The 71,938-nt window shown below is 45.4% G+C and overlaps 1 protein-coding gene across 1 annotated transcript; it reads left to right on the top strand.

Annotated features, from left to right (window-relative positions):
- The first annotated feature begins 36,854 nt into the window (after positions 1 to 36,854).
- On the top strand, positions 36,855 to 43,599 carry KLF10 (KLF transcription factor 10). The gene is made up of 4 exons (XM_055303527.1): positions 36,855 to 37,116; positions 40,243 to 40,476; positions 40,602 to 41,514; positions 42,001 to 43,599. Exons 1-4 carry the CDS (start codon positions 37,081 to 37,083, stop codon positions 42,258 to 42,260), a joined length of 1,443 nt encoding a protein of 480 aa, XP_055159502.1. The 5' UTR covers positions 36,855 to 37,080; the 3' UTR covers positions 42,261 to 43,599.
- The last annotated feature ends 28,339 nt before the right edge of the window (positions 43,600 to 71,938 follow it).

The following is a 71,938-nucleotide window of genomic DNA, read 5'->3' as shown; positions in this document are numbered from 1 at the left end:
TTCTATTAGAGCCCTCTTCCCTTCTCTCTCATACACTATTTATAGAGGCCAAATAAATTATTGCGTGTCAGTGATCTTTGCAGCTCACTTACATGTTCGGGGAGACTAGAAACAGCTCACACAGAAACAGTGACACATGCTGTGTCAAAATCATGGATGGAGACCCACACCGGTGCTTCTCCAAACTGCGGAGACCACATCAGCCTGGTGTCAAAGCACAGATTGTCCCAAAGAAAAGAGTGGCCCTTCCCAGGCAGGACTGCCAGGGAATACAAGGCACCCAGGACCTCATAGAAGCAGGAGGTGACTGGCCTCAGGACAGCGCTGAGGGTGAGTGAGAGATGGAGCAAGAGGAAGGACGAGCTGGCTGGGAAGGCTTGCAGGCGTGCTGCTGTGAGTCAGTGTCCCTGCGGGCACCCTAACCAGCCCTCCTTCGGCTTCCCCTGTGCTCTTTATTTTTCTCTTCCCCAGAACCAGTGCTCTTTCTTTGTCAGGAGCAGTTCTCATAGTGCAGATGCTTCTTCTTTTTCTCCTTCTGAGGCCAGAATCTCTGTGTGCTCTGTCTCTGCCCTCCTCATTGGGCCCTGCACTGGGCTGGCCCTTGGTAAGGGCAGGGAGGGTGGGAAGAGGTGTCCTATCTTCCTCTTTCCCCTTCCCTCCCTCTTCTCTCTGGCCTCCCTCCTCTCTCAGACCTCCCTTCACCCACTCTCCTCCCTCTGACCTCCTTCTTTTTCTCCTCCATCCCTCCATCCTTCCTCCCCTTCTCCTTCCACTCCTCCCTGTACTGGGACTCAGGACTATGCCCATGCCAGGTTGCTCAAGATGTGTTTCAAGATGCATTCGATGCTCCTCAGATGTTTTCAGACACACAAGAAGAAGCTGTAGATAATAGAGGGCTCACAGACCCTCAATGCACACTGGATTCCCCTATGGCGGCTTTCTGATAACCAGATGCTTAGCTCAGGATGGGGACATGAGATATTCTTACACCACCCTGGCAACTCAAATTACTTTGTCTAGATACCCAATAACCTTTATTTCAGCTTGGCCCACTTAAATTCTCAGTAGATCAAATAGCTGAACCACGAATGTCAGGAAGCAAGTATTTTCTAAATTAACAAGAACAACTACCACAGTCATTCCAAAGGAAAAAAGAAAAAAAAAAAAAACACTAGAGAAACTATATGAGAGATTTCAACCAGACAACTCTCACCAAAGACGTAGATCATGTATCTGCCATACATTGCTTGGGTCTCTAAAGCCCAGATCACAAAAATCAGTTCAAATCCATTTTTTCTAAAATAAGAATTTATGGAATGCAGTCACAGTTCAGAGTCTGGGAACGTGGAAAACATCACAGAGCCAAGCTCTAGCATGGTAGTCACCGCCACAGTGACCACCATTTATCACACACAGACCATAAGCGAGGCATTGTGCTAAGTGCTGCAGACATAGCACTTAATTTCACCGCTTTAGAGCACTATGAGGCAAATATTATCATCCCATGGTGCAAGCCCTAGAGAGCTTATTTCATGACCCACGAGTTAAACTTGATTCCTTCAAACTGTAAGTCTCTGCATCCCCCCTGCCTCATGCTAAATTTCAAGTACCTGGCAATCCCATTATCATTCATTCCCATCACCTTTAGCAAAAATCCCAGAATCCTTCCCAAATCCAACAAGGGCAGAAAACACAGAACTTGTGGAGTGCCCGTCCGTTAACACTTTGAAGGAAATCCCAGTGCAATCTAGATCAGAGCTTCTCAACCTCGGCATTACCCATGTCTTGCCTGGGATAATTCTCAGTTGCAAGGGCTGTCCTGTGTGTGGTAGGATGCTTAGTAGCATCCTGCCCAGTAGAATAAATACAGCAACATCTCTCGCCCGGCCCCAGTCATGGCAACAAAATGTCTCCAGGCAGAACCGAGTATCTGCTGGTGGAAGGCACTGTCCTCAGTTGAAACCACTGATCTAGACCTCCAGACTATTAGCTTGGACTCAACACCTCATTCTTGCCACACCGACTTTGCTTTCTAGGTTTGGTGAACTCCCATCTTGGAGCAACAGACCGGACAATCCCACTGGCAGGAAGAGCATGGCTATGAAGAATACAAGAATAAGTGATCCCTAGAAATCGGGTAGGTTGGTGGCTGGCCTCAGGTTTCAGGATTTTTTTATATAGGTCATTATTTTCTTGACAAAACTGTCAATTTTACTTCCCCTCATGTCAAGTCTTACACAAAGTATGTTCTTAATATGTCTCTATTAAAGGTCATGGTTGTGAAGACTATGAGTGGTAGAAAAATGGTCATAACAATGAAAAGAGCAGGCTAAAAAAACTGTATGAACACTGTCGTGGCATCTACAGTATCAAGAGAAGTGATGGAATGAGGGTAGTGAGGTTGTGGGTGAAGTTTTTCTCCTCTTTCTAAATTTCCTGTAATGCAACTTTCATCATACCTTAGTAATTTAGAAAGTAAAATTTCGGATAGCGTCCCCAGGCATGGGTACCTCTCTACCCCCTCTCCAGGTCGTGTTACCAGAACAATAACCTCATGCAATCGCCATGCAATCATTACCTGGACTCCCTGAATTACCACCTAGATCCACAGTTGGACCCTAGACAATGTCACCTGCATGGTCTGTGCTGTATCTAAATTGCACTTAATACGTTCATATAGTGAAGTTTATTAAAACTCAAAAATGATTACATTATTTTAAAGAAAAATTTAAGGTTTATTCTTCTGTGGCTGGATCCCCTTTGTGAATCCGAAACCAAGGGTGCCTGGGACCTCCCTAGGTGCCTGCAGCACTCCAGGGGATCCCGCCTCTCCCGAGTCAGCCGGGACCCAGGCGAGGACCCTCCCCTGCCATCACGTCAGTACATTAGGCCCCGCCCCTAACCCAAGCTGAGCCAATCAAGTTCTCTTTCTTAGAAATAAGGAATTTTGAAGCTAGGGACCTCAGGCCCTACGCTGTTATGTAAGCGGCAGTTCTCTAAAAATAATAAATTCTTGCTGCTTGGATCCCCAATTTCTGTTGCTTCTGAAATTTAGTTGGTCAATTTTGCCTGGAATCCTTCCCCACCAAAAATAATAATGATTTTGTTTGTTTGTTTGTTTAAGCCGGCTCTAATTCGAATTGCTTTTTGCTTCTGGCAACTAAAAGAATCTCAACTCCTAGATGTCCTATTTGAGATCTCTTCATTATTCACACAAATATCAGGCCGTAAGTATTCTGATCCGCTTCCCAGTGATGATGTCTTTTATGGTAGGAATATTGGCTTCAGCCAGAATGATTTCCTTCTCAGTTCCGTCTCTTTAAGCCTGAGTTTCCTTATAGGGTAAGTGGACACTTAGTGCTGTTGCAGGACATGGAGGGCTTTAAATGAGAGGCGGGCATGGGGCTGCTTCTGCACACCCAGCCTCTTTCTGCTTTACATTCTGTGTGAGCCAGAAAATATTGATTCTTCTTTATTAACTAGTGGTCCAAAAAATCTAAACCCAGTTTGCAAAATGATCTATATATATTTCTCTGTGCACTTCTCACACTGCTTTCTCTTCCCAAATCCCAACATTTGATTTGAAGCATGGCTTTAAGGCCTTCAGTTTCCTATCTAGGATTTTCTGGACCTCAGAGGTGCTTGTTAGGGTTCTTCTGACAGAAGTTGTGTCTTCCATGAGTCCCTAACAATAAGTAGTGGTTAATGGGCTTGGAACATCTTTGGAGGTGCTTGACCGACGACATCCCTTTTGATCCGGAAACAGTAATAATTGCTGAGGGCTTAGTATGTACTTTGCTTGAGTTCTCTCATTTAATCTTCATGTAACCATATAAGGTAGGTGATATCATTCTGCCCATTTTACAGAAGAAACTAAGGCTCAGAGTGGTTAAATAATCTGCTCAATGTTATATAACTAGTAACTAGTAGAGCTGAGCCAGACCTTGTGTGCTTAACTGCTAACTGTGCTAAATTTATTGCCTTTAACATTACTTCTGATCAGCTTCCTGGCCGGTCCCCAGTGAATGATGAGTCAAGCAGCATGACACACCTATTTATCTTGGGCCCAAAGCAAAGTTCTCTGTATCCAGGGGCCTGAGGGTCCTTATTTACAGTGCCTGGGAGCACATGATGCTGCTTCTCCCCAGAAAGTCCTGGTTTGTGCTGCCCAGCCTTTTCATTTAGTTACTGCTCCTTCTCCTTATCTCATTCATCTATACCTCAGCTTCTTTCACTTCTGTTTATTGAGCACTTGTACTGAGTACATGTGCAGAACATAATTCACGATACGTAGCAGCTCTTATTTCCATCATTAGGATTCACACACACACCCAATGGCCCACATGGTGCCAGTGATCCATCTGAGCCACCTCCTTGAACCACCTCCTACCCACCCCACCCTCACCCCTCAAGGCTCCAGCCATAATAGTTCCCTTGCTGCTGTGGGAATACTATCAAACATGCTCCTGCATTACAGACTTTGCACTTACCACTCCTTCTGCCTGACTTGCTTACCCTCTTCCCTCAATTTTCTTTTTTTTTAATTTAAAGATTTTATTTATTTATTCATAAGACAAACACACACACAGAGTGAGAGAGAGAGAGAGGCAGAGACACAGGCAGAGGGAGAAGCAGGCTCCACGCGGGGACCCCAACGTGGGACTCGATCCTAGGTCTCCAGGATCACACCCTGGGCCAAAGGCAGGCGCTAAACCGCTGAGCCACCTGGGCTGCCCTTCCCTCAATTTTCTACTCAAATAGTCCTCAAAAACCCTCCTCATAAATCATCTCTTTTCATCCTCAGCAAACTATGAGGGAGGTACCATATTGGGTTAAGCCCCTATGAAATCATCAATATTTGACCATTTGACTTACAAGAAAGCAATTTCATATTGTTCAACCTAGTATTTCATTTTCCCTATTTTATAGAGGGAGGAATTGGAGCTTAAATGATTTGGCAAAGGTCGCATTGTTATCAAGTGGCAGAGCCAGAATTCAGTCTTCGAACTCTCCGTATCCTAAAGTCCACACTCTTAATGTCTAATCATTTGTCTCCCAGACCTTCCCTGTTTCCTTCTTGGAATTTTGTCCTTCCATGTTGTCCAGGAGCACACCACACCCCCTATGAAGCTGGGGTACCAAGAAACTGAAACACTAACATTCCTACTTTAAAAGCCCTGAGCCTTTCACACAACACAGAGGTTGTCTCCCTGAGTGTCTCATATCTCTGCTACCATCCTGCTCCATGCTCCTGGTAAGTGAGCTCAGGAAGCCATGATCTGCCCTACAGACCAGATCTGTGCTTCCTGAAAAGTGGAGAGGGATCACAAGCTATGAGGCATTGGGCACCTTGCCTGAAAACAGAAAAATGGCTCAGAAAATATGGAAGAGCAGAGAAACCTGAGAACTCAAAAACACTTAGAAGGCAAATAACTGTAACTCTCTTCTGCTATAACTCTCTCCCCCGCTGAGCAGAAGCCTCATGAGGTAGGAAGCACAAAGCCAGGGGCCTGGGGAAATGTCTGAGTGTCAACAGCAGAAGAGAGTGCACTGTTAATAAGCACAAATATAGGGCCTTTGGGGAACACCAACCACCATCACCTCTTGCCCCCAACATATATACAGTCAGATCTGGCCCAGGCTTGATTTGGATGATGCCATTTTGAATATCATTTCCAGATAATAGTGTGTTACAAACTTTATCACTTACGGCAAATCTCCTCAGAAGAAAAGTGACTCCCATCCTCTGGAGTTTTCTGGCTTTCCAGTTTTACTAGGATTTGGGCTTCTCTGACAGCTCTTTATCCTGCCACGTCTTGGATACTTTGAGGATTTTTAGAGAATGTATATCATGGAGGACCATTCCAGAGCCTAGCTCACTGTATTGCTGAACATGGAAGTCCTTTCAATGCTCTTAGTGGAGGAGTCACACAGTATCAGACCTTTTGCTTTGTTTTTTAAAAGACTGACAGCCGTGTGAAGGATGGTTGAATTGGGGGAAGAATCTGAACAAGCGAGACCATTTTGGAGGCCTAGTGAGAAATAGTGTTCATTTGGCCTGGCCTGGATGGGCGGCAGTGGACAGAAACAGAAAAGACCCAATTCAATAGCTTCTGTTAGGGTATTTACACCTGCTGGCAAGCTGGTGGGTGAGCTGAGCAGATGCTGGAGAGGTCTATCCTGTAATCTCCACCACATAGCTAGTGGACCAAATGACCCTAAAAGCCTTCCCAACTTGATGATTCTCTGGTTTGATATGGAATAACAATGACTTGACTCTGAAAATGGATAGCAATATGCAGTGTTCAGTAGTTCTGACCTATTCCCATGTGATCTTACTCAATCCTCTTAGCAACACTGGGGGGTACGTGATATTTTTCCTATTTTAAAAATTAGAAAATACAGGCTCATAGAGTTTAAATGATTGATTCAAATACTAATCAAATCCAATGGCTTTAGGGTTCAAGTGCCAGTCTTCTAACTCCAGAACCTACCTGTTTCTTCTATCATGAGAGTAGATAAATCTTCTGGGCAAAAGCGCCAAGGAGACCATAAAGTTGAGACTAATAAAATCAATAAAATCAAAGCTGTTATTTTTAAATAAATAAATATCCATGTTATTAAATTAATACAAATATCATTATAATAACACCTCATATTTGAGTGCTTACTATGTGTTAAGAATGGATTGAAACACTGAGTATATAATCATAATTTGGTCCTCACAAGAACTCAGAGAGGCAGGTTCAACTATTATCTCTGTCTTATATGTGGAGAAACTGAAGCACGGTGGTTAAGTATATTGCCCAAGTTTACACAGCTAGTCAGCTGTACAACTGGGATTAAAATCCAGGTCACTTAGACACCTGAGTCCTTTGGGGTAGCTGGTCTCCCAAGAGAGAATATATACACAAGTCCTATTCTATGCATAGGAGGTTTCTGAAGCTCCCTGTCGGAAAGAAGACCAGAAGCTAGAATGAGAGGGGAGAATGCCAATTTTCACTGTCTGCCTTCTCCTATTACTTGACTTTTTTACATTGTAGTGACTGAGACTGCTAACTGGCCACCAATACCCATTCTCCCCTTCTTCCTTTAATTATAGAAATCCTGAGTGTTAGCTGGGCATGTGGGAGCCCACTTAGAGAGTGTACTTCCCAGCCTCCTGTATAGTAGATATGGCCACGTGACTAAGTTCTAGCCAGCAGAATGAGGGCAGGAAGGATATGTGCAAATTCTGGGCCATGTCCTTAAAAGGAATGAATAAAGTTTACCCTAACCTTTTTCCCTCTGGATTGCTGGGATGTAGACATGATGGCAGGAGCTCAAACAGCCACCTTGGATCTAGAGAAGCAATATATTAAGGATAAGAGAGCTAGCTTATCAAATCTGGGGAGTCTATTTTTCGACCTTTACCTGAGGAAAAATATCAAATTTCTATCATATTTAATATTTGTAGATCTATTCTTAACAAGTTTCTACTGTATCTAACACACATGCATATATTGCCTTTATCAATGAAAAAAACAACTAAAAGAATCATGACTTAGGGAACACAGCCACAATTATATATTTGAGACAATTATTCAGTGAAATAATAGTAAACATTTTTATTTTTAAAATTTATTTTAGAGAAAGAGCATGCAAGCTGGAGGAGAGGCAGACATAGAGGGAGAGGGAGAAAGAGAACCTCAGGTGAACCCAAACCAAGAGATACTTAACCGATTGAACCACCCAGCTGCCCCACTAGTTAAGTGTTTAAAAAACAGCTCTTCAGGGGGAAAAAAACCACCTTGATTTGTAGCATTTTCCAATTTCCCTGGTGTATATACTCCTCCAAAGCTGATTTCAAGCTACCAACATGAGCACAGAGTTGGTGGTTATACCAAAGAAGGGTATTTCTCTCTGTCCAAAAACACAAATTAAAATGAAGTCTTCCTTATTAGTATTTTAACTCAGTTTTACATAAATTAACTTCCCCTCATCATAAAGAAGCAGTGGCAAGTTCTACCAAGAGCATACTCCACAGAAAGAAGTAGAAAGAGGGTAACTTTGGGGCACCTGGGTGGCTCAATTGGTTGTGCGTCCGACTATTGATTTCTGCTCAGGTTTAAGATCTCAGGGTCATGAGATTGAGGCCTGTGTTGGGTTTTGTGCTGGGTGTGAAACCTGTTTAAGATTCTCTCTCTCAGGGCGCTTGGGTGACTCAATGGTTGAGCATCTGCTTTTGTCTCAGGTCATGATCCCGGGGTCCTGGGATCGAGTCCTGCATTGGGCTCCCCATGGGGAGCCTGCTTCTCCCTCTGCCCGTGTCTCTGCCTCTTTCTCTGTGTCTCTCGTGAGTAAATACATAAAATCTTAAAAAAAAAAAAAAAAGATTCTCTCTCCCTCTGCCCCTCCCCCTACTCATGCAAGTGTGCACACACTCTCTTTCTCTCTCAAATAAATCTTAAAAAAAAAAAAAAGTGTGTACCTTTGGGAAGGGCTGACCCCACAGAGCACTTGCCACTATTACAACGTTTTTATTTTTTTAAAATATTTTATTTATTTATTCATGAAAGACACACAGAGAGAGAGGCAGAGACACAGGCTCCATGCAAGGAGCCCAATGTAGGACTCAATCCTAGGACTCCAGGATCATGGCCTGGGCTGAAGGCAGGCGCTAAACCGCTGAGCCACCCAGGGAGCCCCTGTTAAACAGTTTTTAAATCTGAAGGACATTGAGATTACAACATCAAATGCTGGAAACTTATAGGCCTTCAAAAGTTTCCCTAAGGAAATGGTGGAAGCCCTATTGCCTCACCGAGTCTCACAGATAAATTTCAAAGAATCTGAGATAATAAACACTAGCTTATCAAATTTTCACAGATCCTTTTCCCATGAATCAGTGTTAAAACAAAAAATATATCTAGGTGAAAACAGCTAAATTCTTCTTTTACTTAAAACAATCCTCTACACCTAGAACTTGCTTTATTTAAGCCAGAATCTAGTGTCTTAATCCATGGCTCTGAAATAACGTCTGGTTGGGACAGGATTCAAACATCAACTGAGATCCACACGAAGAAATGTCCTCAGGGTCACTGCTGCATTTGAAAGGGCGAGAGCCATCTCTACTCTCTAGGAGTTGCATAGAAGGAAAGAAGAAGCATGTTGGATCCCAGGCTATCCTGCTACTGGTGTCTGGTGTCATTGCAGAGGTCACCATGGCCCAGAGTAAGTCCAGCTGGCGGATGGTTGGATAGCCTACAGGGCTACCCTGGGCTTATCTTCTTGGCTGCAAACCTCTGAGTGGTGGGGCTGTGTCTGAGCTGCCGGATTCCCTGCACGCAGACTGTACGCCATCGGCCACATCCAGCCAGCCGGCAATGAGCTTCTGGGCAATTCTTTCAAAAGCCTAGATGGACACCTAGAGCAGACTTTATCAGACTTACTGAAGTTTGACCCTTATAAACAGTTCAGTTTTCCAGAGTTTTCTGGCTTGCGTGTGGTTGAAAGTGGGACTGTGCCAAGTTCCGAGTCCAGCTCTGCAATGTTTATCCTCTGCCACCTGCTCCCAAGCACGAGGTGAGTAAGTGGCCAAGGCTCATGGGCTAGGTATGTGTGGGGCTGCCTGATGCCGGGTCACATGGCCATACAGATGGCCACCAGCCATGCTGCTGGGCTTTCAGTTCCTGACAGTTTCCATTTCAGCTCCTCTGACAGGCTGTGGTTTGGGATGATATTGGGGGACAATGTTTTCTCATGCCTATCGCCATCAGGAAAGCTGCCTACTCTGTGCCTATAGACACTGCTCTTCAGGGTTCCCTGGGGCTCAAGTGCAATGACAATGATAAAGCCTGAATCCTAGTCAGCAAAAAAATTAATAGTGTCTTCTACATACAAGGTACTCTCCTCAGAAGTATGATGTGGGTGGGGGGACACTAAAAGAAGTAAAACTGGGTACAAATACAAAGTAAAATATTTGGCCCTTGCTTTGATGCAGCAGAGAAGGCAAGATCTGAAATAAGTACTTTCTGGGTCTCTTCCTCAGTGAAGTCTGATCACCAACCCCAGCTCAGTCCAAAGTAATAAGGTTAAACCACATTTGTGGGTGCACTATACAAAATTGCTGTTTTTCCAGTCAAAAAGGTAGAATGTCAGCAATTTCATTTGGTTCAACCTAAAATCAGTTCTCCCAAAGCACTTTGCTTATTCCTCTGTGTCTCTGTGTGTGTGTGTGTCTGTTCCAAGCTGTGTGCTGATGCTGAGATGAAAGCATAAATTTACAAGGTCGATGTCCAGGATGAACTTGAGTCCAGGTGAGACACACACAGAAAATTTCATACCATCAGGCAGGGTTCAAGAGTGGTACTATTGGCATTTTCAGGTAATTCTTTGTTGTGGGGGTGGGTGAGCTGTGCCTCTACCCACTAGTATCTCCATCCCCCACCCAGCTGTGACAATAAAAAATGCCTCTAGGCATCATCAAGGGTCCCCTCAAGAACAAAATCACCCCTGATTGAGAACCACTGCTACAGATGTGCTAAGGTGGCAGTATGCCAGTTGCTGACTCTGAGAAACTTCCTGGAAGGGATGACACCTGGGTAGATATTGAATGACTTGCTTAAACTAGCAAGATTAAGCAAGGCAGCGGCCACTGCACAAGCAAAGACATGACACCTTACCTGCACTTTACCTTGACTAGGCACAGATGCGGCCCACAGAGTGAAAGCCAGCTTTCAAAAGTGAACTCAAACACGAATATTAGTCCACATACACACTCTTTAAAAAGTAGTTCCTGCCAAGTCTTGGTTTCTGATGTAAACTTCTTTCTGTGAATTCCTCTACCTTCAATAATACTTGACCCAAATATAGGACCTTGATAAATTAAGTGAGGTCACTCAGAACCATTTTAATGTTTATGCAGAAGCAGCACCGAAAGTTGTAATAATACTATCTTTTGACAAGGTACTTTACAGGGCTCTTTTTCTACCTACTATTTTCTTTTTGCATTAGTATTTTAAGTGCTTAATGAGATGTTGAATACATACAAAAGATATGTATTTTTATTTTAATTTCAATATAGCTAACATACAGTGTTATATTTATTTCAGTGGTTCAGCAATTCCATATATTATTCAGTGCTCATCACATGTGCAATCCTTAGTCTCCATCACCTATTTAACTCAACCCCCCTCCCACCTCCCATCTGGGAACCATCAGTTTGTTCTCTAGAGTTAAGAGTCTGTCTCTTGGTTTCTTTCTCTCTCTTTTATTTTTTCCTCTGTTCTTTTGTTTTGTTTCTTAAATTTCACATATGAGTGAAATCATATGGTATTTGTCTTTCCCTGACTGACTTATTTCACTTAGCATAATACCATCTAGCTCCATCCATGTTGTTGCAAATGGTGAGATTTCATTCTTTTTTATGGCTGAGTAATATTCCATGCTGTGTGTGTGTGTGTGTGTGTGTGTGTGTTTATCCATTCATGTATCGATGGACACTTGGGGTGCTTCCATAATTTGGCTATTATAAATAATGCTGCAATAAACAGGAGTGCATATATCCTTTTGAATTAGTGTTTTTGTATTCCTTGGGTAAATAACCAGTAGTACAATTACTGGATTGTAGGGTAGATCTATTTTTAATTCTTTGATAAAACTCTATACTGTCTTCCACAGCGGCTGCACTAGTTTGCATTCCCACCAACAGTGTATGAGAGTTCCTTTTTCTCCACATTCTCACCAATAGTTGTTTCTTGTGTTTTTTATTTTTGCCATTCTGACAGGTGTGAGGTGATATCTCATTGTAGTTTTGATTTGTTTTTCTCTAGTGATGAGTGTGGTTGAGCATCTTTTCATGTGTCTGGCCATCTGGATGTCTTCTTTGGAGAAATGTCCATTTCTTCTGCCCATTTTTAAATCAGATTATTTGTTTTTTGAGTGTTAAGTTGTGTAAGTTCTTTATGTATTTTGGATACTAACCCTTTATCAGATATGTCATTTGTGAATATCTTTTCCCATTTAGTAGATTGTCTTTTAGTTTTGTTGATTGTTTCCTTTGCTGTGCAGAAGCTTTTTATTTTGATGTAGTCCCGATAGTTTATTTTTCTTTTGTTTCCCTTGCATATCTAGAAAAATATTGCTTACAACCGATGTCAGAGAAATTACTGCCTGTGCTCTCTTCAAGGATTTTTATGGTTTCAGGTCTCATATTTAGGTCTTTGGTCCATTTGAATTTAATTTTGCATACAAAAGAATATTTAACATGCAAGCACACAGAGTACTAATGAAGAATGTAACTTCCAGGTAGCTATAGACACAGAATATCACCTCCACCTTTAAAGTCTCCTGTGTGCTCCTTCCTGATCTCATTCCTCCTTCTATCTCTAGGGGAGGAAGATTTTTTTTGTTCATATTTATTCATTCAACAGACATTTTCCTGAACACCCCACTAGCTGTGGGTCAGGTTGTGTGCTATAAAAGTAGTGAACAAAACAAAGCCTTCCCCTCTCTAATTTAGAACACCTTCAAATCAGCCATTCCAATTTGATATCATGGTATTAATATTCCAATAAGATACATATAAGCAACTAATAATTACTCTTTTCCTGGCCTGCTTCACTGGTGAGGAAATGGAGGCTCACACTATTGATTTGTCCCAGGTCATGTGGTTTCTAAGTGGCAGAACTGGAACAAGAAGACAAGTGGTTGCATCCCTCCCATCCACCTCCTTCCATTGCACCATGTTTTTCCTCCTCTTCTCCTGGCCTCACTTGATAGCACACTGGAGGTTTTCAACTGCTGTCAATGCCAAGCTCAACAGCTAATGTGAGGCAACTGCAGAGCAGGGAGATGGGCAGGGTCCAGAGACCCCTAACAGCTGTGCTAGATTCAAGACAAACCAACCCACATATTGGGAGAGGAGTCCCCTGCAGTGAAACAGCCCCTAGTGGGGCCAGACTTGTCCCCAGGCATTTGAGTCCATATCCAACTTCCACCTTAAAGTCACACCATACCATACTCACAAAGCCATCTTTTTGCCTTTTCCATTTGATTGGGGAAAAATGTTTTATCTGAGGTTCATTTATTGGTTACTTAAGTTGGATAAACTTTAAGCCATTTATGTACGACTCAATTTCTGTTTCACTTGTTGGTATTCTTTGGTAAAGACCTTCCTGTAAACAAAATGACTAGTACCTTGGATGGCCCAGATTACAAGAAGACAACTCTTGGAGACTGCCCAAGAATGAAGAATGGCTTTTATCTAGTGTAGCAACTCTGAACCATAGGCAGTAACTATCTGGGGTGTTTGTTGTCTCAAGAAGGTTCAAGGGCCATAGTAGATTAGCAATCATGGGCTCTGGAAAACGAAGTGAGGGGCCTTACATCATATATTTATCAACCCTGATATGGCCTGTGATGAGTCAAGATTTACCAAACACCAAAGAAGGCCTCAATCTAGAGAGGATCATGGTGCCCAGTAACTGGCTTGTCTCTTGGTGTGTGAATCTCATACTCAAAGGGGGGCAAATATCTGGTTCCTGCTTCCAGACCCTTTCAAATGAGGACATAGCATGATAAGAAAGTCCCAGCTCTAGAACCAGATATGGTTCTGGTTCTTGTAACATAATAAAAAATAATGTATTTGGTCTCTGTGATTCCTGATACAGAGATCCTAACACCCTCATAATCTCCTGAGTGATAAAGATGTTAGGACATCTTTCGTTCTAATATTTGGTCTTTGACTCTAGTTCCTGACAGAGCTCCTAAGTCCCTAGGGGTTTCCTGGGTGACAGGAGTATCTTTTGTTCTAATGAGGTGACTGTTGGTGAGCTCTTGGGATGAGTGCTGGTGACAAAAAGACCAAGCCATGATGATTAGAAGCTTGGAACCCCCATCCTCCAGAATGGGGAGAGGGACTGGAGATGAGTTAACAGTCCATCATGCCTATGTGATGAGCCTTCATAAAAATCTGTCAACTCTGGGGTTTGGAGAGCTTCTGGGTTGGTGAATACTTACAAGTGCTAGAAGGATAATGTGCCCCAACTGCATAAGAGTAGAAGGTCCAGCATTAGGAATCCTTCTAGACTTTTCCCTATTTCTTTCTTCATTTGGATGCTCATTTATATTCTTTATATTCTTCATAATAAACCAGTTAATGTGTTTCCCAGAATTCTGTGAGAAATTCTCAAACCTGAGGAGAGGGTCATGGGAACCCCTGATTTATGCCAGTAGGTCAGAAGTACAAATGGCAACCTGGGACTTTTGATTGGTGTCCTAAGGAAGTAGAGGAAGTTGAGAATTTTCCTTGAGCTCTGTTTGACTCATTAACTCAGTCCATAAATATTCACTGAATGCTCTTCTGAGCCAGGTCCTCTATCGAACACTGGGGATCCAAAGGTGACCAAATCAGAGACCCTGTCCTCAGGGTGCTTGCTTACTGCCAAGTGGGCAAGACAGCTATCAAATAAATAGTAACATTGCAGTATGGTGAGGGCTGTGATAGGGGAAATGCAGGATCCTACCAGAACTTGTTCACATGCGTAGTCAGGAAAGGGTGGCTGCTCTCACATTGGGGGCAGATAAGATTATACAATAGCACAAAGAAAGCCTAGCATGTTGGTGAGGTTGTTTGTGATCTGTCTGGGCTTGATGATACTAGGAAAGCAGTTAGAGGTTGAACTCTTTGCACTAAGGGGCAGAATAGGTACTGAGGGCCACTAAACAGTGATGCAGGTTGTGGCTTGCACAAGGGAACCGGCTAAGGGGAAAAACAGAAGGAAGGGAAGGGTAACTTTTACTAATTCTGCCCAAAGAGGTCACCTTTTTCTGACTTACTCAAGGTACTATATTTGCCAGCAGAGAACCGAGGGATATTATATTTTTCAATTACCCCCAAAATCGTGGACAGGACTGATTGGATTACCTTTTAGCTGCTTTCATGGTGTCTATGCATCTTAATATCCTTTGGATCTAAATGGACATTTACACACTTCTTTGGATCTACATGGAAGGCTAATTCCCAAGTGTTTCTTGCCTGGTCAGTCAGGGTTTATTCAAAGAAGCAGAAGCTGTGGGTTCTGGTATAAAGGATTGATTACAGGAATTCGCCTAACTCAACTGAAGGAGAAGCTGGAGAAGTGAAGGCTCAGGAGGGCCTGAGGGTGAGAAAAGGAGCTAGAGCTACCAAGCAACAATCAGACAAACTGAGTAGATGCACCACTATGGAGGGACCACAAGGAGAAGCCTGTAGGAGGTCTTTTGGGGGCTGTGCCCTGCATGGGTCCCTCCTCTGTGGATCTGTCACTGAGCATCGGAGGAAGTGCCTGGGGCCGCTCTCAGTTCTACAGCCAGCAATAAGAGAAGCTGGATGTGGAGTGGAGGAGAGTAAGGACAAGCAGGAACCTGGCACCTTGGTATCTGGCTGTCACCACATCTATCACTGACAACCTTCCAAGAGTAATGGCTACTGCTTTGGTTTCACCTTCCAGATCCTGTACAAATGCCTCCATCAGCCAACTCCAACTCAGAACCATATGGGAAAGGTGGTTCCATTTTAGCCAAGTTGCCAGAGTGTAAATCACTACACTTGAAGAAAAGGCAGCAGGTGAGGGCAGCTCCCACCCTGCTTTCGTAAAGAAACAATTTAATACATGTAATGAAGATGCTGGCTTTCGTAAAGAAACCAACACTGCAGAAGTTCCTACTTTACAGCACGAGAGGTTCTGAGATCCATGTGTGTAGCTGAGTTGCTTGGGGAGTTGCTAAGGAGACCAATCCCCAAGCCTTATCACTCCCGATACCAGGTGCAGCTGGATGCCTGTCCCAACAAGCTCTATCGGTGATCCTGATGGGCATGAAAGCTTGAAAACCACTTTCTTCAACCTTACAAGCAAATTGGTTATTAATCAATTCAACTCAGAGGGCCTGCTGTGGGAAGCCCTCGATCAATAACCTGATATTTACGGATCTTGGGATGGTGACTCAGATGTCAACACTACCTCCAAATTCCCTCCTGAACTGGACTTGATGGGTCCTCCATTTCCCTGCCTGAACCCTTTCAAAATCAGAGTCAAGATTCACTCCTGAATTCTTCTCTGAGGAAGCTGGGTGTGGACAGACAGCGAGAGGAATCTCATGCTGATACTGCCAAGGGGCTAATGGATTGGGAAAGCCATAGGTATGCCCTGCCCTACAAACTGGGTTTACTGGTAATCACACAATTGTTTATGTCATTCAGGTGATGGCCATTAAACAGCATGCATCTGACACCTTGAAGTGCTCCGGCATCCATGCAGGGTACTACATGAAGCAAATAAAAGTGATAGGTATCTGCCTTGGAAGTCAGGGATGATCAGACTTATGGACCCTCTCACTTGCCTTGTGAGCCCTGGGGCTCTCAGATCCTCACCCAGGCACACACCTCCCCAACTTGTTCCTACCCAGCACCAAGAAACCTTTGACCCAGCTTCCAAAGCTATTGGCAAGTCCTCCTTGGGGAAGTAAGGGAGGCAACTCGAGAATCTCAAAGGAGGATGGGGCAGAGCCTGGACTGGGGCAGCTAAGGTGCAAGACAGGAGCTGAGAGATCTTCCTGCAGGGTTCCACAAGGTCAGAGTCAAAGCCAGGATGCAGCCCTCCAATGGCCTCTTTCTCATGCCTGCCTTCCTGCCTTTGCAAACAGAATCCCAGAGGAACTGAAGCCCATGAGAATTCCCTTCTCCACCATCTTCTCATACTATTGGTTAGTTTTAGCACTGCTGACTGAACCAATTGGTGAGGGGGCACAGATCCTCAACTAGGAAAGTGCCTTGTCAGTGATGCAGATTCCTGAGTTCCACCCTCCAAGAGCCTGACTCAGTAGGTGAGACTGGGAAGCTGCGTTTGAAATTGGTGTCACAGGGAGTCCTGCTCAGGTGGTCAGGGACAAGATTCTGGAGAACATTGTCCTGGGCAGAATGCCTGGGGAGGTGGGGTGAGCAGAGGAGGACAGGGCTGACTACAAATTCAGTCCAGGTGGGAAGGCAGGTGGCACACAATTGAAAATGACTTAAGGATGGGCAACACGTATGGCGTCACTAAGAGCCTGGGAAGTGAGAGTTCGCCTGGATCCATTTATCTCAGTCTGCTTTGCTCATGGCTAGTCTCCAGCATCTAGGAAGGTCTGGATAAGGGGGAGGCAAGCGAGGCACCCAGGGCACAAGATTTAAGGAGGCTTTTACTCCCAGTTTCCAGCCCTACACTTGGGCAGCCCTAGAGAGGGTACCTGCTATGTGTGGCACCCATCATAGCCCATCATAGCCCTGGCACCTGCAACCATGCCTGGCACCCAGTAGACACTCTGTAAATATTTGTTGAATGAGTGAATGAATCTATTTAACAAACATTTACTGAGAGTAAGCCTTTACACAGGGGTGGGCAATTGGGTGTGGGTGTGGGGCCAGGAAAAAAATAACAGCCTCAAAATGAACTGGACACAGATCTAGCTCTGAAAGAGGTGTATGATCTGGTAAGTTCGGCAGGCTTGGAAATAAAAGATGCAAGGGAACAAAAGCTGGTGGAAATGGAAGGCTGGGGGCTGCAGAGAGGGGATCTCATATATCCCTGCCAGCCAACATGCTCCACGAGAGCAGGGGCCCTGCCTCTTCTGACGTTCCCTGTTCCTGGCACAGCACAGGCACGTAATGGACACAATAGACATTTGTCAGGTGGCTGAATGGTAAGAACCAGCCTCAGAGTTCGGAGATACACGTTGGTGTGCTATGCAGCTTTATAACTGAATCTAAGACCAGAAAAGCAGGTGCCTGGAATTAGGTGAGGCTAATAACAAAGGCCCCACTGACAATCCAGCCTAGTGGTTGCCACACTTGATTGATTATCCAAAACACTGAGGAGTGTTTGGAAAATAATGATTCCCAGGCCCCACCTCAGAGCTACCAAATCAGGATCTTTAGGGACAGAATTCAGGAATCTATATTTGAACTCCTTAGGTGCAGTTAGTTCATGAGCACCCAGGTTTGGGAACTACATCTGTAATCAGGACTAGAAACTCCAGCTTTTAGAGAACGCTGGCCCCCCGGCCTCCAGGAGGGGCCACAGCCCTCACATGGCCACAGGCCAGGTGGGTAAACAGAGGCAGGCAGGGCACAGAAAGCAGCCTGCCTGGGCTCAAACCCCCTGACTGGCTGGGTAACTCATTTTGGTCTTAAAATTATTTATTTAATAGAAATTAGATCATAATATTAGTGTTAGATTATTAATAATTATTTGGCATTAACATAGTAACTATTAATATATAACAGTAGATGATTAATACTATTAGATTAGATTAGTATGGATCATATTAGTTATTAGATAATCTATACTTATTGGTTATTAATGTATTAATTGTTATTGATGTGTAAATATTAGATAATGTAATTAGATTATTTTTTAAAAGATTTTGTTTATTTCTTCATGAAAGATCCAGAGAGAGGGGCAGAGACATAGGCAGAGGGAGAAGCAGGCTCCCTGAGGGGGGAGCCTGATGCGGGACTTGATCCCAGGACCCCAGAATCCTGACCTGAGCCAAAGTTATTAGATTATTAATATGCTGGAATGTATTTAATGGTATGCTTTTTTCCCTTTTTTTTTTAGAGAACAATTTTTTTCTTTTTTTTAAATATATTTTTTTAATTTATTTATGATAGTCACAGAGAGAGAGAGAGAGAGTGAGAGAGAGAGGCAGAGGGAGAAGCAGGCTCCATGCACCAGGAGCCCGATGTGGGACTCAATCCCAGGTCTCCAGGATCACGCCCTGGGCCAAAGGCAGGCGCCAAACCGCTGCACCACTCAGGGATCCCTTCCCTTTTTTTTTTAACCCAATCATTTACTGTGATAAAATACACATAAAAATAGCCATCTTAATCATTTATAAGCATACAGTCAGTGGCATTAAGGACATTCACATTTTTGTGCAGCCATCACCACCATCCATTTCCAGAACTCTTTTTATCTTGCAAAACTGAAACTCTCCAACCATTAAATAATGATTCCTCATGCTTCCCCTTCCCCAGCCCCTGGCAACCACCATTCTACTTTCTATCTCTGAGTTTGACTCCTCTAGGTACCTCATTGTCTCAGTCTGTTTGGGCTGCTATAACAAAATACCATAGATTGAGTGGCTTAAATAACAAATATTTATTTTTTCACAATTCTGGAGACTGGAAAGCCCAAAACCAAGAAGCTGATACATTAGGCGTCTGGTGTACACCTGCTTTTGGTTCATAGATGGCCATCTCACTCTGTCCTCACTGGGAAGCAGGGGTAAGATAGCCCTTTCTCTTGTAAGGGCACTAATCCCATTCATGAAGGCTCCACCCTCATGACCTAATCACCTCCTAAAGAGTCTACCTCCAAATACCATCACCTTGGGGGTTAGGTTTCCAAATATATGGACTTTGGAGGGGCATATTCAATCCATACCATCCATATATTTGAAATCATACAGTATTTGTCTTCAAGTTTCATCCATGATGTAGCATGTATCAGAATTTTCTTTCTTTTTAAGACTGAATAATATTCCTTTGTGTGTATAAACATTTTGCTTATCAATTCACCTGTTGATGGACACTTGGATTGCTACAAGTGGACATTTTAGCTACTATGAATATGCTGCTATGAACACAGGTGTATAAATATCTCTTAGAGACCCCACTTTCGATTCTTTTGGGTATATCCTCAGAAGTGGAATTGCTAGATCATTCGGTGAATCTTTTTAGTTTTTTGGGGACCCACCATACTGTTTTCCATAGGAGCTGGGCAATTGGGTGTGGGTGTGGTGTGCATTTCACTTTCCCACCAATGGTGTGCAAGTGTTCCCATTTCTCCACATCTTCATTTACTTTCTGTTTTTGTTTTGTTTTAATTATAGCCATCATAATGGATATGAGGTGGTATCTCATTGTGATTTTGATTTGTATTTCCCTAGTGATTAGTGCTATAGAGCATCTTTTCATGTGCTAACTGGCCTTTTATAGATCTTCATTAGAGAAATGTTTGGTTGAGTACTTTGTCTATTTTTTAATCAGGGTTTTTTGTTGTTGCTGAGATTTAGGATCTCGCTGTATATTCTGGGCATCAATCCCTTATCAGATATATAACTTGCAAATATTTTCTTCATTCTGTGGGTTGCCTTTTCACTCTGTTAACAGTGTCCTTTGATGCACAAAAGTTTTCAATTATCCATGAAGCCCAATTTGTCTATTTTTGTTGTTTGTTTTCCTTGCCTTTGGCTTCATATCCAAGAGAGCATTGCAAATTCAATGTGCATGAATTGCTTTTAAACTTCTTTCCATGTGTCTCAGTCCCTCTGTACAAAGAGAGGACACAGGTAGCTTGAATGGAGCTAAGGGAGATAATCTTCATAAAGATTTAGCCTAGGGTCCAGTGCAGTAGCACATGGTCATTGTCACATGTGCCTTTCTAGCAACACACCCAGCCTCTCAGTTTCCTTCTCTTTTCTCTACCAAAGCCAGAAGTAGCATCAAAGATGCCTATGGTAGAACTTCAATGATGCTCAGTAGCCTTTGTGGGAGTTCCATCTGGGATCCAACAAGTGGAGTCAGGAACCTGGTTTTAGAGCAGTACCTGTCTTACTGAAGTCTTTTTTCAAACGCAGCTGCACCCGTGCACAAAGTTCTCCCCTCTGGCTCCTTTCTGAGTCCTCTTCCAGCACCCCTGCTCTTCCTGCCCTGCACCCACAGCTGGGGCACCTGGGTATAGACAGACATGTACCTTTAGGAATATCCAAAGCTGTGGGCCCATGGGGCAACCTCAGCCAGCCTGGGTTCCCCTCACAAGGAGAGGAAGGAGTCATCCTTCATGTTGCTTTCTGGGGCCAGTTTCTTCCCCCAGGCAAATGATAAGGCAACAGTAGGGCATGGAAAGGCCCTGCACTCCCAAACCTGGAAGCATCCTTCAGCTTCAAAAACATAGGAAAACCAAAAAGGTGACCTTCTCTTCTACACGCTGTCCACCAGCCTCTCCCATCTTTGTCCAGGGAAATAGAATTGCCAGGAGGCTGCTTCTTCCACTGTATCAAGCTCCTCCTATTTCTACAAGGGCAGAGTCAGCCAGATGGTAGCTACTGAAACCCAAGTGCCGTCTCTTAGAGAACCTATGCTTTAAAAAGAGGTCAGTTGTCAAAACAAACTAATTCAGAAGCACAGCCCTTGGGAGGATCTCAAGCTGTAGGCAGTGTAGGAAGGATGCCTGGGTCAGGCCCTGGAAGTGGATCAGGCCCTGTGACCTTTCTTTGCTTCATATTTTAGAACCTTTTACATAGTTGTCTGAGATGGGGGGTGGGGGACATCCTTTGTTTTGGAGGATTATGGGAATACTTTTACAAGTGATTTATTGCCCTGTGTTTAACCTTTACTTAATTGGTCCTAATTCACCTCACTAATTGATGCCCAATGCCAGGAAAAGCTCTGTGCTAAGTTTACAGCCTACTGAAAAAGTGATGAAGATGTATAAACACAGCAGGAAGATTCTTACCACAGTTCAGATGATAAGGAACGTCAAATATATGGAAGGCATCCCCATCAAAGAGGGATTTTGTTTGGGGGAGGAAGCCCACAATGGCAGAACTGGGATTAGTGGGGATGGGAGCTACAGGAAGGAAGATATCCACTTGGTACAAGGAAAAACTTTTGAACAATTATAATTATTTTAAAATAAAACTAAGAACAAAGTGCTGTGGGAGGTGGTGAGCATCTGAGCCCTGAAGTATTGAGTCAGGGGGTGGAAAGATCATCTGGCAGGATGCTGGGAGGGTTTTGAGCTGAAGTTGGAGGAGGTCCAGCCCAGGTCTAGGATTCTGTGAGGAAGGTGTGGGCTAGAAAGCTATATATCTGGACAGAGTTATCTTCTGTCTGGAGACAGGGAAATGCTTTTTGGACCAGACTAAGGAGAAAGGATTTCTACCTCTGATGACCTGTTACAGAACATTCCCAGTTATTTCAGCAGGTAGTCACCAAAACCAAGCATGCATGTGAACTTCTTTACAAACTGGGCATGGTATGCAGCCCAGTCACAGGGTTGCTGTAAATACCAAATGAGAAAAATACAGGGTTGTGCTTGGAAGGGAGCCTTGGCTCAGTAAGTGTTAGAGATTATTCTTAGGGTTATTACAATGCATAAAAACTAGCTGGTCAGTTTCTTTCTCAGGCCACAGTTATTAGACAGCTAGAGAAATTACTGGAAAGAGGGAATGCCTGGCTGGCTCACTTGGTAGAGCATGCGACTCTTGATCTTAGTGGAGGGGTGTGAATTCAAGCCCCATATTGGGTGTAGAGCCTATTTAGGAAAAAACAAAATAAATTCTAGTAATCTATGAAAATGGCCAGTGGTAGAGTCAGGGGAGATAGATTTTTGAGTTTAGAAACTAAAACAAGAACTTGTTACATAGCCTATACTTTACAGTGTTCATTTACTTCTCTTGTGTATATATGGGGACATATGGGATAAGTATTTGTATGTATATTCATAATTACTCAAGTATTCTTTAATTCCTTGAAGTTAGGAAGTTGAGTAGTGAAAATATTTTTTAATAAACAAATCACTTATAAAATTGGTCCCTAGTACAACATTTCTCAGCTAACACTCCTATCCTACCAAGAAGGTGTATATGTGAGTCAATCTCTGCTATTTAAAACATTTAGCAAATACAGTAAAACTGTCAAACTTGCAAAAGATTCAGGATTTAATGAAGTTGACAAAAATAAAATTGGAGAATTGCTTGCATCTCAGCAAAGACATTGGTAAATAAGGATTGGCATGTTTAAGCTAGTCTACAACTGAAAAACAGAGCTCTGAGAAAGGTGTGTCATATAAGCCCTTTAGAAGAAAATGATTTAAATATCAAGAGATAGGGCAGCCCTGGTGGCTCAGTGGTTTAGTGCAGCCTTCAGCCCAGGGCGTGATCCCGGGGTCCCCGGATCAAGTCCCATGTCAGGCTCCATGCATGGAGCCTGCTTCTCCCTCTGCCTGTCTCTCTCTCTCTTTGTGTCTCTTATGAATAAATAAAATCCTAAAAAAAATACTAAGATAAAAAAATAAATATCAAGAGATAAAGAGAAGCTTTAGGAAAAATTGATAAATTTTTAAATATTTTGCGAAAGCAACAAACAAAACCCCCACACCCGACCTCTTCTATGAAAGGGCTTTAAAAGTCAAAGTGAAAGTTGCTATAGTATATGATTTTTTCAGAAAATATATGCTGAGAAAAGTAACTAATACTTCATTCTTTAAAATCAGTGCAACAGGGGATCCCTGGGTGGCGCAGCGGTTTGGCGCCTGCCTTTGGCCCAGGGCGCGATCCTGGAGGCCCGGGATCGAATCCCACGTCGGGCTCCCGGTGCATGGAGTCTGCCTCTCTCTCTCTCTCTCTCTCTCTCTCTGTGACTATCATAAAAAAAAATCAGTGCAACAAACTGAGGGGAGAGGAGTGGGGGGATGGGGTAATTGGGTGATATATATTAAGGAGAGCACGTGATGTAATGAGCACTGGGTATTATATAAGATTGATGTAGCACTGAACTCTACCTCTGAAACTAATAATACACTATATGTTAATTGAATAAAAATTAAAAATAAAATTTTAAAGATGCAAAAAAAAGGAATCAGTGCACATTTTGAATTATAACCTAGATTTGTTAAGCTTAAGAAAACATGTTTTAATGTCATTTAGTATCATTTTTTTATTTTAAAAGATTTTATTTATTTATTCATGAGAGACACACACAGAGAGAGAGAGAGAGAGAGAGAGACAGGCAGAGGGAGAAGCAGGCTCCACGCAGGGAGCCCAACATGGGACTCGATCCCGGGACTCCAGGATCATGCCCTGGGCCAAAGGCAGGCGCCAAACCACTGAGCTACCCAGGGATCCCTAGTATTATTTTTCAATATGAATTTTCAATCAAGCTTCCCCCAGCCCATTACCAAACTGTAATTCTCTTTTTAAGTGGATTCAAATTAAATGTCCTTGGCTGGCAGCAATTATCCCCAGATGTGGGAAGAGAAAGGGAGGGAGTGTGAGCAAGCACCAGCGACCTTTCTCAATGGTTGCCTAATTCTTCAGCTAAGTAGCAATGTGAGACAAACAGACCCACTGCCCTTCCTTTAAAGTCTTGTGAAATGGAGGGAGAAAAACATTTCCTCTTACTAAAGAAAGCCCTAGAAAGTTACCTGGGTTCTTTCACCAGACTTTTGCTGAAAGAGTTTGTAGGGTGAGTCTGAAGTTGATAGCAACATTCAAATCAGATACTTCAAGGCACTTCAGAGTTTGAACCTCAACTTGACTATCAATTGCTATTTGGTTGTATTCTTCAAATCTAGAAAACTATTTTACAAAATGGTCCCTGAGAGTCAAAATTGTGTTGCTTTTGGTCAAATACATTTGGAAGCAATTCGTTCATTTCATCCATAAGAAAACTAAAGAGAAAGCAAATATTGACTTTTCCCAGACCACAATGGCTATTAATGGCTTGATTAGAACCAAGCCTCCTGAATCTAGAGCTATGGTTCTCAACATTGGTTGCACACTGGAATCACCCGACAGCTTTTAATTTTTTTAAAAATTTATTTATTTATGATAGTCACAGAGAGAGAGGGGCAGAGACACAGGCAGAGGGAGAAGCAGGCTCCATGCACCGGGAGCCCGATATGGGATTCGATCCTGGGTCTCCAGGATCGCACCCTGAGCCAAAGGCAGGCACCAAACCGCTGTGCCACCCAGGGATCCCCACCTGACAGCTTTTAAAACTACTGATCTCTAGATCTCATCCCCAGAGATGCTGATTTAATTGGTCTTGAGTACAGCTGAACTGGGGATTTTTTAAGAACTCCCAGGTTACTCTAACATGGAACCAAAGTTGAGATCCTGATCTTAATTTTTGCTCCTGCAAAAGACCTATATCACCTTCTACTACAATCCTTCATATCCTTCCACTTTTCCCTCCTAATCCTATTCCTTCTCTGGTGTCGTCATAACCTAATAATTCTAAAGCCCAATGCTCAAAAAGGAGAGCTGTGGGACTACAGAGCAGCAGGCACCCAGTCGCCTCAACTGCTTACACTGGACAGATGGCGAATTTCAAAGCCTAATGTAGCACAGAACCAATGCCACTCTAGCGGCAGCCGTATACCCAAATTTAAGTTAAAATATTCTGTATATGCTCAGGTTTTGGATTCTCTCCTGGAGCTGCAGGCGGCAGAAGCTAACCACCCAAGTCCTAGCAAATAGCAATGACTTGGAGCTGAAAACTGCGGCCTGCTGTGGCAATGGGGTCATGAAGCCAGGCCCTGGACCAATAGCTTTCACCACTTAATTGCTCTTCCCTCAGCTGCAAGATGGTCTTTTCATTCCCCTTAGTTGGGTGTGTAAAAATGAGCGTTGGATCCCTGCACAAGAAGAGCGGTGGTGGAAAAGCAAACTTAAAAATTAATCTTTTTGAGAAAAGTAATCAGTACAAGGAGACAAGCCCATCGCAGAAGTCCAGGCCCTTGCTGTGCTGGGCTTTGAGGCCACGTTGTTCATAAGGGGAAGCAGGCTCTCCACCTCCGCCCCTGCCCGGCCGCCCAGCTTGGGAGGCTCTGACCCACCTCTGGGAGGATGAGCCGGTCAGGTCGGGTCGGTGGCCGGCGCTAGGCTGGCAGGTGCCCCTGCTGCCCTATCAGTGACCTGGTCTTCCCGGGATGGGTTCCGCGGGCTGCCTCCAGTTCCCGCCACTCCGAAAGCAGAAGTGCAGGCTTTCCAGTGACCAATCAGACAAACATTTGATCTGCTGGGCCTGTGCACCCCAGATCTGACTGTACAGAAGGCAGCCTCCATTTTTCTGAAAGACGCGAGGGCCCACCAGTGAATACCCAGGCCCTCCCTGAGTGGGCTTTCACCTGCTGTTTGAAGGGATTCAGATTTCCCTCCCAAACCATGAGATTCCAAGAGTTCACCTTAACGGTATTCAAACTCTCTTTTTAGTTTTATTCAGTCATTTCTGGAGCATTCATTCCACAGTTTCTTGAAGGATGTGGAAATGGAGATGGTACCTTAATGTTTCAGGACATAAGAACTTGAGCAACACTCTCCTTATCATATATTAATTTGGGGGTGTATTTTAGGACCATAATACAAAGCATAATACAAACTACTACCAATTATAGTTTTGAATTAGATATGTAGGCTAATTAGAGGCCAGATTGTTCCACTTTTTGATTTAGGGTTCCAGGGAAACCATTTATCAAAGCTTATTAGAGAGGTGCCCCTTGTGTGATTAATTCCGGGCAGTGGACACAGACAAGTTCTGACCCTCCCTGAGTTTGCAGCCTGATGGAAACCAGCCTTGAATTATGGATAACTGTGCTGTGTGGTATGTACTGAAGAAGAAAGATGCACAATTAAATGACTTCCAAAGTTTCTCTGTCAAATCAATGGTGTCACCCAGAGCTCAGGAAAGCAAACCCCTTGACTTGACCTATCCTAACACATCTTTGGCTAAAGTTGGCCATATTGCGTTGGGGCCCAGCCCCTGTCTGTTACGAACCAATTGAATGTGAGTGTTGCAAGAAGCCACGATGAAAGGAAGTTGACTGCAGCCAAAATAATGCCAAAGAGGGGCTGTTATGATATTGTGATCTGTTGTGAGGTAACTGTGAAGAACATAGCACCTGAAATGGGGAGTTAATTTTGGGTTAGGTCATGTGGGGCTGGTTTATACATGTGGTAGAAGAGAGTTTTAGAGGGTTTGTTTACTATCATCTTTTTTTTACCCCAAGTGAAGAAATTTTAGTTAACAAACTCGGTTTTTGAGCAGTTCTTCATTAACGTATGCAAGATTCTTCTCTTACTTTTTCTTTTTACTTCCAAACCCTGATTTTATTTTCCTTTGCCCCCCTAGTACCTACTCTAATGTTTATATAATAATAATGTTTATATAATGTACATATAATCTTTATATGTACATGTATACCTTCTTGCAAAAGGTATATTATTTTTATGCCAATGTAACTTTACAGAAATGATATTGTGCTCTAAATCCCATTGTTTCCTATATTTTTTCCCTTAATGCTAGATTTTTAAGATCCATCAATGTTGCTGTGTACCTCTGACTGACACTTTTGTTACTTAGTTTTCAACAGTTCGTATCCACCATATTTTACTTCTCCTTTTCTCCAGTAATAAGCATCTCAACTGCTTCCAACATTCAGCTACCCTAAGAAATCCCACAATAAACATACTTACGGGCCTATGGGAGAATTTCCTATGAATATATTTTGCAGTTTTCCCACAGATCCTAAGGCTTGTGCATGCTTAATCTCAACAACTGCCAGATTACCTTCCTGAGTGGTGGTACCAGTTGGCACTCCCTCCAGCAGTGCCCCAGAGTTCCATCATCTACATTCTCAATTGCACAATTATCTCCGACAGTGACCATTCTTAAACATTCAAAGGCAAAGCTCAGAGTAGAAGCAACAGCTCATAGGGAACTATCTATATCTCTTCACCTGTGAGTGCCACTAGAAAGGGGATACTTTAGAAAAATTGTGTGGGAATGATCTGACTTGTAAAACCAAGAGATGCAACATACATGTATTCTCTGGGAAGCTGGGAGATATTTAGCATTACAAATAAAAAATATTTTCTGCATATGCTTCTTTTTTGGTACAAATATCCTATTCAGTCTTTGCTCCTACTTCCCATGTATGGTTAATTTGGGCGACTTGGTTTGAAACGTGATTTGACTTGGTCCTGGCCAGTCTTCACAGTAGATAGTAGTGGGAGGCAGGGAAGGGGAGGCGGAGCTAGGAGGCCAGAGTGTCCAGCTGATCAGAGACTGGCCACACTTGATGAGCTGTACCTCCCTATCTTTAGTTGTCATTCCCTTGTGTCAGAGGGTTGGGTGGAATAATACAGTGACAATAGTAACAATGAACATTTGTAGAGGACTTGCTACTCAAAATGTGGTCTTCAGACTGGCAGCTTAGGCATCACCTGGGACATGATTAGAAATGCAGAATCCTGGGGTCTACCCCAGGCCCACTGAATCAGAATCTGCCTTTTGCAAGACCCCCAAGGGATTCTATACACATTAGTACTGCTTCAGTCTTTACCAAAACTTTTCACATAGATTGACTTCTTTAAGCTCTTCCCAACACCCCTGATTTCCTTGGTATAGTTATTATGTATTTCCCATGTTATAGTGAAGAAACTGAGGCTTGGCAGGTTAAAGTGACTAGTCCAAGAGTACCAGAAGAGCCCAGGGCAAACAGATTTTCAAACTCTGCAACTGCACTCAAGGTCATACTTGGTTTATATTCCCTTTTCCCATGTCCGTTTTCCCTAGTTCCAAAAGGAAAACACCCAGGAAGCACTCATTTCAGAGCTAAGCAAACGTGGAGTGGCAGTGAAACTTCCAGTCTCCTCAGGGATGTAACCTGCCACTGAGACAAGAAGCAATTACTGTTATTCAGCCTTAATCCTTCTCCTGCTGCATTGCAACTTTGGGTTAAGAGGGGCAGCCAGATCTTCATGGAGTGTGAAGTAGGTGGAGATGTGAGTGGGTCCCTCCCTTGAGTGAAACATACCAGGTTCCATTTTTCCTTCTTTTTTTTTTTAATTTATTTATGATAAGCACACAGCGAGAGAGAGAGAGACAGAGACATAGGCAGAGGGAGAAGCAGGCTCCATGCACCGGGAGCCCGACGTGGGATTCGATCCCGGGTCTCCAGGATCGCACCCTGGGCCAAAGGCAGGCGCCAAACCACTGCGCCGCCCAGGGATCCCCCCATTTTTCCTTCTTAAAAGCAAGCTAAGCAGAGGTACTTACTCTGGGGTTCCCCAGATCCCCAAGGCGTTTGTGGGTAGACTGAGGAATCTGGGAACTTAGCCTTTTCTGCACCATAACTAAAGGAAACAAACCCATAGCAGCATCAGCAGGACCTGTGACTCTGTAACTAATAGAAATCACAGATATTTCCATATTGAGCTGCAACTGTCATGTATCTCTAAATCTCCTTTATGCTCATCGTGACGTCAGTACTCTAGGTATTAGACCCATACTAGATCCTATTATTGAATGTATTCAGGAAAGGGCACTATATTGCTAAATGACAACTCTATTTTGATTCTTTGATGATAGTGTATCAATATAATGGTTTGCTTTGTAATCTTATGAATTTCATCTGTGAGCTTAAAAACATTATTTGAGAAGGAGCTCATCAGCTTCATTAAACTGTAAAAGGACCATGTCAGATTTTGGAAACTATCACATCCCCCAGTCTGTTTTTGGTTGGTTTGGGTTATCCACCTATTTTATGTCTTTTTTTTTTTTTTTTTTTTTTTGGTAGCACCATAGCACCTAAAGCCAAAAGGGCCTATATACTTGTTGGTGGGAGTGAGGGCTGAAGAACTCCAAGGGAGAACATTTACGACTATTCTTTTATTCTAGATGATCTTCTCAACATTCAGCAGATTTCAATTAAAAATGCATACCACTTGCTGGACAGAGGGACCATTAACCATAGCTTTCTTTGGTCACTTACCCTTCGGCAGGTATGTGTTATGATCTTGATTAGAATTCGGAAAGAAGCTGGAAGATGTTTGAAAAGGAACACCCCTCCTTTCATACCCATGACATTAACCAAGATTACCAGGATTCTGATGTCTGAAAAAGTAAGTTAGTAACTGGCACTATCCAGAGTTTGGCAAGCTCAGACTTTTAACTAAGCTATAAGAATTCTACCCTGAAAAAAAAAAAAAAAGAATTCTACCCTGATAATTATCAATGTGCAGAGAGATGTCCATGATAGAGTAGCCTTTTTTTTTTTTAAAGCAGGTTACAAAATAGCACATTTTATTCTATAGAGAGAGGGGGAAGTGAGAGGGCAGGAGAGAGAAAAAGAGTCTGAAAAAACAAATAATCAAAATATTGTTAATTCTGGATAGTGGGATTATAGGAGATTTTCATCTTTTATTCCTTTTTGTATTTCTTTATGATCAGCATGTATTACTTTTGTTAAAAAAAGGCAATGAGGCTATTTTCACTTTGTAAAAGTCAAAATGTTTAACAACTATATTTTAATGCTAGTTGGAACCTTGCAGAGCCACTTAACCACTTAACTAGCTTCACACCTCTTGGGGAGATAAAAAAGAGCAGAATGGGAAGTGGAAAAACTTTAATTCTGTACAAAAAAAATTCTAACATGAAGTGCTGTAATATACCATAAACTTTGTAGAGCAGGTCAGATTAGGTCCCCCATATTGTTAATGTGCCAGGCAGCCACTGGTACATAGCAGGCCCTCCATCAATGTAAGCGCCCTTCCTTTTTCCTATTATACATTTACTTCCATTGCAAAGGGCTCAGAGTGCTTGGAGGTGGGGGGAGTGGTGGTATATATTTCTTCCAGATCTACATATTTCCCATTTTTCCAAGTTATTTCTTATTCCAATTGCTTTTCCTACTTCACCAGTTTTTTTTCTAGTCTTCCTTCCTGGGGCTTTCTCCCAGCTGTTTCAGATTTTTTTTAAGTATTTTTATAAGATGAATATTTTGAAAACTGTGGCTGCCACTCCAGAGCTGATACAATCACACACCCACTGTTTCAGTTATTTCTTGTGGCACAGCAAACCACCCCAAAACCCAGGGACACTCCTACAGGCAGAAGCTGGGGGCGGGGGCAGGGAGTAGTCCCTCCCCGCTAGAGGGGAGGCAGGCAATGCTGCGTGGGGTTGCTGTTCCATATATCATTCACAATTCTGGGGGGTCAGGAATTCAAGTAGAGCTCATTTCTGCTTCAGGCTGTGTCAGCTGGGGCTGCTTGGCTGGTGCTGGAGGGTCCCAGGTGGGCCTGCTCATGCACTTGGAGTCCTGGGCCTGGCTGTCAGTTGGGGTGCCCTCGTCTCCAAGTGGCCATTCTCCATTCAAATGTTCTTATTCAGTAGTTCAGCTTCTGCCTCTGTCCAAGAGGGTTAAAATGGAAACTCCAAAGGCTTCCGAATAAGACCTAGGCACAAAGTCCCACACACAGCACCTCCCCCAATTCTGTTAGCCAGAGCAAGACACAGAGCCAGCCCCCATTCAGGGGTTGGCGAAACAGACTTCACCTCTTCATGCAGGACTGGCAAAGTCACCTCGGAGAAGGTTATGCAGAATGAAAGGGGTTGTTGTGGCCATCTTTAGAAACAACAATCTACTGGACACAGAGTTCAAGATTTTACCATTTTTTATTTCTTTAAATTAAGCTGTATGCCCAATGTGGGGCTTGAACTCACAGACCTGAGATCAAGAGTTGCATGCTCTATCTACTGAGCCTACCAGGCACCCCTAAGAGTTCAAGATCTTAAAAAAAATAAAATTTTAATGAGCTTAAAAACCACAGTAATTAGTATAATGAAAATAACAAATAATGGTCACTAATCACAGAGCATATTTTTCCTAATTGGTGTGACACTTTCACTTTCTGAATCAACCCTTGCTTGCCTCTCATCTCTATGTAATAGTAGGCTAAGAAATCCTAAATCCTGAGCATGTAAGAGAAGTTCTCGGCTGTCACCCTTTGCCAACATTTCACCACATGGCTACTCCCTCTCAGCCTTCATCCTGAGCCTGGTAGTTCTCCAGAGACCCACCCTCAGTTCTCTTATCTCTTGTTTACTCTTCCTAGGGGATTGCAGCTACTCATCTGCCTTCAGTGGCCACCTATACCCTGATTACTCCCAGATTTTAATCTCTGGCCCAGATCTTTCTCTCCTGGGCTCCAGAACTGAAATTCCAACTGTCTCCTGGGCATCTCTATTTGGATGTCCCACAAGTAATTTTATCTTTATATGTCCCAAATCAAATTTGGCATTTTATGCCTCTCCACCAAAACCTTCTACTTCCCTATGGCCTGTTTGTTGGGCAATACAGTCCTGTTTCATCCAGTGAATCAAGCCAGGACCAGGCAATCCTCCTCCACATCTCCCTCTCTCTCATGTCCCCTTCCAGTGAATTGCCAAATTCTATTGTTTCTTGCTATTTCTATTCTGTTCTTTCCATGCCTGCCACCGTTGCCTTCGTTTAAGCTAGCATCATCTTTGTTGCCTACATTACTGAAAAAGCCTTCTCACTGGTGTTAGACCTCCACCCCTCTGGTCTGTGCTCCACACTGAGCCAAACTGGGCTTTCTATACCATCGCTCCTTGCTAAATCTGTCAGTAGGTCCCCACTGTCCTTAGAATAAAGTTCTACTTCCACATTCCTTAGTATGTCATGCAAAGGCCCTTTGTGTTTGAGGCTGCTTCCCTTAACACCGTAAGCTCCTCATCCTACCTCTCAAATCTTTTATCTAGACACTTCGGAGCATCCTGAATCCCCAACAGTCTCTTTACTCTCCACCTCCACCCCTCTTCTCCTCTCTCTTAGGGATCAGCTGAGGGAAGCCTTCCCTCATCCCTTCCTTGCCCTCCTAGGACACTCTGTGCACACCCCTCTCCTAGTATTTACCACATTCTATAGTCACAGCGGCCTCACTTACCTACTTCTCCTGCTATAATGGAAGTTCCTTCCACCTTTTATGGTTATTCCTGTGTTCAGCTAGTGCCTGGTATATGTTGGGGCAATGGATGAATGGTGATGATACCCACTGACTTGAAGGAGCAATAAGAATATGGCTGTCAGTTACAGTATGCTTTAATTCCAGTTCACTAAACTGAACTGAGGGATCTTTACATGTTGGTCCCACTGCCACTTCCTTCATTGTTCTGATGGAAGGAGAAGCCAGCACCATCAGCAGGAAGGGCCAGCATCTATCTGAGCTCCTGCTTCCTACTGCCCAGGACTTTTTTAGTCATGCCTGAGATGTCAGTTTCCCATGTGTGGTCCTACAATGATGCAAGTTAGGGGTAAGGTAGAGAAGGATCTAGAACTCCTGCCCTAGCTGTTTGTCCACGTTCTTTCTGTAACTCCTTTGAGTGTTCAGAAACGACCCACAATTTTATTTCTTCCATTAAAAAAAATCTTGAGTGCCTTATATAGAACAGACTGGACTAGAAAGATTATGACATGGCCACCACCTTGAAGGAGCTCAGATCTGGGTGTAGTATGGGCAGGAATCAATATTGTAAAATACTTCCTGCCATAAGATGTGATACGTGCTCTGCACTCAGCAAGGAGTGTGGACAAAGTGCTGTGGAAACAGAGAACAGTGGATTAATCTTGAAGTTATCAAGGAAGGCCTTCAGCAAGATGGCAATAGAGCAAAGGGAGCCAAAGGAGCCCTTCAAAGATGAAAATATATATTTCTTCCAAGACACTTTGGCTCCTGTTACACTTTAAAGAAAATCTGTATTTCACACCGTGGCCTATAAATTCCTTAGTAGTCTGGCTCCTCCTGCCTCACTCTCAAACCCTGCCCTCCCCCCACTTCCCCCAGCACTCTCTAAACCTCCAGCCATACTGCACCATCAAGCAAGCTCCTTCCTGGTAGGAAGCTTTCATAGCTGTTCCCTCCACTCAAGCACATTATCCCTGAATCTGCCTATCCTTTCATTAGATTTTCAACTTAGGGATCCCTGGGTGGCGCAGCGGTTTGGCGCCTGCCTTTGGCCCAGGGCACGATCCTGGAGACCCGGGATCAAATCCCACGTCGGGCTCCCCGTGCATGGAGCCTGCTTCTCCCTCTGCCTGTGTCTCTGCCTCTCCCTCTCTCTCTGTGACTATCATAAATAAATAAAAAATTAAAAAAAAAAGATTTTCAACTTAAAAGTCTCTTCCTCAAAGCAAGATTCTTATCTCTCTCTTTTTTTTAAGATTCTCTTATCTCTTAAACCAAACCACAATTATAGGCACAATCATATTATCATATCACCCCATTGCAATTCTATGCATTGCAGTTAACTTCACTTACATAAGTAATTTTATTATATACATATATTATATATAGAGAGAGACACGGAGAGACTTGTCTTAATCTTCCCATCTAAGCTTTTTGAGAGCAGGGACTGGACTGTTTTGTTCCTTGCAGTTGTCCGGGTACCTAGAACACATAGTAGGTGTTCAGCAAATACTGGATAAATGAGCAGCAACACAATGTTTACTGAATGAGGGCATGGCTTAAAGATATAGAATTGTACCACATGTTTGAGAAACAGCAAGTCATTTGTTATGGCTGTGGGCAAGGGTACATCTAGGTGGGAGAGGAGCTTAGAAGAATGGGGAGAGTAGTTGGGGCCAGACTATACAACTCTGAATGGAATAGCCTCTTATCTCCTAGGCAACAGAAGCCAAGGATCCTCTTTAAGTAGGGAGTGTCATGATTGGATGGTGACTTTTTTTTTTTTTTAAGATTTTGCTTATTTTTCATGAGAGACAGAGAGAGAGAGAGAGAGAGAGAGGCAGAGACACAGGCAAAGGGAGAAGCAGGATCCGTGCCAGGAGCCTGATGTGGGACTAGAACACAGGAATCCGGGATCAGGCCCTGAGCCAGGGGCAGATGCTCAATCACTGAGCCACTCAGGCATCCCGGATGGTGACTTTCAAAACACCACTCTAATGGCAGTATGGAGAGTTTGGGCACTATGAATCAGCTGGGGTGGGGTCAGAGTTTGGATTGCAGATTATTTCATCCAAGGGACAGTTGCTACAGACTGACCTGATATAACAATTGAAGGACAGAAATGAAAAGTGAGAAAAGAGATATTTTCAAGGCAAAACTGTTGGGTTCTGAGGACCACTGGATCCAGGACTTGAGGGAGAAGGTGAAGGCTAGATGGGAGATGATGGACCCATACAGGAAGGAGCAGGAATGATTTTAGTTTTGGTAATGTTGAGTCTGAGGTGCCTGAGGAACATCTTTCTCTGAATCTCTAGGAATTGTGCCACCGCCACACTGTTCCTCCTACCCCTTTTTTCTTTTCTTTCCTGTTTTGAATCACTCCCACAAGCCATGAATGCTCCCTGCTTCTCAGCGTGCTGAGGCATCATGCCAGCAGGCCCCACATTCCTGAAGAAGGGACTGGGTCCAGACCTGGAGGACTGGCTGGCTGTGGCCACCCGAGGGGGTGGCTCCCTAACAGGAAGGAAGGCTGGCCTGTGGAGGGGGCGGCTCCCTGACAGGAAGGAAGGCTTGCCGGCTGGTTGGGACAGAGGGGAGCTTCCACTGCTGCAGCAGGTGCCCAGGGCCAGCTGCTCCAACCCCTCAGGCTCAGATCAACAGGAAGGGACAGCCCAGGCGGAAGGAAGCCTACAGGAAGGGACACCCTTGCAGACAGAGGGGGCGGGGGCATGGGGTGGAGGGGAGATAGGAAGAGCTGCCTGGGCTGCTGAGCTGGCACCCCTCCAGCTGATTCAGGAGAGGCAGTGACTGGAGTCCATTCAATCCACAGCCCTGGTCTGCTGTATTATTACTACTGCTGTTGGCTACCCTGGGCTTTAGATATAGCAGAAGGAATCACTGGAAGATGTTCACGGACTTGCCAATTTCTAAAATAATTAATTCCCTTTCTCTGCTCATTCTGTGGTGATTGGGGGAAAAAAAGGTCACTTGCCTTAGCCTTTCAGTTACACTGGGAGGTGAGGCAGCTTGAGGGAGGGGCAATGATTTCTGCCACATGTTCAGTCTGTCCAAAGGAGATAAAATCTCTAGTTTGCTTTAAGCTGGGTTATCACTGCCCAATTCTCCCAACAGCTATTGCGAACGGGCACCAAAAGGCACAAAGAGGGAAAATTGGGAACAAAAGCAGAGTCACGGGCTCCCAATCTGGAGGCCCCAGCTCTCCAAGGAGCCGCCCAGGGGTCGGGGGTGGGACTGTGGGGGAGCGGAGGGCGGGCGGCCCTTTAGAGGGCGCGGTGTGTCTTGGAGCAGGCGGGCCTCCCCGCAGCAACCCCACACCCAGGCGCGCCCGCGCGGGCTCCGCGCGACCCTAGGAGACCCCTCCCCACAAGCAGTTTCCAGGCTGGGTGTTTCTGGAGGCCTTGGCCGGGCGGGGGTGGGGGTCTACCTTTGAGAAACAGCTTGCAGACTGCAATTTAAACTTTACATCGAGCTCAAAACTCGATTCCGCAACCAAGCGTCGTCAGAGAAGGATAAATACCCGGGTCTGCAGCCCCTCATCACTCCATTGGTCCGGTTCTCAGGGCTTTCTGCAGTCCTCGCGCTGTCCTCCCGGCAGCCCGGAGGAAGGATGGGCGGGGAGGGCAGGGGCGGGCCCTGCTGCCCGCGCTGCTGCCGCGTAGGGCGACCCGCGCCGGAGGTCGGGGCGTGGGCGGGGGGCGCAGGAGCAGGTGTCGGCTCAGTGACAGGGTTCCCTGCCCTGCCTTCCCCGCCCCGGGGCTCCCCACAGCTCAGCGAGGCAAAACCCAGCAAACGCTCGAGAAATGCAGCTCGGTGGGTCAGCGACTCTGCTTTCCTGCCAGACGCCTAAGAGGACGGCGCTTCCAAATGCAAATCTCTTGGCTCGGGCCCCGGGGCTAGCAGCCACCGCCTCCCCCGCCCGGCTGCCCGGTGTCCCGCCCACCCCGCGGCGGGCCGAGAGGGGCCCGGAGCAGAGCGGACGGGGCGGAGCGGGCGTCCCTCCCCACCTCCCACGTGGGGCCGGCCCTCCGCAGTGCCTGGGCGCGCCGCCGCCGCGCCTCCGGCTGGGCCCCCGCCCGCGGCCCCGCCCCCTCGGCCGGGGCGGAGGACAGCAGGGGGGGTGGGCGAGGGCCGAGGGGCGTCCCAGAGTCAGGTGGCGGCGGGAGTTCCCTCGGGCAGGGCCGAGGGAACACGCTGCCGGGGATTGTGTACACGCTCCACTGACACAAGCTTCACGCTGCCGGGCAGCCGCTGATCACGCGTGGCCCCGGGAGCCCATTGGCCAGCGCCTCACACACCTTTGTCGCTGATTGGCCGGCCGCAGGCTCCGCCCCCACCCCCGCCCGCGGCGCGGGGCAGGCCGAGAGGCTACCTGAATGGGGAGGGGGCAGACGGCGCGGCGCGCGGCGGCGGCGGGAGCGGCGTCGAGTGTCTCCGAGCGTCCGTCTGTGGCCAGGCAGCCCAGCAGCGTAGCAGCCAGTCAGCTCGCCGCCGGCGGCCAGGCAGCCAGCCATGCTCAACTTCGGCGCTTCCCTCCAGCACGCTGCGGTAGGTCACCTGGGGATGCCCCTGTCCTTCCCTTCCTCCGCGTCCGAGGGGCGAGCCGGGCAGCAGCCCCGAGCTCTGCACAGCTGCGGCGCCGACGACCGGGGCTGCCGCGGAGTCGTGGGGGAGGACCGGGCTTTCTGCCTGCAGACTGGGCACTGGGGAGGGCGTGTGTGCCGCGGAGTGGGTCAGCACAGGCGGATCGGGACCTAGGGACCAAGGGGCAGGGTCTTGGTTCAGGTGTGACGAGGAGGGCAAGGGGCAGCTCCGCCGGGAGACCTGAGGCAGGTGAGGGGGAGGATGCCTGCAGGGGAGCGCAGCGGGGACCGGGCAAGGTGTAAAAGGGCAGTGCGGGGATGACGAGGAGGCCACCGTGCACCTGGCACCGGGAGCGACGCCGCCGTCTGGACCGGGATTGCGACCCTGGGCGGGAGGCGCTGCTCACGGGCGCTCGAGGGGCGGAGTGTCCACAGGAGGGGAGAGGGGCTGCCCCCTCGGGGGTCTCGGCGGAGGCTGGGGCTGGGGCTGGGGCTGGGGCTGCGCGGCCGACCGCCGGGGCCGGGCCGGGCCGGGGGAGGGGACGCCCGGCGTGGGCGCGGAGGAGCGGCACGTGGGCCCGGGACCGCCGAGGGGGGACGAGGAGGTGCGCCCCCACACGTCGGCAGGGGCCTCCGGGTCCCGGCGGGAGCCAGTGGCCGCCTTTGAGGACCCCCGGGAGGGGAGGGCGGAGGGCGGGAGCCGGCAGCGGGGCGGGGGACGTGGGCGGGGGGAGCCGGGGCCGCGAGACGCGGGGGCCGCGGGGCCGCGCGTCTGGAGCGGGAGTCTGTGGGGGCTGCACGTCTGGGAACCTGTGGAGACGCCGCGGGCGGAGATGGAGCTGCCGGAAACCGCGGGGAGGGGGCGCGACGGCTGCGGGGAAGACGGGGTGGTCTGAGGTCCCGCGCGCGGCGTGGGCGGGAAGCGCCGAGGGCTCGGCCGGATCCCCCGGGGCTGCGGCCGGGAGAGGGCGGGGGCCGGGCTTCCGCGGGGACCCGGCTCCTCCTCCGGCGGCCGAGGCGGAGGCCGGGGGTGGGCCGGGAGCGGCTGCGCCCAGGGAGCTCCTCGTCCCCGGGTGACCCAGCCCCGGCCTCCGCCAGGGGCGGCAGCGAGGCCCGGCCCCGCTGTCGGTTCCTAAGGGAACCGCGGCTCGGCGGGCGCGGGGAGGGGCGGGCGCTCCCGCAGCCGGGGCCGGGGCCGGGGCGGGAGCCGGCGCCCGCGGCCCCGCCCCTCCCCGCGGGCTCGGGCGCGCACTGCCGGGCGGTTGGCGGCGGCGCCCGCGGCCCCTCCCCCGGGCCGGCGCGAGGGCGGGGGCCGCGGGCTCAGGAAGTAGGTGAAAGGTGACGGCGCGGCAATTCCCAGTTCACGTTTCCTGCGCGGCCGGGAGCAGCGGCTGATCACGCTTTGTTCACATGCCTCGCCCCCTCCTCCCCCGCGCCCCCGCCCTTCGCGGAGCAGCCAATCCGGGCCCGCGCCGCCGGGCAGGCTGGCCAATGGCGGGGGCAGGGGCGCGGGGACGTGCGAGCGGCGAGGAATGTTCCCAGTGACTCACCCGCGAGCCTCATTGAGGTTAGGGCGGCCCCATCCGTCTGTCCTCGCCAGCTAGGATCTCCCCCGCCGTCCGCCCCCGCCCCTCGTCTGCCTCCCCGCCCGCGCCTCCGCCCGCGCCTCCGCCCGCCCTTCCCTTTCCTGCCGCCCGCCCCTCTCCCTTTCCTCCCCTCCCCTCCCCGCCTCTCTTCCTGCCCTTCCCAGCTCACACTCCCTTCCCCGCGTGCCTGCCGCTGCTCCTTTGCTTTGGCGTCCTGAGGCTTTTCACACCCACCGGCGCGGTCCGCTGCAGCTTGAAGGGGCGCGCGGTTACGCAATAGCGTTGTTAGTGGAATTTCAAGAGCGGTGGCTCCTTTTCTAAGGGTTTCAACACGAGGAGTGTATGCATTTCTTTAGTACGAGCCCTGAGAATAATACTGTGCAACGTAAAGAATGCTTTTCTGTATTTTTACACAATCTCTACTCAGACCAAAAGAATGAGATCACTGTAATGGAAAATGGAGGTGATACGTAGTACCATTGTTTAAAGTGCAGGTTAAGGAACTTTAATAGGAAGCATTAAACAGTTGGTAGAATCTGGAGTTGTACGAATAAATGTCAAGCATGTGCTGTCATTCTTCTAACAGTTATTTTAAAAGTTGAAATATGTTCGGTTGGACGGACTATTGTAGACTCAGTACGGTCAGTTTTTGCCAATTCTGGGTAGAAGATTAAATTTTATGATTGGCCTTTTTTTTTTTTTAATAGTAGTGCATTAGCTGGTCATAGTTGTGCATAACAAACCATTGTGTTAAATAGATGTAGTGAAAAGGAACACAAATATGAAGAACCTGAAGTTTAGATAAAGCTTTGGGATTTTTTCCCCCATATTTATCTTTACCAGAGATAATCAAGCTGTGAAGACATTTTCAAGCTATGTAAGGTTTCAAATAACCTAATGCAGTAATTTTAAGGAGCCACTGAAGATTTCTCTCTTGTTGATTTTATCATAAAGTGCAAAGTACCTTTCCAAAGGTCAGACCCCTATCAACAGGCCAGAGCTCTGTCCACTACACTGCCTTTTTAAGAAAGTTGTAGGGCCTTTTTCCCCTATCAGGAACTGGTGTCTCAAGTTCTCATGCCACACCTGTAATATTGAAAAATGAACTTATGCAGAGCCCTTCCCTTATTTTGTCTGACCCCAGTTGCAAGTGGGTACTCTGGGAAAAAATATGAAATTTCTGAATCAGGTTTGCTTTCCTTGGATCTTGTGTGCATTTTTATTTTTAGCCTTGGTTTCCTTAATGGTAATAAAGTGCTCCTCTCTTCCTTGCAAGGATATCAGTGTTCAACCCTACGTGTGAAAGAAAGAATGAGGAAGATTTTAATTTTACCATTAGTGTTAGTATGAGTGAGAGAAAAATTATTTCAGAAACTTGGAAAGTTGTGTGAATTATAAAGAAAAAAGTTTTAAAGAAAATAGTTGTGTGTTGCTCTGTGTGTTATTTGGATGACAAAAATATGCTTATAATCATTTGACCTTTGGTGTTTGTTATTTTTTTTAAGGAGGAAAGGATGGAAATAATTTCTGAAAGATCAAAAGAGAGTGTGTATTCATGGAACAAAACTGCAGAAAAGAGTGATTTTGAAGCTGTAGAAGCACTAATGTCAATGAGCTGCAGTTGGAAGTCTGATTTTAAGAAATATATTGAAAATAGACCTGTTACTCCAGTATCCGATATGTCTGAGGAAGAAAATCTACTCCCGGGTACACCTGATTTTCATACGATTCCAGCATTTGTAAGTGTTACTGTTTTTAAGATGAGAATGTAGATGATAGAATTGTTGGTTTTGTTTTGTTTTTTGTAATTTATGTAACGGACTTAATTTCTCATGCCCATTGCCTGTATATTTCTCTTTTCTAGTGTTTGACTCCACCTTACAGCCCTTCTGACTTTGAACCCTCTCAAGTGTCAAATTTGATGGCATCAGCGCCATCTACTGGACACTTCAAATCATTCTCAGATACTGCCAAGCCTCACATTGCTGCACCTTTCAAAGAGGAAGAAAAGAGCCCAGTACCTCCTCCCAAACTCCCCAAGGCTCAGGCCACGAGTGTGATTCGTCATACAGCCGATGCCCAGCTGTGTAACCACCGATCCTGCCCAGTGAAAGCAGCCAGCATTCTCAATTATCAGGACAATTCTTTTCGAAGAAGAACCCACCTAAATGTTGAGGCTGCCAGAAAAAACATACCCTGTGCAGCTGTGTCACCAAACAGATCCAAGTGTGAGAGAAACACAGCAGCAGATGTTGATGAGAAAGCAAGTACCGCACTTTATGACTTTTCTGTGCCTTCCTCAGAGACTGTCATCTGTAGACCTCAGCCAGCCCCTGGGTCCCCACAACAGAAGTCGGTGTTGGTCTCTCCACCTGCAGTATCAACAGGGGGAGTGCCACCTATGCCAGTCATCTGTCAGATGGTTCCCCTCCCTGCAAACAACCCTGTTGTGACAACAGTCGTCCCTAGCACTCCACCCAGTCAGCCACCAGCTGTCTGCCCACCTGTTGTGTTCATGGGCACTCAGGTGCCCAAAGGCGCTGTCATGTTTGTCGTACCCCAGCCTGTCGTTCAGAACCCAAAGCCTCCAGTGGTGAGCCCAAATGGCACCAGACTCTCTCCTATTGCCCCTGCTCCGGGGTTTTCCCCTTCCGCAGCAAAAGTCACTCCTCAGATTGACTCCTCCAGGATAAGAAGTCACATCTGTAGCCACCCAGGATGCGGCAAGACATACTTTAAAAGCTCTCATCTGAAGGCGCACATGAGAACACACACAGGTACCAACCATTTCTTATTTGTGCCTTAGAAATTCAGATGAATATTTTTAGGCCATGATCACATATATATATAAACCAGGCATGTTAAAGAAGAACTTGCTTTATTAGCCAGTTCAGTGGATAATACTTACAAGTTCTTCTAAAATATTTCATCAGGGTGTTTTTTAATTTCTTTAATGATGATCTTTGAGTGTCTGAGTAATTACTTTAATAAAGTATTATTAAAATCTTTGTATCATAGTTGAAGTCAAAACCTTTTTTGTTTTTTGGCTTTTTGTAAAGGGAAGATTCCTATAAATGTGACAGAATGAAAGTTGAAAATAGAGCAGCATACACATTCACTTAACAGTTGATTCATTTAGTGGCTTTTATTTTGAAAAGATTCTCTTAGGATATTTTAAAATGTATATCTTTAGATATAACTAGATATGTAATTTCTAGTGATTTGATAAATGCATAGTAACGATCTGAATTTCTTTGTCTCAGGAGAAAAGCCTTTTAGCTGTAGCTGGAAAGGCTGTGAAAGGAGGTTTGCCCGTTCTGATGAACTGTCCAGACACCGGCGAACCCATACAGGTGAAAAGAAATTTGCTTGTCCCATGTGTGACCGACGGTTCATGAGGAGTGACCATTTGACCAAGCATGCCCGGCGCCATCTGTCAGCCAAGAAGCTACCAAATTGGCAGATGGAAGTGAGCAAGTTAAACGACATTGCCTTACCTCCAACCCCTGCCCCCAAACAGTGACCGCTCAGAAGGTGAGAATGAGAAGTAACTTTGGTTACAGCCAGGAGCCAGTGGTGTTATAAAAATGCTTCCACTGCAAGTCTGTGGCCCTCTAGTGTGGGCCGAAAACAGAAGCCCTACAGCTGAGGAGAATGCTCCGCCTGGGTTAGAGGACAAGAAGTGCTGCAGCCACAGGCAGGTCACGGCATGGCAGGATTCATTTCTTATCACATAAGAGAGATGAGAGCTTTTATTCCTTTAAATATTTTTTGAAGGTTTCAGATGAGGTCAACACAGGTAGCACAGATTTTGAATTTGTGTGCACAATTTATTACTTCATTTTCACCATTTATACTTGAGACCAACTTTTCAATGTGATTCTTCTAAAGCACTGGTTTCAAGAGTAGAGAGACTGGAGATAAACATTACGGTACAGAGATGGAGATGGAAAATTGATTTGTATTATTACAAATATTGGCATCTTTTCCTAGTTACCTTGTTTACTATTCATAGTCTTTCCAGTCAACTTTGTGGATGTAGTTGTTAAATATATCTAGAACTAGCATTTTTATACTTGATAACATTTGGAATTAAGCAACTGTATATTGCTGAAGAGGGGCCCAAAGAATTGGGATCCTCAATAATTTAATTGCTTTGAAGTATAACTATAATTTTTCACGTTTTTGTTTTGAAAGTTTAACAAATGAATATATCTAGGCATTTTATTATGCTTTGAACTTTAGTCTGCCTGCAGTTTCTTGTGTAGATTTGAAAATTGTATACCAATGTGTTCTCTGTAGACTCTAAGATACATTGCACTTTGTTTAGAAAAAAAAATTGAAGATAAAAATATATATTGTAAAGAAGGGATACCAAGAATTTTAGATAACTCCTTGAAAATGATGGCTTATGTCATTAGTAAAATACCCTTATATTATGAGGATGTAATATGTGCTCAATTGAATTAGAAAGTTAGTGACCATTATTCACATGAACAGATGTCATCCTGTTAATTTATAAGAGTTTTGGTGGGTGGGGAGGGAGGTGGAACTAGTTGAGTAGAAGTTGTTAAAAATTCACTATTGTTAACAGTATTTCTGTTACATTCTGTTGTATAGTGGATGATATACACAGTGGTAAAACAAAAGTCAATTGTTTAAAATATATAGTGAAAAATGGCACTATATCTTCCCATTTAACATTTTTCTCTATTGGGTATTGATTTCTGACATCAAAACTTGGACCCTTGGAAAACAAGAATTCTTTTAATAAAAAAAAATCTTTGTGATTTACAATTTGCACAATATTTCTTTTGTTGTACTTTATATCTTGTTTACAATAAAGAATTTCCTTTGGTATATTTACTTGGTTGATTGCATTTGTTAAGAACCATTCTCAGTCTAATGTGATTTGGTCACTGACACGTGACATTGGTCACTTATGGTACTATCCAAAGATTTAGTGTCTGAAATTCTCTTTAAGAGCTTCATTCAAATTTAGAACTGTTAGGAGTGTGTCCTTAACATGAATCAATTTAGAGCATATACAAAGTGAGGCCTGGTATCCATATATTCATTGAGATAATTTGCAAGCCTGCCCACTAAGAAACCAGCGCGTTTTAATCTTTGAACATTCTTGTACATTTTGATGATTTGGGGTTGAAATATAGCTCTGGCTCTCCACAAAACCTTAAGTAGCATTAAGTTAAAGGGCATACCACAGTGAATAATTACAAGCAATGAGACTGCTGCAGCAAATGAAAAGGAGCCTGACCTGTTAAATAGAGTGTAAATTACCTCTAGAAGTTAGATTAGCTCAGACTATTAAGTGAAACCTTAAATGCAACAAACATACTGGTACTTAAACTGCGTGAATGGTAATGCACCTGGGAAGAGCAAGGCTTGCTAGTCACTTTTGTCAGGGACCTAGGAGCTATAAATGCTACTTGGTGTATTGAGTATACTTCTGGAGATTGCTATTTTAGTTGGCTCTGAAACCCCCTTGTCATGGGAGAACATCTTTTGCAGTGTCCAACTTAACCATTGACCTGAAATCTGGCTTACTTACTGTTGAACACCCATGGTAGGGGGCGATGTAATGTACTCACTTGGCACCAGTTATAAGACCAGCATCTCGGGTCATCTGTGCATCTGTTGCTACTTATTTCTTGGAAACTTAACACCACCTAACAACAGAGCTGCTGGGGAGGGGCCTTGTTGTTCTGCAGCTTCTATGGTGGGAACCTGGACCATCCTGACTCAGTTCCTCATGGTGGTGGTAGGTCCTCAGAAGTGGGAGAACAGGAAAGTAGCTGACCTAGTACTCGTCCCCTTGTACTGACATGGCCAGTGAAAATGTGCCACCCATTGCTGTGTTCTTCCCAGTCCTAGTTGCATCTGAGACTATTCCTTAGAAATTTTGTAAATCAAATCATTTTAACAGTAATATATTTGAGTTGAATGTTCATGCTGGCTCTGATCTTGATGCAAAAGTTGCCCCCAAGCCAGAATATTTGTAGCATGTAATGACAATGTGGTATTAGTGTAGCTTTAGCACTACTTTTGGTGGTTTCCTGTCTGACATCTATTAAGGTCAGACTGTAAGAAATTGCTGATATTCAAGCTGTTTTAATAGTTCATTCTTTTTTGATAATTTTTTTTTTTTTTTAAGATTTTACGAGAGACAGAGGCAGAGACATAGGCAGAGGGAGAAGCAGGCTCTCTGCGGGAAGCCTGATGCAGGACTTCATCCCAGGACCCCAAGATCATGACCTGAGCCAAAGGCAAGCCTCTCAACCACTCAGCCACCCAGGCGTCCCTCTTTGTAGATGATTTTAGACTTCGAGTTGCAAAAATACAGTTCCCATTTACCTTTCATCCAGCTTTCCCTTGTGTAACATCTTACATAGCCATAGAACGTTTATCAAAGTTAAGAAATTAATCTTGATACAAAACTATTAACTAAAGCATAGAACTTAGTTTGAGTTTCACTAGTTTTTCTATCCGTCTTTTTTTTCTGTTAGAGTATCTAATCCAGGATCTCAAACATTTAAATTGTCCTACCCAGTTTTCTCCAATCGATGGTCATCCTGTCTTGTCTCTCTTGGATTGTACTTGTCGGTTATTTTGTAGAATGACCCTCAATTTGGGTTTGATGTTTTTTGATGACTAGATTTAGATTATGCGTTAATTGGGAAGATACCACAGAGTGATGTCTTCAGTGCATCATATCAAGAAATACATGATATCTGTGTTTCTGGTGATACTAACCTTGATCACTTAGCTAAGTGATGTCTGCCAAAATTTTCCACTATAACCTATTTTTCTCTTTATAATTATTAACTATTTGGAGAGAGATTTTTTAAAAGATTTTTTATTTATTCATTCATGAGAGACAGAGAGAGAGAGGCAGAGACATAGGCAGAGGGAGAAGCAGGCTCCATGCAGGGAGCCTGACGTGGGACTCGATCCCGGGTCTCCAGAATCATGCCCTGGGCTGAAGGTGGCGCTAAACCGCTGAGCCCCCCCCCCCCCCCCCCCCCCCCGGGCTGCCCGGAGAGAGATTCTTTAAGACGAATAACCCGTTTCCACTTACACCTTTAAGCATACCACTCAAGTATGCTTAAATAGATCTTGCTTATGGCAGTTATTACTGTGATATTCTAATAGTGATTTCCTATTGCCTTCATTGTGTATTAATTGAAATTCTGGAGGAAAGAGTTGTTGCTTCTCCTCCATGTACTTATGTATTCAGTTATTTATGTCACTATGAAATTAGGGATATTTATGTCATTCTTTGAGTTATTATACAATATTTATTTTTATGACTCAGTTGTTCCAACTTTGACTATTCAACCATTTTTGATTGACAAAGATGGAAATTTCACAGAGATTCAAGCTATCATTTCTCACCAAAATGAGCCATTTATTTGGTGTTAGTGATTTGACTTTTTCAAAGTTTTCTCTATCCATGTGGTTACCGCTCATCTAATCCACTCTCTCTCATTTAAACAACCAACTGCAACTATCCCAAACTAGTCTCATCCTGTCTCCCACCATCCAGCCTCCTTGCCAGTCTTCTGAAAATGCAAACCTGACCCTGTCACTTCCTCATTTAAGACATTTCAAAACTTTCACGATGCTCTTAGGAACAAGTCTAAGTCTCTTAACAGGATCTAGAACAATGCTGTCTAAAATAGCAATATAATGTAAGCCATATATGTAATTTGAAATTTTCTAGTAGCCACATCAAAACATTTTTAAATTAATTTTAATATTTTTATTTGACCCAGTATATCCAAAGTATTACATTTCAACCATCAGTATAAAATTATTAATGAGATATATTCTTTTTTTGCATGAATCTTTGAAATCCAATATATATTACTTGCTCACAGTGTATCTCAGTTGGAACTAACTCCATTTCAAGTGCTCAGTAGCCGTAGGCAGCTAGTGGCTGCTTAAGGCACTGTGCAGAGCTAGAAGTCCCCGCACTGTTCTGCTTCTAGCAATCTTACATGGCTTTCCACCTTATTCTCCACACCATGTCCAAGCCATGAGTATGCAATTTCTTCTGCTAGAAATGTTGCCTTGCCCTTCCTTTTACTTTGACATTTCTGCTCTAATAATTACAGTTTGCTGAAATTGCTTAATGTCTTTTCCCTTGACCTTTGTAAAATTCCACAAAGACAAAGGACCCTGTGAATCTTGCTCACTGCTCTATCACCAGCACCTAATACAGTGCCTGACACATAGCAGGGGCTCATGAAATTTTGTCAAACTGAAAAGTGAACTGAGAAGATGTTCTGTGCATCATTAGGGAGTGAGAACAATTAAGGAGTTGTTAGATGACCTGCAGGGTACAAAGGCAATGAAAAGCTGAAGACTGCCTTTTTCTTATTCCTATCCATCTCTGCTAGTATTAGAAGGACCACTCACTACAACCTTCTAAGCTCTCAGAGAGTTGCATGGGATTTAGGTTCTCTTCATTGCATTTTTAATTGGGCAGGGAAATCTGATCAAGATGGCCATACATAAGGCTCACCAAAGCCCTCTCAGTGAGTCTAATTCCTCAGCCTGGAATGGTTCAGCTCTCACCCCACCCTTTCTCTTTGGGGACACTCAGAATGAGGCAAGACATAAATGGGGACTTTCATCGAGGGCACTGGACAGTCAGCAAAACCTTGGAGTTAAGAGAAATCTTTTGGGAAATGAAATCAAGGGACACCTTAAGGGAGGCTTTTTTTTTTTTTTCCTAGAGATGTCCCACTGATTTTGTGTGTGCATGCACATTTTGCACGTGTGTATGTGTGTGTGTGTGTGAGTGGTAATCCAGTTCTGGCATTTTTCTGATCAACTTAACAGTTTGGGAAAAGGCTTAGAGTTGGTTCTCAAATAGAAATGCCTCTAATTTTCTGCACAGGTAGCTGTGCCCTAGAGAAGGTGTAAGGGAAGAGCACTGGTCAAATGATAAGACCCGGTGTATTAGGGTTCTCCAGAGAAAGAGAGCAAATAGAATTTATATAAAGAGATTAATTATAAGGAATTGTTTTATGTGGTGTTGGAGGCTGGCAAGTCCCAAGATCTGTAGTGGGCAAGCTGGAGACTCAGAAGAGCTGATGGTATAGTTCCAGTGCAAATGGGGGCGGTCTCAAGACTCAGAAAGAGCTGATGTTTCAGTCTCAGTCTGAAGGCAGGAAAAAAGCTAATGCCCCAGCTTAAAGATAGATAGCAGGTATTCCTCCTTAGTCTTTGGCTGTAGTCAGGCCTTCAACTGATTGGAGGAGGCCAATCCACATTAGGGAGGGCAGTCTGCTCTACTCAGTCTGTTGGTTCAAATGTTAATCTCCCACAGAAACACCCTCACAGACGCAACTAGAATAATGTTTGATCAAATATCTGGACACTCTCTAGCCTCATCAAGGTGACACACAGAATTAACCATCATGCCTACATTCTAGTTCTGGGTCTACTGATAACTAGTTTATTCCTTGGGAAAGTTGCTTTCTCACTCCTGGGTCTCAGCATCCACTTTTAAGAACAGGGCTGAACACACCTGTCTTATTCAGCTCATAGAGCTACTGGCAAGCTCAAACAAAGCTATGTATACAAAAGCTCTTGGAAAGTATAATACATTTTACACTCGCTGGCACTGTACAGCACCCATGTCTGGGAACATATGTATGGCAGTAAATGGATTAGCATGCCCCTGTAGGGTGGCCACCTATTTTGGAAAAGAGAGGCCCCTCAGAGCTGGGAAGATTAGCAAATTTTAATATCCAGGGTTTCCATATGTATCTAATTATTTGGGTGACCCATTTACAGTAATTGTCATTACAATGAGGCCAGTCTAATAGGAAGGAATGCACAAAGTATAAAGTCATGGCTATTTGCTGAGCATAGCTAAAGCATGGACACTTGTCATTTTATTATAAAGTACGAATTTGGACGGAGTTACCAGAGAAGCATCCAGAATATGAACTAACTGCCTTTATGGAGTCAATTTATGGAGTTTATTTTGTTCTTCTTTGTGAATTCTCCAAGTCTGAGCTTTGCTAATTCATGTTAAAGTGCTCAATATCAGATGCTCTATCCAGTATCGGCTAAAAATGCTTTACAGACCTCTAGGAGTCAGAATCCCAGAGTCAGCATGAGTGATAAAAACATCTTTCCTCCCAGAAAATGATCAGACCCCACCTTTGCCAGGTCTGCCCAGGTAATGGGATCTCCCCCTATTTAACAGACACATTCCAAAGAAGCATAATTCTGTCATCTTTGGCTTTTTGTTCCAATGGAAGGAATAAAACCAAATGGGGCCACATAAATGAGGTTGTTTTAAGCTTCCCCCCACCAGCTGGCATCCGAATCTTGACAGGGACTTAGAAATGCATGACTGTCTTCCCCGGTGGATGCCAATTATTCCAGTTTGACCTTGACTGACTAGTGTGGCAGTGGGATGCTAAAAGGGTGGAAGTACCCTCCAAATATGAGAAAGTGATTCCTGATCTTTCTTTAACTTTTTTGGGATAATTTAATTTTAAGTTTAGCCAATGGTCAGTGGAGGCACAGCCTAGGTTTGGAAAGCTCTGTATGAGATTCTGGGAAGAAAGAGAGAAGTTAAGAATAACCCAAAGTGATGAAGGGATGGTCACTGGTAGGCTTTGGTAGATTAGATTGTCTGATAAGATTATCTGAACCTTGATTATCAGTTTTATTTTCTTTTATTTCTTTAAAGATTTTATTTATTTATTCAGAGACAGAGAGAGACAGAGACACAGGCAGAGTGAGAAGCAGGCTCCATGCAGGGAGCCTGACGTGGGACTAGATCCCAGGTCTCCAGGATCAGGCCCTGGGCTGAAGGTGGTGCTAAACCGCTGAGCCACCCGGGCTGCCCTGAATATCAATTTTAAAAGGTACCCTTCTACTTTGCACAGTCTGACTGAAAAGGATGAATACAAGCATTGAGTGTTTATTGCCCCTGGACAAAGTAAAACAGTGTAGCCCTGTAACTGGTAACTGCTCCTGGGGCCACGGAACCCCTGTAGGCTGCTATCCACTCTGAACTGTCTATAATTTTGAGCTCAGCAATTTAATTTCATGGTTCTGTTTCGTTAGTTATGATGGGGATTCTAATGCTTATCTGACCTGCATCCCAAGAGAGAATTAGATTTGAAAACTGAAAATATAAGCAAACAAATGCTAAGAGAGATATCCCAATACAAGGGGTGGGTACTGCATTGTCACAACTCAGATCAATCATGAAGACAGAAAAGGCTTCAAAGTTTCAAAGTCAGTTAGAAATTGTGATGGTGTGGTCCCTCCTAGGAGGGAAGGTCAAATTCCAAATGTTCAGAAAAATGTTCACAGTAGGAGGCCAGAAATCTGACATCAAGGTCTTAGCAGGGCTGGTTTCTTCTGAGGACTCTCTGGCTTTTTTTTTTTTTTTTTTTCCTTTTTCTCTCTTTGGCTTTTAGATGGCCGTCATCTGGTATCTTCTGGTCTTCCTTCTATAGCTACCTGTGTCCTAATCTCGTCTTCTTTTCAAAACACCAGTCATATTGGATTAGGGCGCACTCCAATGACCTCATTTTACCTTATTAACTCTTTAAAGACACTCTTTATGAGTACAATCACATTCCGAGGTACTGGGGAACAGGACAGCAACATATGAATTTTGAGGAGACGCAAAGCAGCCCATTATATTGGTCAACCTATGTCAATCTGTACTGTTCCATCTTAATACACAGAGAGCAATATTTTCTAAACTGATCTCAAGTTCCCATCACCAGTATCTGGTAAATTTCCAATGAGAGCTAAGCATCTTCAAACCCCTACCTCATGTCACACAGTGACATCATGCCCGATGCAGTGTGTCATTCGTAGCCACCAGGGAGACATATTTTTCTGTGGCACGCTCAAGTATTTCTTAGTCATGGAATAATCTTTATCCTCAACAAAGTTTTCCTTCATTACATACTTATACACATTATTTATAATGTAATTTGACAATCCCTTCTTTTCTCTTAATTATCTCAAAAGACAATTTTGTTCTGCCACAGACATAAATCAGATTCAGAATCCTCTGCCCATTCCCAACAATACTGTGAATGGAATAGGCATCATGATGGTCTTTTGATATCCATGTTTGGATTTGTTCAATTTTATCTTTTCCTAAGAGATAAAATATTCTTATTCCAAATTTAAATTTCATTCAATAAGGAAAATTCAGTCAAGGCTAGAGTCAGCCTTGCAAGGTTGGAGATCTAACCTATCCATGTCACCTTCCAATACCGTTTGTCACATTCATTCTATTCTTTGTCAGTGTGGTTCTAATAACAGTAATCTTCAAACAGAAAGGGACCCTGGGGTGGTGCCAAGGTGTCTCAGTCAGTTGAGTGTCTGACTGTTAGTTTTGGCACAGGTTGTGATCTTAGGGTCCTGAGATCAAGCCCCATGTCAGGCTTGGCCCTCGGCACGGAATCTACTTCTCCCTCTCCCTCTGCTTCCCCTCGCTCTTCCCCTTCTCTCTGGAATGAATAAATAAATTCTTTTAAAAATCATAAAAATAAAAAGGAAAGGGAGCCTGGGTCCCCATCCCTGTAGAGATCATGACAGCGAGCTCATCAAATATTTCAGGCTCTCTGCTTTTCACTTCTCCCTTGTGGCTTGATGGGGTCATGCATTCAGGTCTGGTCAATTCAAGTCTGTGAACGGAAACACTATGTGTCACTTCTTGACAGAGCATGTAACTGCCCTTGTTAGACTCTCCAGAGCTGTCTTTCCTTCTGTTATGGTGACCAGTAAAATTCCAGCTAGTCAGCCTTTGCTTTGGAATGTGTAGACAAGGGAGTGAAAATGATAGCTTGGTAATTTTAAGACTCCTTGACTGGGGGGATTATTGGTTGTCAAGGCAGTACCCTGACTGACTTATAAATGTATACTGATTGATTCAAGCCCTTTTGTCTCGTGGGGCTGCTTTGTTCTCAGCGAATTTATTTACCTCCCTCCAGGGATCATTTCAACATATCATGAGGTATTGAGGATATGACTTTAAAGGGGAAAAAAGACCTGTTACACTTCCCCCACAACATTGGGTGTCTTATATTTGCATAACTAAATGGGGCTATGTCCCAGTTCATGGATCCTGAACAAGGAAGCGCTTCTGCAAGGTGTTTGGTCACGTCTACCTGGAGAGAAAAGCAAGCTGCCTTTGCCCTCTGCCTTCACACCACCAGCACCCTCCTCGAGCTGGTGGAGACAAAGCAAAGCTTATAAACAACTGTTTGAATAGTACAACGGTACCATCCTAGATAATGCACAAGACATTATCTTAATGCCTTAGTTTTGAGATTCAAAGTATTTAATGTCTACTCCTTCCACCTGTGTCAGAAGGCAGGCTGGAGGGTGGAATCCTCTGGGGAGTGGGGGGAATGTAACAGCGAAGGGGGATCAGGTGTCTCCCAGCGTTTTATTCTTAGCAGCTCTAAGGAGAGAGAAAGAGTGTAGGGTGGATGACTGCTGCCTTGTGCCTGGTTTTGAGGTGAGGATATTACAATTGCTAAATGGGTAAAATTCTTATCTTCTGATCCAAATATTTTAAGAAGGCAGAGTATCGTGATGGCCCAAAGCATGAGGTCTGGACTGTTGTTGCAAATCCAAGCTCTACCGTTTAATGCTTACGTGATGCAGGGCAAGTTAGGATTAAGTTCGAAGATGAAATGAATTAGCATCTATAAAGCACGAGGAATGCCTGGTACCTAGTGTCCACAACCTTTAAGTGTTAATGAGAATGATGGCATTCTACATTTCAAAGCCCCAGCCACAAGGATCCTGTCCCAGTCAAGATTGACCTATTTGAGATCTCTGCCTTGGGGGGGGGGGGGAGGGAGGGGTTCTAATGGAGCACTTTATAGGCATTTGGACTAAGGGAGAACTTAATAAACATAGAGTTTCTGCAGTGACACGTGTGCTCTTTAATCATAAAGATCCAGGTTCGGTGAGACAGTTGAATCCTGTTTGTCCCCTATTTTGAGCTAAGGCTGGGGCTACAGGCCAGCTTCTCCCCAGGCTTGCTGCTTGGGTGAAAAGGTGTTTAACCTTTTTTTCTGAATCCGAATGTTTTAGGGATTGTTCAGTTTTGTGTTCAGGCTTTCTTTGGCAGCTGTAAAGTAAATCCTTTAAAGCCAGAGTAAGTGTGGCTGCACTTAAACCACCCTGCATCTCTTGGCCAGTGTGCGAGCAGCCTGGGTGGCCTCGGCGGTCGCCACTAGTCACCATGGGAGAGACTTGGAGCAAGAACTTGGCCCCAGTGCTGGCTCCTCTGTTCTGCTTTGGCTGGCTCAACACTGAATCTGCCCAGTGGCCATGTCTGGGATGGGGATAATAGGGAGGAACTACTTCAGGTTGGGCTGGTCCTAGAAGGTTCAGCCCAGCCCCAGGCTAAAGGTCCAAATGATCCCAGGCCAACTGGAGGGGAGGAGCAAGCTTTAAGGCACCAGTTCTACCCTCCTCTGGAAAGTTGAAAACATTGTGATCCTGGGTTCAAACCATGGTTTTCTCACTTACCTAATCTCAGGCATATTGTGCCGAGACTCAGACTGCTGGCTCAGCACTTCTCCGAGCCACATTTTTCTCCCGTGTGAAGTGGGCTGATATTGATATTTACCTCGAACACATTTGTTTTAAGGCCAGGCAGGCATACCGCGTCTGCCACAGGAGGCTCTGGAGGAACGTCAGTTAGCTTTGTTCCCTGCAGTCCCGCCTCTCCCTATTGCAGAAGCATCCTGTTGGTGCTCGTTTCCGCTCACTTCTCTTGTCTCTTGTCTAGAAATATTTCTTTCTACTTTACCTACACAAGTCTCATCCACTATTAATGTCCATTTCAGAGCAGGAAAGGGGAAGGGCCCACGCTGGAGCCGCTTGGATCAAATCTGTAGGAGTTTAGCAGAGCTGCTGTAGCAGAGTACCACACACTGGGTGGCTTAAGCAACAGAAACTGATTGTCTCACAGTTCTGGAGACCAGATGTCTGAGGTTCAGGTCTCGGCAGGGTGGTTCCTTCTGGGGGCTTTGAGGGACACTCTGTCCCGTGCCTCTCCCCAGCTTCTGGCGGTCCACTGGCAGTCTTCGGCCTTCCTTGGCTTGTAGAAGCAACACCCCGTCTCTGCCTTCATCTTCACACGGCCTTCTCCCTGTGTGCATGCTTCTGGGTCCAAATTTCTCCCTGATATAAAGGCATTGTCGTGTTGGATTAGGGCCCACCCTCATGACTTCTTAACTACATCTGCAATAACCCTATTTCCAAATAAGATCATGTTCACAGGTACTGGAGGTTTAGATCTGTGGATTGGGCAGGTGATGGGGGCATAACTGAACCCACACAAGATTCAGTTCTAAACCCTGGGAGTCCTCCTTAGGCCTCCCAAAGGCAGCCTCTGGGAACCAGAGACCCTGCCTGCTTTCCTCTTCTGGGTCCCCCCACCCCTCTGTCCCTGCTCATTCTGGTTTGGCTGCAGACTCTGGGGCTCCACTCCCCTCCTTCTGCACTGCCCCCTAAGACAGACTCACAGGACAGGCTTTCCATGCAACTGACTATTGAAAAACAGATGTTAACAGTCATCTAACAAATCAGGAAAGATCTGAGCCCCTGGTACAGCTGGAGATCCCCACAGAAGCACACAGGACTCCTGGATGCCTGATGTCTAGGCTCTCTTCCCTGGGGAGGAAGTAGGGCAAGTGGAATAACATATAGGTTGAGTAGTATAGGTAGGAGTTGTCCACTCCGAAAACCACTTTCCTCCAATTCTGAGATTCTTCTGGAAAAAGAGAGTCCAGGGTCTCAAACCCAAATGTCTATAAGAAGGGTTGGGTGGATCCTACAAAGAAACCAAATTTCCCATGTAGAAAACGAGCAGAGATAGCCAAGGTACCAGGGTTGCTAGAGGAAAAGCAATTTTCAGAATAGTCTGATTTTTCAAAAAAGCCAGAAATCTGAATTTTAAAAAATTATGGTAAAATATACATGCATAAAACATTACAATTTTAACCATTTTGTGTATGCAATTCAGTGGCATTGATACGTTCGTGATGTTTACGCAGTCATCATCATCATCCATGGAAATCTAGATTTTTTTTTAAAAGATTTTTATTTATTTATTCTTGAGGAACACAGAGAAAGAGACAGAGACACCAGCAGAGGGAGAAGCAGGCTCGGATGTGGGTCTTGATCCCAGGACCCTGAGATCACAACCTGAGCCAAAGGCAGACGCTCAACCACTGAACCACCCAGGTGCCTGGATCTAAAAATCTAGGAAACCTAGATTTTTATATCAAATGTTTAACTTTGGCATCTAATTCATATAAAAATAAACCTTTTATGTTGGCAGGTTACCAGTTGAGAACATCTAGGTCCATGAAGTGATTATTTGCTATTTGGGCCCTGGGATGGTGACAGGTGTATGAATCATGGGCAAAGGCAAGCCCGAAACGCCAGAGCCCTGGGGCAGAGCCTGGAGGGGGTGGCCTCCAGAGGACCTGCCCCTCCAGGAGCAGCAGCCAAGTTCGTGGGCCAGCATTCAGCACAGATGTTATTTATTTATTTATTTATTTATTTATTTATTTATTTATTTATTTATGATAGTCACACACAGAGAGAGAGAGAGGCAGAGACACAGGCAGAGGGAGAAGCAGGCTCCATGCACCGGGAGCCCGATGTGGGATTCGATCCCGGGTCTCCAGGATCGCGCCCTGGGCCAAAGGCAGGCCCTAAACCGCTGCGCCACCCAGGGATCCCTAGCACAGATGTTATATAGGAGAGCACAGAGGTTTCTTCTGCAGAGCAGAGGAAGGGGGCCCCTGAAAGGATTGACTTCAGGTTTTCCCCCCACTTTGGCAAGTGGAAGCTAGAATGGATTGAGTTTGATTGATAAAATGTGACCTTTCTTGCATTCCGAGAGTCCTGGGGCAGTTTGCAGCAGTTAGAGGTGTGATGTTTGCAGGTGTTCACACTGTTTCTCATCTATGGCTCCTGAACCACACCCCGTCCCCCAGCCCCCGCTTGCTCCTAAGGTGGTCCTTAGTGGCCATTGAACCTCTGTCTCTGTGCTTTATTCCCTATCCTTATAGGGCTTATCAGAAACTCCCCTCCCTTTGTGTCCTGCCTGGAGAAAAGCCTCGGAGGACTTATCCCCTGATGTAGCCATGAGGCAGGGGAAGCCGAGGGGAGGGGTGTTGCCAGCAGACACTTGGTCCAAAGGCACAGTCTGGACAGTGGCAGAGTATCCGTCCCAGAGGGTCTCAGGGGATGCGGGGTGGGGTAGGAATCCAGTATTACAACTGAGCCAGACCAGATTTAGGAAAAAGGACTACAGCTGAGGGACACCTGGGTGGCTCAGTGGTTGAGTGTCTGTCTGCTTTTGGCTCAGGTTATGATCCGGGGGTCCTGGGAAAGAGACCACATTGGGCTCCCTGCAGGGAGCCTGCTTCTCCCTCTGCCTCTGTCTCTGCCTCTGTCTCAGTCTTTCATGAATAAATCTTTAAAAAGGTGGGGGGGTACTGCAGCTGAAGGTCAGAGTAAAGGAGGACAGATGCTCTGGGAGGAGGATGAGGGTCCAGAGCCCAAGCCTCATGAGCCGGGAAAGGATGGAATATAAGCAGTTCCAGGTTTCTCTCCAGGGGCTCTTTGTCCCCATTTGGCCCATTCTGACCCTTCCTGCCACACCTGCTTGCCAGCTTGTACCAAACTCCATCCTTCCCATAAAGTTTTCTAAGGGGTCTCTGTCCTCCCACCACTTTCTCTCTTTGCTGAATGCCCACTGACTGTCCTAAGTGCCTCAACTCCTGGCTAAACCCTGTCCTGACCTGTTGTCATCTAGGTCCATGACCTGTCACCTTCTCTGGGCAGCTCTAGTTTCTGATGCAATGTTTATCTCACTCCCTAGACAGAGCTCTGGACTGGACATATTTGGTATCAACTCAACCCCAGAGAATTGCCTGGGACTCTCCCTCAACTTACCTACTCGAGGTGAAGGATTTATCACTGGCATGAATGGCCCACCAGAACATCTTTGGACCACAGGCTTCCAAGAACATTCTCAGGCCAGACAAGAAAAGGAAGAGAAAAAAGAGAGGGGAAAACAACAAAAACCTGGATTCTAAGGAAATTTCACTGGCCTGAAGTTTCCTCCACATTAGCTGGGAGGCAGAACTGCCTGCCGACTTGGCCACCAGCTGGCATCCTTCACCAAAGGTGTCCTACATTCATGGAGCACAAACGGAGGGTGATGTGATGTTATCTGTATGGCCGAAGTAGCCTTTTTTCTGACATCAGACCTGGCACCTCTGATCCTTACCCTCAGTGACCTTTGTCTCCACGGGCTCACTCTCGGGCAGCAGAGCTTTGCATCTATCTGCTCTCTGGGGAGCCCATTAGAAATGAGCCATCCACATGACATCTTGCTGTTAGCAACTGGTGGGATGTGTGCATGTGTGTGTTAGGAGAGAGAGGGAAACACATTACATGGTGAGCAATAATACTGAATTTTGCTTTCATTCAGCTACACAAATGTTTATTGTGGTCTTACTTCGCAGGCACTGCTTCCAGAGTTGGTGTTCTGAAATACAGACCTTACAAACCATTACTGAGAGTCACCCCATTGTCCGCAGATTGGGGTTCAAACTCCCAGCATTTGGGGATCTTCACAATCTGACCTTAGCCTCCTGTTCCAGCACCATCCGCTACTACTGCTCCATCATCTACAGGCGCCAGGCACAGAGGCCCAACAGACCATATTCCTCCCATCGAGGAGTTCAGAGCTGGGGCTGGCGCAGGCCATGTCACACCTCCATGGATCAGGTTTATGTGGCCAAGCTCCCCCGGAAAGGGCCACTTATGCCTCCACGACAGGCCTGGAGGTGGACAGGGCACGGGCGGAGGCGCCTGGCCAGCAACCCCCGGTCCTCCAGCCCCTGCCCACCTTCCCTGGCTCCATCCTTCTCTTGCTTTTCTCAAAAAGAGCCTCCCTTCCTCCCTGCCCTCCTGGCCCACCCGCTGCTGCCTTTTCCCCGCAGCAGGCACCATGTCTCCAGTCGCAGGGGGAGAAGGACACCTCTCAGAACACGCTACTTCCACTCAGGAGAGGCAGAGATGGGGCCTCGCCGTGGCCCACACGTCCTGCCCAGACTGGCGGCCACTCACTCCTGCCCTGTCCGGGAACACCCTGGAGGTTAGGGTGGGGTGGGAGAGACCCCAAGAATGGGGGGACCTGCCAGAGGGTGGCTGAGTGCAGACTTGGCTCCTGGTCCCAGTTTTGGTGTTTGTGTTTTGGAGGACTGGGGCTTGCTTCTCAGCTTCCCAGTTCTGACAGCAGGACGTCCGTCGTGTTCACAGGTGGTCTGTCAGTGACAGATGAGAATTATCAACTCCACAAACTGCTGTGCAAACCAGAGTGTCACTTTATTGCTTTATGGGGCAGCAGGGGTGGGGCTGGGGAGTTAAGATAACTCTGGCCCCTGTAAGAGATCAATCCAGAAGAGAGGTTTTGCTAACAGGGCTTCTGCCCCCCCTACCCCCCTACCCCCCCCCCCCGCCCTCCCCAAGCCAGGCTCCCTCTGTCGGTGGCTCCCACAGCCTCAGCAAGGGCAGGAGGGCTCATCTTCATGCCAGGCAGCCAGAGGGGGCCGAGCAGGGATGACTGTGCCTGGAAGGGCTTAGGGCCTGAATTGGCGCCCAGGGCTGCCGTCACAAATCACCATCTGATCTGTCTTAAAACAACAGAGACTCATTCTCTCACAGTTCCGGACACCAGAAGTCCAAAATCAAGGAGTCAGCAGAGTTGATTCCTTCTGGAGGTTCTCAGGAAGAAGATTTTTCAAGCCTCTCTCCCAGCTCCTGCTGGCTGCCTGCAATCCCTGGCAATCCTTGGCTTGCTATGCTTCACTTCACTCTCTGCTCACGTGGCCTTCTCCCCTGTGTGTCTCTCTGGCGCTTCTCCTTTGTTGACTTATATGGACACTTGTCACTAGATTTAAGGTCCAGTGTAATCCAGGATGATTTCATGGATCCTCCTTCCAAATAAGGTCACTGGGACATAAAAAGAAATATATATTTGGTCTCCACCCCTAGTTCTTGACACAGAGATCCCCAAACACTCATAATCTCCTGAGTGATAAAGATACGAGGACGTCTTTTGTTCTAATATTCCATCTTTAACCCCCAGTTCCTGACAGAGCTAAGTCCCCAGGGGTTTCCTGGGTGACGGTTGTGTCTTTTGTTCTAATGACTGTTGGTGTGCTCCTGGGTAGCTTCAGGAATGGAGCTGGTGACCAGAAAGACCAAGCCATGATTAGAGGCTTGGAATGTTCAGCCCCAGGGAGGGCTATCCTCCAGGGAGGGGAGAGGGGCTGGAGATGGGTTCAAGCCTATGTGACGAGCATCCCTAAAAATCCCTCAACTACAGGGTTGGGAGAGTTTCCAGGTTGGTGGAGTTTCCATGTGCTGGGAGAGTACTGTATTCCAATGCCATGTGGGCAGAAGATCCTGCAGTCAGGACCCTCCTGGACTTCACCCTCTGGACCTCTGCATCCAGCTATTTGTCTGTATCCTTTATTATATCCTTTATAATAAACCAGTAAATATAAGTGAGTGTTTCCCTGAGTTCTGTGAACAGTTCCAACAAATTCTCAAATCTGAGGAGGGGATTATGAGATTCCCCCAATTTATAGCTGATTGGTCAGAAATACAGGTGACAACCTAGGGTTTGGGATTGGCATCTGAAGTGGGATCAGTCTTGTGTGATTAAGCCTGTGATTTAACCCATGGAGTCTGTGCTAACTCCGAGTAGTTAGTGTTAGAATTGAGTTAACGTAGAGGATACCCAATTGGTGTCCACAGAGAAGTGGAGAATTATTTGGTGTGGGGACGCTCCCCTGCTCAATGTTCGGGGTCAGGAATATTCTGTAGGCATAGAATAGTCTTTCTTTTGGTCACATCTGAGGTTCTGGGTAGACATGAATTTTGGGGAGACACTGCATCCCACCACAGGGCATTCATGGATATATTGCACCACTTGGGCTCACTTTCCATTGGCCAGAAATTAGTCACATGGATGAATTTTTTTTTTAAGATTTTATTTGCTAATTTGTGAGAGACACACACAGAGAGAGAGAGAGGCAGAGACACAGGCAGAGGGAGAAGCAGGCTCTCTGCAGGGAACCCTAGGTGGGACTCGATCCCGGAACCCCGGGATCACGACCTGAGCCAAAGGCAGATACTCAACCACTGAGCCACCCAGGTGTCCCTCACATAGATGAATCTAATTATGAGAGACACAAGAAACCATCATAGAGCTGTGCTCAAGATGATTAGGAAACTGGTTTGGGGAACAGCTACCAGTTTCTGCCATATGGGGGAGGGTCCTTGTCCAGGACCAGAAAGCTCTGATTTCCTGGGAGAGGAATGACGCTTCGTGAGGCAGAACCAGTCATATGCTGACAGCATCTCGTACCAGTCCCTTGTCTGTGGCAAACACTGGTTGATCTGCCATCAGACATTTTCTCTTTGATTCACAAGTTTCAAGGTCTGTACAGGCTTGTACAAGCTAACAGAGCTGCTTGCACCACTTGTCCTGCAGGTGAAATCTTTCAAGGTCCTGGTGTCCCAGAACACCTGGGGCCATTGCACAGTCTTCCCCACCCTCCTAGGCAATCTCTCCCTCCTCTAGTTTATATCTCTTGTCAGGGGAAAATATTTATTCCTCGTTGCAGTTGCTTCCTCCTGTGGGACGGTGTTCCCTTGGACCCTGCGCTCCTGGTGACCCCTTTCTACCACCTCCTCCCTAGAAGGAGATGAGACCCATCAGGTTGGTGATCGTGGAAGGTGGAAGCCAGGCTCTCCTTCTTCCTTGGGTGCTAGTTTCTTTTTTTTTCTTTCTTTCTTTCTTTCTTTCTTTTCTTTCTTCTTTCTTTTTTAAGATTTTATTCATTCATTCATGAGACACACACACACACACACACACACACAGAGAGAGAGAGAGGCAGAGACACAGGCAGAGGGAGAAGGAGGCTCCATGCAGGGACTCCATGCAGGGACTCGATCCCAGGTTCCCAGGATCATGCCCTGGGCCAAAGGCAGGTGCTAAACCTCTGAGCCACCTGGCTACCCAGGGTGCTAGTTTCTAATAAGGAATGCAAGGAGAGGTATATTCTGTTCCTGAAGCTGAGTGAGCAAACCTGCCTGATTTGGGCTTCAGAATTAGGAAGCCAGCTTGCCTGCAGATATGTCAGATTTTTCAATATTAACACAGGTGATATTTTTGACCCTAAACACCTTACTCTTTTGTCCTATTTCTCCTTTGGTTTAGCATCGGCCGGAAAGAAGGGCGCTGTTGACTGAGACTTGATATCCCCAACACCTCTGCTATAGTCTTTTTAACTTCATGCTGCTTAGCTGGGTACATATTTATTTTTAAGTGCCTTTCCCAGTGCCTGGCACAGTCAGTGTTTGTATTTGTTGAATGAATGAGTGAAAACTGGGAAAATTATATACATCACAAAAAAAGTCACCTCTTAAAAAAAAAACCCCAGGGAACTGCAAAAATGGGACATTAAAAATTCTTAGCTTTCTAGAGCATAATTTGGCAACATTTATCAAGAGCCTGGGAAAGGTTCATACTTTTTTTTTAATTTTTAAAAAATATTTTATTTAAATACAATTACATTCACACTTTTAATTCAGGAATTCCACTTCTAGGAATTTAGCCTATGGAAATGGATAGATATGTACAGAATTGTGTCTGGGGATGTCAGCCCCAACATTATTTAAAATGGCAAATGTTGAAACAACCTAAATACATATATATATGTGTGTATCCTGGAAAACCAGGGAATCAGGCATGGAGGAGGACAAAAATAACCCTCAGAATAAGCTGCAGCGTGTCTAATGAAGACACCCCTCCTGACACCCCTGGGCAAAGATACTGCAGTGAATGTTGTCAGCACCACAGCTGGCAGGGTTCCAGGGTTCTGGAACCCTTTGGAACCTGAGAGAGCTGTCACACCTGTTCCACCTTTACCCGACTGGAGGTCTGAGATTCCTCCTTCTTCATATTCCAGTTTCTGGGGCAAATTAATCTCACTGACATTGCCTAGGATATGTGACCACATTCTCAAAGCAAGGTAGCCTGGAAAAGTATTATTTCCAGCTTCCCTTGTGGGAGGCAGGTTCTGTCTCACTGGGTGGAGGGTCTCTAAGACATAGGCAAAAGTGTACTAAGTGGTCCACAAAAATGATGAATATCCATTACAGTGTCCCCTAAGGATTAGTAAGTACATCTTGATACATCCAAATAATTCCATTCTATGGGAGTCTTTTAAAAATCATGCTTTAGGGGATCCCTGGGTGGCTCAGCAGTTTATCACCTGCCTTCGGCCCAGGGAGTGATCCTGGAGTCCTGGGATCGAGTCCCACATCAGGCCCTCTGCATGGAGCTTGCTTCTCCCTCTGCCTGTGTCTCTGCCTCTCTCTCAGTCCGTGTCTCTCATGAATAAATAAATAAAATCTTTAAAATCAATCAATCAATCAATCAATCAATCAGCTTTAGAAGAAGATGTAATGACCTAAGGAGAGTAGCATGGTACGCAAGTGAAAAACATTTGAGTCATAAAATCGTGTGATCCCAAATACATTTTTCAAAATCTGATGGATGTAAAAATGGGACTATGTACAGCAGAATATTAATAGAAGGGCTCTAGGTGGTGGAAACTTTGTGAGGTTTTTTTTTTTTTTCTATTTTATACTTTTCTGGGATTTCCAAGTTTTCTAAATGAGTACACATCTTTATAATTAGAAAATAAGTAATGCAAAGATTTTCAAGAGACTAGAAATGAGCAAAACAGAAACAGTAAGAGAAACGTCTTAGTAATAAGCCCCTAGGAGCACACTAGCCCTTCACTGGGAACCACTGACAGCAGGCCTCTCTCAAAACCTCAGATGCACCATTGTCTCGAAGTCTGTGAGACTGTAGGAGACAGGCCTTCATTTTCACTAATTCTCATCTTGTCAATTTTACCCAGAGGAGGCTCTTACCTAGAATAGGCCTGCGGGGCTGTGTGGAGGCACCATTCTGCACCTTCCCCAGGGAACACAGTAAATATGTATATAAGTGCCATGGGTAGCCTTTGTGAGGTGGATGGCAGGGCCGGCTCTGGGCCCAAGATTTGGCTGCAGGAAGGGTGTCAATGTATGAGCAGGGCACAGGTGGAAATAAATTGATTGCTCCACTGTGAGCCCCAAGACCTTTTTCAACTAGGGAGGCTTTGGTGTGTGAAAGAAAAGGTCAAGCTTTCAGGAGTTTGAAAGACGGGAGAAAAAATGTGACAACTGAAGGTGATTAAAAACAACAACAACAACAACTAAAAGCAAAAATGGGACAAAATTCAAAATTAGCCTAAGAATATGTAGTCAAAGGTTACTGGCATTAAAGAGAAGAAAGAAAGAAACCAACACTTGGGGAGCCTTACCAAAGTACCCAAGAGTACTAAGGGCTTTAGGGTATATTGATCTTCTTTTAGCAGGTCAATCACTCGGAAGGGGCCCCCAATGTAGCGTAAGCCAAGAGCTTAAGGGTTTCAGACACCATTTTTCTTTCAAAGGACTTCCAAATTCTCACCAATAAAATCATTCATTTTTGTCAAACCGCATAAACCAGTGAGATCTCCAAAAGTATGTTAAAATGTCTCTTGCTCTGCTCACTTGAGTTGGAGGTATGTATTAAAATACAGATTCCAATGGGCACTGAACCCATTTAATGTTCTGAGGAGGGTCTGGAGATCTACAAATACACTCCCCAGTGAGGGTTAATGGGGATCATGCTTAGAGAAGCATGTGGCCAGCTGCCTTCCAGAGTCTGCTGGCTGAGCTCCAAGCAAAGGGGCAGACTTTAGTGACAGGCTGGCTCTGCCCCTCAGTAGGTCTGTGAACTTGAGCCCTCGCTCCACCTCTTTGTCCTGTCAGATACCCCTGTACTTCCTGGAGGACAAAATGAGATCATAGAGATAACAGCAATGAAAGTGTGTTGAAAGCTAAGCACTTTCTGCAAAATGAGGCAGTGTGACCACATCAGATCATTTAATCAACTTAGAAGGTTCAGAACTCAGTGTTCTGGTGGCGGGGGGTGGGGGGCGGGGGGCAGGATGGGGGAGCTGCCGTACTGTGTGAGCAAACTAGGACTGGCCCAGGAAGGGCAAACCTTGCTCCTGGGAAGGCTGGATGGCACTCTGTGTGGTTTAATGGGGTTAAACCACCAAGAGTTCCTGTGGCCTCTCTTTGGGCTGACCCCAGCACCAATTCCTTGGCTCAGGGTGGCGTGGTTGTCTGCAAATCTGAGGCTGGTTCCTGTTCTGTCAAATTCCAATCCTGAGAGCCTGACTTGGTTGGACTGGCAGTTTATTGGAGAGAGAAGTGTCTGACTGCAGGGTGGCCTTGGGGGGCGCTGGGCCAGGGCTGGGGCTGCTCAGACGTTGCTGAGCCATAGGGCAGGGCCAAGGAAGGCAGAAGGGGCAGAGATGCCAGGCCCCAGGCAAAAGTCTAGGAGGCCCTGCCCTGGTCTAGGCAGGCCTGAGCCCTCCAGGAGACCCTTCTTCTGTGAGCTAATTCCCAACCCAAATGATGGGGTGAATGAATATTCACCCATTTGCTAAATAATTGACGATCATTTACCAGTCCCATACCCTATGCCATGTTCCAAGAAAACCACAGCGGACAGCACACCATTCATGTTTTCAAATTACTTATAGTTTCATGATTCTTACCCTTGAGTTTGGATCTAAATCCCTAGAGAGCTTGTTAAAAAGGCTCATTTCTGAGCCCCAGCCCCAAGATTCTGACTTGGCAGGGCTGGGAGGGAGACCAAGCATCTCATGTGATTATGCTGGGGTAGGGGAGAGGTGGGGGGGGTCTTCCCACCAGGCTTAGAGAAACACTGCTCCAGCCCAAAACTTTGGGGGAGAATGAGGTGAGATGTAGCTTTGAGAATGTTGCCTGTTCCATGGGGATCACCCATAGGGTCAGCTTTGGAAGGAAAAGAAAAGGGTATACCCTGGTGAACAAGGCTGATTAATGGAAGTTGGGGAAGCACTTTCTCTGGATCAGGTTACCCACCTTCCTCCAGGCAAGCTCCCTTGCCAGCCAGACTCCTCCTTCCTCACATTTTCAGCTCCCTATGAGGCCGAGATGTTTTGCCTGGCTGGAGACTCACTTGGGCTGGATTCCCTTATGCTTTGTAATTGTCTGCAGCCGGCCTGGCTGGTGCCTTTTGGGTTATTTTCTGGACACCTTGCCCCTTGATTTCCATCCTGATTTTCTGGCAAGCTGTGAGTCTGGGTAACTTTGTACTTCTCATGCATTCTAGAATCTTAAACATGTCTGGATTCAGACTCAGAAAGCTACTGTAATTAAGGAGGGAGGTACTGACTCACCCTCAAGTCCATTTAAATGCAGAGTCTGGATTAGGAGGCCTATTAAATGCACACAGTGAATACTCTATTCCCCCGACCACCACCCGTCCCTAGCCACAAGTTTTAAAATTTTTTGTTATCAAAAGCAGAGCACTTCTTTAAAAGGAAAATAACCAGGATTAAGAAAAATTTTAGTCTGGGGCGGCTGGGTGGCTCAGTCGGTTAAGCATCCAACTTTTGATCCCAGTTCAGGTCATGATCTCAGGTCTGTGAGATGGAGCAGTGGGGAGTCTGTTTCTCTCCTTCACTTTGCCCCTCACCGCACTGGGGCACACACACTTTCTCTCTCTCTTTTAAATAAATAAATAAATTTTAAAGATTTATTTATTTATTTTTGACAGAAGAGAGGGCACAGAGACAGAGAGTGGGGCAGGGCAGAAGGAGAGGGAGAAGCAGACTCCCCACTGAGCAGGGAGCCCAGTGCAAGGTTTAATCCCAGGACCTGAGATCATGATCTGAGATGAAGGCAGATGCTTAACCAACTGAGCCACCCAGGTACCCCTAAATAAATACATTTTTTAAAAAAGAAAAAGAAAAATCTTAGTCTGGAAGACAACAGATTAAGGTTTTGAGTCTTGCGTCCAGAATATATCTGTATAAGATTTTTGCTGTGTCTGGGACAAGGGCCTCCAAAGATCTCAATTCTAATTACTTTTCAGAGTTTTTCTAATACTTAATAAAGGGAAGGGAGCAGTCTCTCAAAAGTTTCTAGAAAAGAAAACGAAAAGAATGAAAAAACAAAAAGTGAAGCTTCCATATTCTAGAAATGTTTAGATGCTTTGTTATATCATTAGAAAAATAGCACCACTGTTAACTGCAGTGATTTGGAAAGGATGGAAAACCATGCAGAATGGTTCTATGCCTGGGCTTCCCTCAGGCTCCACCACTTACTACAAGGCAAGCTTCCTAAATTTCTGAAAAACTCAACTTTCTGACTGGTAAAATGAGGATGTGAAGACCAGCTTATAAGTTAATTAAATGCAATCATTTGTGTAAAGAGTTTAGTGCAGTGCCTGACACAGAGTCCACAAACAAATAGATCCCTATCATCCTCATCATCATCCTCATCACCATTACCATCTGCATCACCATCACCACCCTCATCACCACGACCATCATCATCACCATCATTGTCACCATCATCATTACCATCCTTGTCACCATCACCACCCTCATCACCATCCTTATCATCATTACCATCCTCATTACCATCACCATCATCACCCTCAACACCATACCATCCTCATCACCATCACTATCATCTCTCAATGTTAGAGTCCACCAGTTTGCTTCTATAGTAAAATGTGGCCGCTTTAAGAAATATGGTTTTCTCTCATTCTTAAGGCAGCAGCTCCTTTATTTCTGCCATTGAACTAAGCTTTTGGGGATTTTTTTCCCCAAAGTGACATTTATTGAATAGTATAATGCTAGGTTCTGAAATAGGCACTTTACGTGCCATATCTCTTTTCATTCTCTCAACAGTCCTAAACGGTTAGGTTCTCCTGTTGTTAATATTTAGTATGTATCAGGGCAGAGAGAGGATAACAATTTGTCAAGGTCACTTAGCTATCAAGCGACAAATCTAGCTCTTTAATTCGAGTCTACTTTTATTATTTTGCTTGAGGAAATACTTCACTGTGAACTCTGATCTTCAATTTTTTTTAAAAGATTTTTATTTATTTATTCATGAGAGACACAGAAAGAGAGGCTGAGACAGAGGCAGAGGGAGAAGCAGGCTCCCTGTGGAGAACCTGATGCGGAACTCAATCCCAGGACCCCAGGATCACAACCTGAGCCGAAGGCAGACGCTCAACCACTGAGCAACCCAGGCATCCCTGATCTTCATCTATATAGAAAAATATAGGATCATTGTTAAGAACAACTTATGGTCAATAAATTATTCAAAAATTGAAATTTTCCATTTCATCTTGAAAATGCAGTTTTGTTACAAGATTGAAATGAGAAAGCATATTTTTATAAAGCATCTAGCATATTATAGTCATTTAAGAAATGCCAAATTCCTCTTATTTATACCTTGGTATAGCACCCCATCATCTGTCACCCCAAAGGACCTACCACGGGGCGTGCAGAATAAGCACTCAAGATTTATTTCTTCACTGGATGAACTTGAGCTTCTGGAGAGGATTTGTAGCTGAGAAAGAGTCCTCTGATTCTTGAATCCATGCCCTGTCCCACAGCCTACCCTTGCGATGGCAGGGCCCTAAGCACTGCTGGTCTCCCTCCTTCTATTCTGTGGGGTCTCTTGCCAGAAGACTGCAGGAGAAAATAAAAAGTAACAAAAGATATTTGGAGGGTTGAGCAGGGGTTAGAGGAGGGGAAAGGTTAGAGGGAGCAGAGGGAGAAAACCAAGGAGACTTAGAGGGAGGATGAGGGCCATGACCTGAGAAGCAGGGCACCCTCCTCCCCTCTTTCTGCTAATGCATCGACATGCTCTGGGTCCTGCTGGGACATCTTCGTGCTGTGAGTCAGGACCCTTTCCATTGTAGGCTTTCCTGTCCCAGTGGCCTCACTCTTCGGGTCCCAGTTACCAGCTAGCACTCGAGTAGCCTGCCTGCTGCCTTATTTAGGACACAGGCTAGGCTGCTGCCACAGAGGCTGGAGTTTTGTTTCCCCACAGAACCATCCTGGTCAGCACTCCAGGGTTGGTGTGGGGCTTGATCATGTCAGAGGCCTGGGCTCCCCCTGCCTGATGTCCTCCCAAGTGCTGCCTTCCCTGCACAAACGTGGTTCAGCACCAGTCCACAGCCCATGAGAAGGAGAGAGGAAGGGAAGCATGAGCTCCTTGCTTTGAAAGCACTTGATCTGGAAGTTGCACACGCTATGCCCTCTGCTGCCTGTTGACCACAGGGACTTTGTATTAGTTGGCTAGGGCTGTCATAACAAAGTACTATAGACTGAGGGGTTTACACCATGGACATTTATTTTCTCCCACCTCTGGAGGCTGGAAGTTCAAGATCTAGGTGTTGGCATGTTCGGTTTCTCCTGAGGCCTCTGTCCCAGGAGTGCAGATGGCGGCCCTCTTGCTGTGTCTTCACACGGTCTTTCCTCTCTACATATCACTGGCACCCGTGTCCAAATTTCCTCTTGTTATGACAACACCAATCAGACTGGAAGAGGCCCTAACCTAAGGGCCTCCTTTTAATTTAATCACCTCTTTAAAGGCCCTCTCTCCTTCACTTTCTGAGGGACTGGGAGTTAGGACTTCAACATAGGAATTTGGTGGAGCACACAATTCACATCGGGGGCCCCCATCAGGGGCCACATGTCCAGCTGAACTAGAGAAAGGTTGCATTCACTGAGGAACAACCACAGTCCCTACCACACCCCTGTTTTCTTACCTCCAGCCTCTTCCTTCCAAAGCCTAGCTCTTAGGGACTTTCTAGATGACAACTCTAATGAGCTGGCCCCCTCCTTCCTGACTGAGCTCTGGGTTTTCTGCCTCCACCCCTTTGCTTAGGCAGGGTCTTTCCTGAGGATGTCTTCCTCCCTAAGCTTTGCAATGCTCCCCACCTCCTCCCATGGATTCTTCAGGGTCCTACGTGCCATGTTCTTGATAAAAGTGGTCCCATTTAAGTCCCCACAAAATGTCATTCCATTCCCTCAAGCACACATCCCATCAACAAACTCTTGCTGGCGCCCCACCGTGTGCAGGGCTGGAGGAAATGCTGGGTGCCCAAGAGAAATGAGAGTCCCTGCCCTTCGGTGCTCACAGTCTGGCAGCAGAGTCTTCATCCCTCTGCTTTCCTCCTCATAACTTATTGACCTCTCTTAGATTCTGTGCGTCTCCTCCACTCTCAGTGCTCTCCTGCAATACCCCTCACTTCTGACACACATCTAGCAACACCGGCTGGGTGTCCTACAATTTAACTCCATTCTGATAATACTGTCTTCCTGGTCCTTCCAGTGAAGGGTTCAGCCCACGAGTCCACCCCGCCCCTCATGTCAGACACTTGTCAGAAGTCCAGATTGTCACCTGTGCTTCTACCCCATTGGCTGGTAAGTCCCAGGTTCCCACGACCCCCTCTTCAGGTTCAATTAATTTGCTGGAGGGGCTCACAGAACTCAGAACAGGTTCACTTACTACACTACTGGTTTGTTATTAAAGGATATAACTTAGGAACAGACGGAAGAGATGTATGGGTTGAGGTACATGAGAAGTAGCGTGGAGCTCCCACGTTCTCCAAGTGGCCACCCTCCCAGCAGCACTGAGTGTTCAACAACCCTGTCCTTTTGGGGTTTTTAGGAGGCTTCATTCCATACCAGTTGATTAAGACATTGGCCATCAGTGACTAATTCAACCTTCAGCCCCGTCTCCTCCCTGGAGGTAGGGAGTAGAGTAGGGTGGGGGTGGGATTGAAATTTCCAACTCTCCAATCAAGGTTGGTGGCCCTGCCCATCCTTAGGTCACTAAGGGCTTTACAAAACTCACCTCCTTGACATAAGGTGTGGTTGTTAAAAGGGGCTTGTTATGAATAACAAAATAACAAAAGATATCCATTTTACCCTTATGGCTCTGGAGCTACTTCAAGAACTAGCAAAAAAGAGAATGCCTCCTTAGTTCATATCACTTAGCTATAAAAAGGCTTTAGAAGCTCGCTCCAGGACAGAAGACCAAATATATGTTTCCTATTCTAAATCACAATATCACAGATGCCTATGCCACACTTTGCTGTGTGAGGCTGCTATTTATATATTGGCTTTATTTCTTCTTCCGGAGTGGAAGTGCAAGGTCCAGGGATAAGCATACACTACAAGCTGTCTAGGTCGATAATACTTAATTTTGAAAAGTAAACCCAATCTACTTCTGGGTATATACCCAAAAGAATTTAAAGCAGAACTTGAACAGATTTCGTACATCCACATTCACAGCAGCATTATTCACCATAGCCAGAAGGTAGAAACAACCCAAATGTCTGCGGATGGATGAATGGATAGGTAAAAACTGGTATATTCATAAAATGGAATAGTAGCCTTAAAATGAGAGGGAATTCTGACACATTCTGCTACACGGATAAACCTTCAATCCATTATGCTAAATGAAGTAAGCTAGTCACAAAAGAGTAAGTACTGAATGATTCCACTTCCATGAGGCACCTAGGGTAGCTGAATTCGTAGATACAGAACGCAACACAGAGGTTCCCAAGGGTGGCGATAGGGGTGGGGTGGGGAGGGGCGAGGGCAGGGAGTTCAGAGAGCTATTGTTTAATGGGAACTGTTTCAGTTCAGGAAAAGGAGAAAGTTCTGGAGATGGATGGCGGTGACAGAGGCACAACAGTGTGCATGTATGCCGTCACTGAATTGTACACTCAAAAGTGGTTAAAATGGTGAATTTTGTGATGTATATTTTAACCTCCCCCCTCCCAAGAAAAAGTAAACCCGGTAACATGAGCAGCTTGGGAAGCACCCTTCTCTGGTCAGCCCAAGCCAGCTTCTTGTCAGAGCACAGCACGCTTCAGGTGGCTGTCCGGCCTTGGAGAATCGGGGGTCGTTATGGAGGAGAGGACAATGAACAGGTACTTCTTGTTAGCCTGGAGACATGAGTGACCCACTACAACCTCCATTCACAGAAAGCAGAAAAAGAATTGTTAAATTGTTGCAGGGAAATTTACAATTTTTTTTCCTAGCGGTGCATTTTTTTTTTCCTCTAAGGACTAGAACAATCAGTAATCATCAAAGATACAGAGTTTCTATTGGTAAGAAGAATAGGGTTGCAATCCTGTCTCAGAATGTCCTGGTCCTGGTATCAGACAGGATGCAGAGCCTTCCTGGAGTCCTGGGGCCCCTCTGTCAATCAATCACCTTGTGGCTCAGCCTGCCCACTCCTTCCGGAAAGATCAGTAAGCGACACCCATCCTCCTCTTTTCTTCCACCCACACCTCCCGTGTCCCAGGAAGGACCAAACTTTGAACCCAACTAGGTAGGTGGTGGGCAGGGAGGGCACTTACTTGAATAAGTTTTAAAGAAACACAGGCACCATTTCTTGACCCCTTGCTCACCCCTCAGGGAGAGCTTTAGCCACCCCCGAGTTGTTTCCTGAGCTCTAATAGACCTTGGATGCAGCCTTGTGGTCCAGAGCGGGGCCTGGCCCAGCTATTTTTAGAAGGAGAACTTCTGACCCTGATCTAGATAGGAAAGGGTGTCTGACAGCCCCCAAGTGGCTAGGCCTGGAGATAATTAATGCTGCTGTCACCTTTTCATCCCTTGTTGCCCTGCCTGGGATGCTTCTTATTGCCAGAAACCCAGGGTGAGCTCGTCCTGTCACAGCTTCTCCTGGATTTTAGGGCACACTCCTGTGCTCACTGAGCTGGCTGAGGAATTCTGTTTGGCTTGATCCCTCACTGTTCTCAACCTTCCAACTTCCTGGAAGCCAAAGTATGTGGAAATTAGGGATTTCCTGTTGTTTATTGGAAGTAGCCATTATGGAACCATCCTGATCTTATTGTAAAGGAATGTATTATTAATAAAAACTCATATGCCATGTATGTCCTCATACATGGTGAGGTTTAGAATGGAAAGCAGTGAAAAGTCAGTGTTCCTGGTTTTTTTTTTTTTATTTTTTATTTATTTATGATAGTCACAGAGAGAGAGAGAGGCAGAGACACAGGCAGAGGGAGAAGCAGGCTCCATGCACCGGGAGCCCGACGTGGGATTCGATCCCGGGTCTCCAGGA

Source organism: Nyctereutes procyonoides, unplaced genomic scaffold (assembly GCF_905146905.1).
Source record: "Nyctereutes procyonoides isolate TBG_1078 unplaced genomic scaffold, NYPRO_anot_genome, whole genome shotgun sequence".
Taxonomy (NCBI): Eukaryota; Metazoa; Chordata; class Mammalia; order Carnivora; family Canidae; genus Nyctereutes; species Nyctereutes procyonoides.
This window is presented reverse-complemented; position numbering and strand designations above follow the sequence as displayed.

What these genes read in the sequence shown, in the direction of transcription:
- KLF10 (XM_055303527.1), top strand. Translation starts at nt 37,081, where the DNA reads ATGCTCAACTTCGGCGCTTCCCTCCAGCACGCTGCG. An exon ending in CTTCCCTCCAGCACGCTGCG is followed by an intron (nt 37,117 to 40,242) that starts GTAGGTCACCTG and finishes ATTTTTTTTAAG; the next exon opens with GAGGAAAGGATGGAAATAAT. An exon ending in TTCATACGATTCCAGCATTT is followed by an intron (nt 40,477 to 40,601) that starts GTAAGTGTTACT and finishes TCTCTTTTCTAG; the next exon opens with TGTTTGACTCCACCTTACAG.